We start from the raw sequence: 72,089 nt of genomic DNA, 5'->3' as shown, positions 1-72,089 counted from the left end.
CTCGTCGTCGCGCGACCAAGAAGAAGAGGATTTACGACGAAAAAGGAAAACCTGGTTTGTACTGTAGGGGTGGGGAGTGAACGTGAGTGCCCGAAATGGTATCTATGCAGTGCTAGTTAATTGTGTTAACTCGAAATTAGCAAAAATGAATGAAAACGACTCGAAAGCCAGTTGCGAATCAGAGCCATCTGGAGGCAATCCACTGAACCGCGATGTAAACAATAAACAAAGCACCACGTGTTATGACAATGATTTCTTAGGGTTTGGTAAGTACGAAAGAAAGAACTTAAGTAGATTATTAGAGATAGAGAGAGAGATGAGCAAAAATAGGACTCGGTGGGAAAATGAAATCATGGACTTAAGAAAAGAGGTCATTGGTTTAATTGATTGTTTATCTAAGACTAACCATGAAATTTCTGACCTGAAAAAAGCTAACTTGGATCTTACAAACGAAATTAAAGAAATGAAAAGAGACATAAATGAACTGAAGAATGAAAATGAAAAGAAGAAAACTAATGATAATAATAGCGAAAATCTAAAGCAAGAAGTGAACAACAAATTCCAAGAATTGACACAAAAGATCGAAGAAAACTTAGGTGGGGACAGTATCCAGGAAATTAAGAAGTGGAAAGAAAATATTGAAAATAAAGAAATTGCTTTCAAAGAAATAGTCAAGCAGCAAATGCAAGATAATGCAAAAGACACAATCATTCAAGTGATTAACGAAAAAGCAAATTGGGTCAGGGACACAGTAGATAGGAAGAAATGTATTGTGGTTTATGGGCTTAAAGAAAAACAAGGATTGGCGAGGTACATGAGAGAAAAAGAAGAAAAAGAGACAGCAGTAGAAATCCTTAATGAAATTCAGGGGGGAGATAGTGATTCAGGCACAGACTTAGAAGAGACTTACAGAATTGGTCGCTATACTAAGGATAGGAATCGACCTCTAAAGATAAAACTAAGGTCACAAGTGGTAGTAGAAGACATATTTGAAAAAGTAGGTAACTTGGCAAAGAGTGAAAAATACAATAAGATATGGATAAAAAGAGAAATGAGTACTGAGGAATTAGAAAAAGAAAGGGCGCTAAGAGAAGAAGCAAAGGAAAAAAACTTGAAAAGATCGGAGACAGAATGCAAAGAATTCCAGTGGAGAGTAATAGACTTGAGATTAAGACAATGGCGCTTCAAAACGAACAAAACAAGGGAAGAAGAAACCAGGGAGAAGGAAGAAAATTAAAAGTGGCCTATACCAACATTGACGGACTAATTTCGGGACTGAACGAACTCAATGATTATCTGTTAGAAGCAAAACCAGACATAATGGGAATTGTAGAGACTAAACTAAGAGGTGAAATACCATCCACTGTTATCGGACAAGGTTTATACAACTACTGGATAAAAAACAGGGACAAGAAACAGGGAGGGGGAATCATGTTCTTGGCCAAGAAAGACCTAAAGGTGACAAAAATTGCAGAGGGCAAAGGTAATGCTGAATTGATCATGATAAAAGTCGAAGGCAAGAATATGAAAAGTAGAAAGTTTGTGGTGACTTATGTGCCTCCAAAAACAAGCGCTTGGAAAGAAATTGAACATAAAAAAATGCTAGATGACACAAGAAAATCACTCAATGAGATACTAATGGGTAAGGGTAATCTGGTAGTTATGGGGGACTTCAATTGCAAAGAAATTTGTTGGGACAGCATGACAGTGCAAGGAGGAGATGACTCGTGGGGCAATGTACTGCTAGATATGACCATGGAGTACACAATGACCCAATGGGTCCATGAAAACACAAGGTACAGAAATAATGAAGAGCCATCGAAACTAGATCTAATATTTACAACAGAGCCTGAAATAGTGCATAAAGTCCAGTATGAGACACCAATTGGAAAGAGTGACCATGTACTCATCGAAACTATACTAAAGGAAGAAATAGACATAGAGAGGAACGAAAAGCATAGGAAAGGAAGACTGAGGTACAACAAAACAGACTTTACAAAACTAAAGACATTCTTCCGGAATGCAAACTGGGAAATATTTTACAGGGAAGAAACAGCAGTGGAAGAGAAATGGAATATATTGATGGAAAACTACAATGAAGGGGTAAACAGGCATGTACCAAGACAAAAGCGAGAGAGAGAGTACATTAAATGTTGGTTCAACAAAAGATGCAGTGAGGCAAAAGACAGAAGGGACAAAGCTTGGAAAAAGTGGAGAAAAGACAAAAAACAAAGCAAATGGCAAATTTATGTTAACTATAGAAATGAGTATGTTAATGTGAGAAGAGAGGAGAAAAGGAACCATGAGAAGGATATTATAGACAAATGCAAAGAGCAACCCAAACTATTCTATCGGTATGTGAATGGTAAACTTAAAAACAAACAGGAATTGGTGAAACTATGCCAAGGAAACATAGAATACACAGAAGATTTAGAGATGGCCGAAGTCATGAACAATCACTTTAAATCTGTTTTCACCAGAGAGAAAATACCGAATTGTGACATAGACAAAAACAAGAAATCTCCCCTCATGAATGAGTTTACAGCATCACTAAAGGAAATATCAGAACATTTATCAAGGCTGGATGTCAGAAAATCACATGGCCCGGACGGTATTGCAAATTGGATTCTAAAGGAGTGCAAAGAAGAACTAACAGACAAAATACACATCTTAATAAACAGCTCACTCAAAGAAGGAAAGATACCCGAGGACTGGAAAAACGCTAACATTGTACCAATACACAAAGGAGGAAACAAAGAAGAACCCACCAACTATAGGCCAGTATCACTTACAAGCACCATTGCCAAAATTTGTGAGAAAATAATCAAGAATAGATGGGTAAAACATCTGGAAGACAATGACATATTAAACCCAAGACAATTCGGATTCAGACAAGGAAGATCATGCTCCACAAACTTAATATGCTTTTACTCAAGACTAATAGACATAGTGCAAGAAAGAAATGGATGGGCTGATTGTGCATTCCTAGACTTGCAAAAAGCCTTTGACAAAGTACCACACAGAAAACTACTAAAAAAACTGGAACACATAGGAGGAATACAGGGAAACCTACTAAAATGGATAGAGGACTTTCTGACTGGTAGAAAGATGAGAGTAGTGCTCAGAGAAAAATATTCAGACTGGAAAGAGGTGATCAGTGGAGTACCGCAAGGATCTGTGCTGGCACCAATAATGTTTGCTATCTATATGAATGACATGGATGAGGACGTGAACTGCTACATGAGCTTCTTTGCCGATGACGCCAAACTGCTAAGGAAAATAGAAACTGATGAGGACTGTGAAGCACTGCAAGAAGACCTAAATAGGGTATGGAACTGGAGTCAGAAATGGGAAGTGGACTTTAATACTAAGAAGTGTAGCATAATGGAGTTTGGAAAAAGCAAAAACAGAATATCAGGAAAATATACAATTGGAACCAAAGAAGTAAAGAAAGTAGGATCCGAAAAAGATTTGGGAGTAATTATCACGAACGACTTGTCCTATGATATACAGATTAACAAAATTGTCGGGGAGACTTACAACTTGCTAAGATCAATAAAAGTGGCGTTTACATACTTGGACGAAGACATGATGAAAAAAATATTGGTTACATTGATAAGGCCTAGATTAGAGTATGCAGCGACATTGTGGTCCCCCAGTACCAAAAAGAATATAAAGAAAATAGAAAGAATCCAAAGAGCAGCTACAAAAATGGCACCTGCACTTGCAAACCTATCATACGAAGAGAGATTGGCTAAACTGGAGTTACCGACACTGGAGCAAAGAAGAGAGAGAGGTGACCTATTGACCATCTACAGAATCATGAAAGGCACAGAGGTACTCGATAGTGAGAACTTACTTAACTGGGACAAAAGAAACACAAGAGGACATGGAAAGAAAATAAAAAAACATAGCTATAGAAGAGAACTGAAGAAAAACAGTTTTCCTCATAGAGTTTTGGACACTTGGAACAAACTGGACAATGAAATAGTATGCGCAAAAACCATTCATGAGTTTAAAAACAAACTAGACACTGCAAGATACAAAGGCGGGACAACACGAGCATAGCTCCCCTTCCCGCAAAATACAACTAGGTAAGGTAAAAATACATACTCCTCACCCCCCATCCCCCACCCACTCCTTTCCATGGATCACAGCATCATCCATACACAACCATTCTCCACTTACCGCTATCTTCTATCTTCTCCCTTCCTTCCAAAACATACATTCCCCTCTTTCCCAATGCCCCTTTTACCCTATCTATCCTTGGTTGCCCTCTCATGTTCACTCCCTCCACACCTCTTTTATTAATCTTTCTTCACTACTCCTTTTCATGTGTCAAAACAATCTCAATATTCTTTCATCAACCCTATCTCCCAGCTCCCTTTCCACCCTCACTCTTCCTCACCTCCTCATTTCTCACTCTATCCAGCCTAGTAACCACTACCATACTTCTCAGGCATTTCATCTCAAACACTTTAAGCTCTTCCTCTCTTCCTTTCTTATGTTCCTTGTTTCTGCCCCATACAGTGTTGTTGGCATAATCACACCAAATGTCTATTTCTCATTACACTTTTTAATCCCACAAGGCCTATACTTGCTTCTCTCAATCTATATTCTACCTCTACCTCCATTCCTCCCTTTCCTGCCACATGCACATCCAAGTATTTAGAGCTACTCACTTCCTCCAGTATTTTACCCCATCTCATCCTTAGTTGCCCTCTCATGTTCACTCCCTCCACCTCTGCCTTTCACACCTCTTTTACTAATCTTTCTTCACTCATTCTTTCCGTGTGTCCAAACAATCTCAATACTCTTTCACTAACCCTATCTCCCAGCTACCTTTCCACCCTTGCTCTCTTCCTCACCTCCTCATTTCTCACTTTATCCAGCCTAGTAACCCCTACCCTACTTCTCAGGCATTTCATCTCAAACACATTTAAGCTCTTCCTCTCTTCCTTTCTTATATTCCAGGAAGGCACTGTGGGAGGTACTGCAGATATACAGTATAGGAGGAAAGCTTTTAGCTGTCAAGAGTTTTTACGAGAGTAGTAGAGCATGTGTCAGGATTAGAAATGGAGAGAGAGAGTGGTTCGAGGTAAAGGTGGGACTACGTCTGGGATGTGTTATGTCGCCCTGGCTGTTCAACTTATACATGGATGGGGTGGTGCGGGAGGTAAATGCAAGGGTGGTGGGTCAGGGATTGGAGATGTTTAAAGAAATTGGAGAAAAGTGGGAGGTGAACCAGCTGTTGATTGCAGATGACATTGCGCTTTTAGCAGGATCAGAAGAGGAAATGAGGAAGTTGGTGACAGAGTTTGGGAGAGTGTGTGAAAGAAGAAAGTTGAAGATAAATGTGGGTAAAAGTAAGGTGATGAGATATACAAGGGGTGAAAGTGGCAGCAGACTGGAAGTGAGCATTAATCTCTTCACTCCGGGGTACATCGCACATCTGGCAGCATTAGCTGCCCGACGTGCGATGTTGCGTCATAATAATCACATTATAAAAAATAAAGTCAGTGCTTAATCGTTCGTTCTCTTTCACCTGTGTATTTTGATAACCATAGAAAATTGATGAAGCCAGTTTAGAGAGAATGGAGATTACGTAGGTACGACTACAATAAATATAATCAAGATGCCGACGTCGGCATCATCGAGTACCCACTTGCTCCTCATGCCGCCTACGTAGGCATCACCGTATGGAAGTGGTTAAGGGAGAGTGACTGGAGGAAGTGGATAGTTGGGTACAAATGTGGCAGGAAAGGGTGAATTGGAGGTGGAGGTAGAATGTAGATTGAGAGAAGCGAGTAAATGCCTTGGTGGATTGAAAAGTGTAATGAGGAATAGACATTTGGGAATGGAGGCTAAAAGGAGATTGTATGAAGGAGTGACTGTGCCAACAGCACTGTATGGGGCAGAAACATGGAACATAAGAAAGGAAGAGAGAAGGAGTTTGAACGTGTTTGAGATGAGGTGTCTGAGAAGTATGAGAGGGGTTACTAGGCTAGATAGAGTGAGAAATGAGGTGAGGAGGAGAACAGGGGTGGTAAGGGAGTTGGGAGATAGGGTGGATGAAAGAGTATTGGGATGGTTTGGACACATGGAAAGAATGAGTGAAGAAAAACTAGTAAAAGAGGTATGGAAGGCAGATGTGGAGGAAGTGAACATGAAGGGGTGACCTAGGATGAGATGGATGGATGGGGTGAAAGGGGCTCTGGGGAAGAGAGGAATGTCTGTTGAGGAAGGACGGGAGAGGACAGAAGACGGGTGAATGGAGAATTGTTGTATATGGATGATGTTGTGATGCATGAGGTGGAATGGGTGGGGGGATGGGAGGTGAGGTAGTATGTGCGAGAAAAATTTGACGCAACCTGAAGGTATTTCTCCCTGTCTTCTCCTTTTCTGCATGAGGGGGTAGAGAGGGGGGGGTTGCTGATTTAATGAAGCAGCCATGCTGTGGATTGCGACACTGCCTCTGACCCAGGGCAGTGGACAAGATTTAGGGATGATCTGTCATCCAGGAGGTGCAAAGATAAGAGGGAGGGTGGAGGGTAGAGGGGAGTGGAGTGTAATTGGAATGGAATGGGTGGGAATGGTTATTATGCCTTTTTCTTTTTGGCTACCTCTCTTGCAAGGGGGAAAAAGCCTTTGGTATATGTATGTATGTTGATGCATTAAATTTTACATAATTATTAAATTTACCATTATTATATCATATAAGTGTGAGCTTCTAAATTTTCTTTTTTTTAACACTGAATGCACATGATTCAAATGGGTAAATTTTAAGAAGTGCACACCTATGCAATATAGTAATAGAAAATTTAATGTTTTCTAATAGAAAATTTAATAATGGTTTCATAAATTAAAATACATCAATATGTTATTCTTGGCAGAAATCAATAACAGAAAACATTGCTAAAAGCTATACACAAATAAATGTAACCACTTGAGATGCCATATTTCTTTTGGTAGATGTGGTCAAAGAAATTAAAGTATGATAAATTCGTCTATTTCAGCCTAATCTATCTAACCTAATCTAACCTACACTTAGTAATGCGATACCCGTAATTCTAGAGGTCACCAGTATCATCGTCTTCAACCTCTGAATCTGTCAAAACAAAGATGGCGTCTGAAGGAGTCGACATGATTTTTTTCATTTGTTTATTGCTTTTAGCAACATCTGTTATTGATTTCAGACAATTCATAGTTTCACCCAACCGATTTCCTTATGTTTCTGGTGAGAGAAATTCACATAATAAATATATGAAAATATATAAATTACACCTTTGATGGTGGCAGCGAGTGTTGTTGTTAATGATGAGCAGTGTTGTCGCCACATTTATGATTTTTCCACTACATTACTTGATTTCATGCTCCCCACCCAAAAATCCCAATTCTCCACAGGCCCCCAAGATTGTTGGGGAGGAGAGGTAGGCATAACTTTATATATTAATTACTTGAAAACTACGCATTTGCAACGTAAATGATGGGTCAATTTATAGTTTCACCCAACCAATGAATATAATTGTCCCAAAATATTTACAACATTCATGTATTATAATTTACAAATTTAATATCTAATTCTCTAAAGCTGTATCACATCGGTGTGTACTTCTAAAAAAAAAAAAAAAAAAATTCAAATGTTATCCTCTTTGCCTTTGGTTTATACTGTTAGTCTATTCCAAAGAACAAAGCACAAGTTCAAAATGTCCAAACTTACTACGTCTATGTCATTGACTATGACATTCGCGTCTTAACATTTTCAGCTAAAAACCATACCTGTAGTATATCCCGGTGTCTCTGTATTGTATGGATTGTAGCAACTGAAGTACCATGTACACTATTACCCATTCTTTCATTTACATCGGTGAGAGCAGCAAGAAGCTGTTCTAACTCCGTGGAAACCGTGTCGTACACTTGGCTACTTGACAGTAGGCTTTGAGTTTCGCTATTATTACTGTTACTCGATCCATAACTGGTTGCAACCTTGCTCAGTGAGACTAGTTTAACATCAATCTCACTTTCAAGTTGTCTGGCTCTTTTTCGTAAATCCTCGAAAGACATTGTGCCACTCTCGGCTTCGTCCTCTCCGTTTGTTGTTGACATTTGCAAGTTCCTAACTGGCCACGTCAAGAGTTCTATATAAACTGTCGTATGATAAATGCTCATGCCAATCTCTCAATGCTTATATTATCCATTACCATACAGGTTACGGTAGTGCATAGATTATGAAAATTTCATTACACGGAAGATTATTTCACTGACTTTAACCATCCTATAAAGTAACTTTATTATAAAGAAATATTTACAACTCAGGGAGTACCAAGGTGACCTACGGTATCTCAATCTGTCATGCGTAGATTAGAAATACAAATTAATTAAGAATTGAATTAGGAATACAACACGAGAAATAACATAGATTTCTCTTATTTTTATGCTATATTCCGCCATATGGTATTCGTTTGAGTCATGTCATTGGCGTTGCTTATTACGTATTACTAAAATGACACATCTAAGTCACATGATTACTTGATTGATAGGCCGTTCTCGATTCTATTGGTTCACAAACAGACACGTAGCTTGTGCAGCTCTTGAGTACTACAGATGGGTCAGTGTCACCTTAGCTAACCAATGAGATTCTGGTTTAGTGTACATTCACGATGCACGAATGTTTTAGATCGATCCCAACGGCTACTGGTGATTGCCGTAGAGAAAAATAGACGTGCTTTCGAAAATTCAAGGGCAGATTTCATGTTCAAATAAGAAACGTAAGACTCTGTCCTTGCTATCCCCAACAAGTAAATACTGAAAAATAACTAAGAGCTCCTTCACTTAAAAGAACCATTGAAAAGTTGGGTGGTTGTTCTTGTCTGTGGTTTGCGAGTTTCAATCTATGTAGACAATCTCGCATTACCTTCAATCGCATATATTGCCCTAGCTAGTCGAGTGTGCTTATATTTTGATTAGGAATTCTTGTTGGGTATGGACCATACCCAACCAGTCTGTGGGTTATCAATGCTTCTATCCACGTGGACAATCACACCGGTATCTTACATTATCTTATATTCTATAGGCGTTTTTACCAACGCATCAGAATATCAAACATGTTTGAAGTTCTTGCTTGGTTTTATGTCTAGTTACTCGAGTGTTTATTGTTAGGATACGAGTCTTGTTTTTACAAGAGTAGGTAGTTAATGGGGAATGCTGTTAAACCGGGCATTATAGTAGAAAGTGTGGCAATATGAACGTTTCGCAGTGAGGAAGGGTTGTTTCCTGTCAAGAAGTGGCCATTTGTTAGACGAACTGATGCCTTTTCAAAATGTCAGTTACACTGATGTGAGGACAGCCATAGATGTATGTGGAGCTTCATAATTTTAGGTGCTTTGTTAAGTGCTGTTCTCAGTGTTTGTTATTATGGATCGAGAACAGTTGTAGCTCATTGTCTGTCTGTTCGATTTCAGGGGTCAGCGCGAGCTGCACAAATGGTACCCAACAGAAGCATATAGAAGGTGGGAATTGCTTGAATGACATTAGTATTCTATATTTGTTCTTAATTGCTAACGTTAGGTAGGGACGTATAGGAGGAACCCCTATAACCCCTGAAATATGGGATTTTACTTAATATAGATGTGCTAAGGAACAGGACCGGTGCTAGGAATCCCGGGGCCCAATTAGAAAATTAGTAGCGAGGCCTCAACTTTTCAAAAGTTTGAAATTCCTGTTTTATTTTTGCGTAAACTGATAAATCCCTCAGATTTGTGAGTCCAACAGCATTATTATTTTCTTAACAGTTTAAACTAAGTCCGTCACAGAGTTCTCTGCTCAAAGCCTGAGCTCAAGCACTTCCGCGCGGTGCTGAACTTGCTCAAATTGGTCAAATAGGCTTAAAACCCCTGTGGTAGGGGGGAAGAATATTGCCACCAACTCTTTCCACTGAGTCGTCAGAAGAGAGAGAGAGAGAGAAAAAAAAACGGGATGGGGATTAGGACTAGGCATCCTTCTCCCTGTAGCCCCCCCCCCCCCCAAAAAAAAAAAAAAAAAAAAAAAGATAAAGGCATAAGAGGGTCTAGGAGTTTTCCAACCAGTACCCTAAGGTTTGGGTCTTTTAATGTGCATGGATGTGATACAGATGAGAGTAAAAAGGAAGAGATAGGCAATGTGTTTGTGAAAAGAAAGTTGGATGTGTTGGCATTGTGTAAAACTAAGTTGAGGAGGGGCGAGTGTGAGTTTGGGAGTGTAGTTGGGAGGTTCTCAGGAGTGAAGAGAGGACGTGGGAGAAAAGGGATGGCTATACCAGTAAGTGAAGAGGTAGGTAAGTATGTGGTGGAGTGGAAAGTTTCTTCAAGGTTAATGTGGATGAAGGTGAAACTGGGGAGATGTAAGTGCATATGGGCCTGGTAGTGAGAAGAATAGAGGAAAGGGATTTATTTTGGATGGATTTAAATGAGTGCATAGAGGGATTAAGAATGTCAATATAGTGGTATTGGGAGACCTTAATGCTAGGGTAGGAAATGAACCAATAGACAGTGGTTGGAAAGTGTGGGAGTGCCAGGAAAAAATCATAGTGGAGAGTTGATGGTGATGTGTCTAGAGAGTTGATGATAGCAAATAGTGTTTAGGAAGAAAGTCAAGCATAAGTACACATGGGAGAGGGTGGTGGATGGAAGGGTGGTAGATAAAGCATTAATGGACTATATAGTGGTAACCAGGAGTATAGCAAAAGTTAAGGATGTACATGTTCTAAGGGGAGAGAGTGGGGGAATATCCGATAATTTTTTGGTGGAAGCTAAGTTGAGAGTGGACAGATGGAGAAAGAGGAAAAGGACAAAAGGTGGGTTCTTAGAGTGAACTGTTTAAATGAGAAAGGAGTACAAGAAGAAGCTGAGAGAGGTGTGGGAAGGAGGAATGGGGATGGTTCAAGGAGGGAGTCATAAGATGTGTAAAGATTGTATGTGGAACAAGGAGGGAAATAGAAGGAAGGGTAGTGAGTGGTGGGATGAGGAAACAAAGAAGGTTGTAGAAGAGAAGAAACAGGCTTTCATAGATTGGTTACAAAAAAGGATGAGGAAATCATATGAGTTACAAAGAAAAGAGAAGTAAAGCATAAGATAATGGAGGCAAAGAGGAGAACAGATGTGAAATGGGGTACGAGTATGACAGAAAATTTTGATATATACGTTTTGGAAAGAAATTAAGAGAGGAAGAGGAGGCAAATCAAGTTGATAAGAAACTTAAAAGGTGCAGATGGGGAAATGGTAATGGAAGAAAAGGTAGTAAGAGGAAGATGGGCAAAGTATTTCAGCGAGTTGCTAGTTGCTAAATGTAAATATTTTGACGCAGCCTGAAGGGATTTCTCCCCATCTCATTTTCTGCATGAGGGGACGGACAGGGGAGTCGCCGAATTAATGAAGTGGCCTTGCTGTGTCTTGCAGCACTGCTTCTGACCCAGGGCAGTGGACAGGATGCAGGGATGACCCATCATCCAAGAGGTGCCAAGATGAGAGGGGGAAGGGTGGAGGGGAGTGGAGTGTGTAGGGGATGGAATGGGTGGGAGTAGTTTCTATATCTTTTTCTTTTTGGCTGCCCCCTGCATAAGGGGGGAAAAGCCTTTGGTATATGTATGTATGCTAAATGTGAAGGAGTATAGGGAAGGAAAGGTAGTTGCTGTAGAAAGCACTAAGAAAATGACTGTGATAAGTGATGAAAATGGAGGAGAAATAAGGAAAGATGAAGTGAAGGCAGTTAAGATGAGAGCAGGTAAGGCACCTTGGTTGGATGGATGTCATAAAGAATGTCTGAAAAAGGGGGTACTGCACAGTGATGGTGGATTGGCTGGTTAGGTCATTTAATGTTTAAGAGAGGGTAGAGTGCCAGAGGACTGGAGGAGTGCCTCTATAGTTCCACTTTAGAAGGGAAAAGGGGACTAGTGTGAGTGTAGTAGTTTCAGAGGGATCAGCTTGTTAAGTGTAGTTGGGAAGGCTTATGGGAGGATCTTGATTGAGAGGATTAGGAGAGGAACAGAGGGAGTAATTGGTGAGAAACAGTGTGGGTTGACAGTTAGGGGTTGCATATATCAGATTTTTGTGGTAAGATATATGTGAGAAAGCTGTAGGAAAAGGTAAGAATTTTTGGGGGGGCTTTTATGGATCTGGAAAAGGCTTATGACAGGGTAAAAAGGAAGGCACTGTGGGAGGTATTGCAGATATATGGGATAGGGAGAAAGCTGCTAAGATCAGTCAAGAGTTTTTACAAGAGTAGTAGAGTGTGTGTTAGGATTAGAAATGGAGAGTGAGTGGTTTGAGGTAAGGTGGAACTTTATCAGGGATGTGTTATGTCACCCTGGCTGTTCAATTTATACATGGATGGGGTAAATGCAAGGGAGATGGTTAAAGAAAAGAGAAAAGTGGGAGATAAGCCAGCTGTTGTTTCAGGATGACACTGCACTTGTAACAGGATCAGAGGGATTGAGGAAGTTAGTGAGAGTTTGGGAAGATATGCAAAAGAAGGAAGCTGAAGATGTGGGTAAAAGGTGATGAGATGTACAAGGGGAAAGAGTGGCAGGAAAGGGAGGAATGGAGGTAGTGTAGATTGAGAGAAGCAAGTAAATGCCTTGGGGATGAAAAAGTGTAATGAGAAATAGACATTTGGAAATGGATGCAAAGAGGAGATTGTATGAAGGAGTGATTGTGCCAACAGCACTGTACAGGGCAGAAACATGGAACACAAGAGAGGAGTTTGAGTGTGTTTGAGATGAGGTGCCTGAGAAATATGATAGGGGTTACTAGGCTGGATTGAGTGAGAAATGAGGTCAGGAGAACAGGAGTGAAATGGGAGTTGGGAGACAGGGTTGATGAAAAAGTATTGGGATGGTTTGGATACATGGAAAGAATGAGTGAAAAAATACTAGTAAAAGAGGTGTGGAAGGAGTGAACATGAGGGGTTGACCTACAGTGAGATGGATGGGGTAAAAGGGGCATTGGGAGAGAAGGGATTGTCAGTTGAGGAAGGACAGGAGAGGACAAGATAGGGGTGAATGGTGAATGGTTGGGTATGGATGATGTTGTGATGCATGAGGTGGAGTGGGTGGGGGATGGGGGGTGAGGGAGTATGGGAAATAAATTGATGTAGCCTGAAGGGATTTCTCTGTGTCTTCTCCTTTTCTGCACAAGGGAACAGAAAGGGGGGTTGCCAATTTAATGAAGTAGCCTTGCTGTGTATTGCAACACTGCTTCTGACCCAGGGCAGTGGGCAAGATGCAGGGGTGACCTGTCATCCAGGTGCCAAGAGGGAGGGAAGGTGGAGGGGAATGGAGTATGTTACAGATGGAATGGGTGGGAGTGGTTTTTATGCCTGTTTTTTGGCTACCTCCCTTATAATGGGGAAAAGCCTTTGGTATATGTATGTACTTTATTTTGGGTGCTACCAGGTTATATAATTCATTGCTCAAAAAAATTATTTTAGCAACCCCTTCCGGACATGGCGACATATTCCCTTTGATTCTGGACTCTGGGTAAATGTCATATTTACATAATTGTCACTACAGAACTGCACAATTCTTATCCAATTAATGTTTGCCATTCAATTTTAGTACTTGATGTTTCTTTGATTTATGGTTGTCTTGGGTGAGTAAAGTCACTGGTAATTTGTGTGGGAAGGCCTGCACCTGCATTTTATGTCTTAGCCACTGTTCTATCTTGTCTAAATATATTCGTGTGTTCCTGGCAGGCCGAACAGACAATACCCCAGTGAACTGTAGGTTAGGTTATGCCTCCCCCCCCCCCCTTTCCTAGGTGTTATACTCTGGACTTATTGTAGGGAGATCTTTTGTGAATAGGTTAAATAATGCAAGTGAGAGTATTCCCTGGTACAATCTTTTGATCCCAGATAGGTAGTGGGTTATTTTGATATACTCTGCACTATCTTCCAGCTGAAATGTTTGCCATTTCATGTTGTTGCCCAATTCATTATCTTTTGATAGTATACATGTGGACAATTTATACCTATTTGTGCATTTGGAGGCTATCTGGAGGACACAGGTTTTCTGCAAGACACACCAGTGGCAATGAATTGATTGATGGGGGAGGGTTCAGTGAATTTTAATGAGTACGAAATGGGTATGCGTTTGGTCATCCCCTTATATGGGTGATGGTTGTTTTGGACAGGTTTACTGCTTCTATCCTTGCGTTGCTGTTGTACATCATTTTGTATCACACAAGTTGGTCTCGTTAGTTGAGGGTTGTGACAAAGGGCTTCCCAAGATCATCTTTTACCTCCTTTCTCATGCAAATTATTGAAAGACTTTTGGTTTGGTTGAAGAATTAACTTATTGTTCGTGGAATAGAAAATTGACACTTACTTATTAAACTGTCTCAGTAAACAAATCCCTGGATGGAAGTCAACTAAAGAGCACCACTAGGTGGTGAGAAAGCAGATTTTCCTAGCTTACTTCAGAATCGCATTTTGAGATTCAGTCCCTCTTCTTAGGCTGGAGGCAAAATGGTGTGGACTGCAAAGCCTCAAAGTTAGATTCATAGCAGGAAGGGAACTTTTCACCTCCTCTATGGGGGTAAAGGGCCCGCATATATTAAAATATAGTGTTCATTTGAATACCATGACAGCCAAATAAACAAGGCAAAATGATTGGGATAGGGGCTCCCTTGTGTACTTTCCTCTCACAGTCAAGGTAAAATAGTACATTTTAACTTGAGCACACCCCCTACCCTTATAAAAGGGCCTTTGTTATGTAAAATATAAAAGAAAAACAGTTTTGTTCATTGAACCTTTCCATACTGGACAGCATTTAAGACTAGCCTCTTAATGGTGTCACATGTTAACTCCCCTCCATACTTCAATGTCTGATCATCCACCACATTACCTGCTAGAAAAACACAGAAATTGTGTATTTTCCTCATGTACTGGTAGGACAGCCATACAACTCTCAATGCATTTAGTTTTAATACAAAACTTTTGTACTCAGTAAGTATAAGTAACAGGATAACTACCTGCTGGAACCAATGCATCATGTAATCAGCGCACAATGCTACATTTGATCAGTGAAACATTCTATGCCTTCACTGGTTTCATTGAAATCACATGTGCAACAGTTCATCTCATCAATGAAACACTTGCAACACAGGTGAACTCTACAAAATCATCAGGAGGGTCATATCAAAGACCTCAACAGAAAATGAAATATACATTTATTAAATAATTTTTATTAGGAAACATTTGAACTGAATTATCAACACAACTTTTTATGTGACACATAATTAGAATGCTCTTGGGTGCTAGCTAAAGCCAACTATGCACTGCTGTCTTGAGAGATCCTCTCTGACGTCTTGACATCGAGACACATGGAAGCCTTCATATCTATACAGCAAGAAAGATTCAGCAAGTTTGGAATGACTTTGTACAAAAATGATAGATATAGATATATATATATGTTAAAAAAAAATCACTCCTAACCACATAATGTAATTATGAATCCAGTTTCACATGAGATAGCAACAATAATGTTGAAATAGCATGATACACTTAAAAGTAGAATATAGCAGTACAACGAACTTTATATACAATTTAGGATGTGGCTGACTCAAGTTCTGATGCTGGGGTCTCGGGTTCTTCATCATTGTAGATATTCTCTGCCATCTGCCAAACCTGAATTTAAAAGGAACAGTTACAACTATAACATGTCAAGGATATATCCATTTAGGTATACTAGGTTCTTCAAAACCATACATATATACTAAAAGGCTCTATTCCCTTAATAAGGAAAAGTGGTTCAAAACCACATGTACTCACCAAAGGGTCCTCCCATGAGGGGGAAAGGGGGAGGGGGAAGTCAAAGCACCCAATCTACATATCCCACATCAATCAAATCCCCACTCATTACCCTTTCAAATGTGCAACTTTTGGATAAAGGGTCATCCCTGGTCCCCACCACACTGCATGGGTCAAAGGTAATGCACTAGCAGCTCCCAACAGCAAGAGTGAGTGAGTGAGAGAGAGAGAGAGTGTGTGTGTATGTGTATCCACCATGGTCTTTGGATCACGTGTTGGACTTGTGATCGACAGCCATTTCCCTCCCGGAAGAGAGCTCAGAGCTCGTATGACCGATCTATGGGTAATGTTGTGACCTTACACGCACCCACACCCCAAACTCCCAGCCCACGAGAGTTGGAGTAACAACTTGAAGTGCAGCGATACTAAAATTATTTCAGCCCTGGGCAGGAATCGAACCCGGACTGCTGTAGTGACAGTCGGAGACTGCCAACTACGCCATCAAAGAGAGACAAAGTGTGTGTGTGTGTGTATGAGGACATTTTGACGTACGTAGCCTGGAGGGATTTCTCCCCGTCTTCTCTTTTTCTGCACGAGGGGACTGAGGTAAATAGGTGGGGTCACTGATTAAACAAATCAGCCTTGCTGTGGATGTGCTGTCTTGTTGCATTGCTTCTTACCCAGGGCAGTGGGTGAGATGCAGGGATGACCCATCATCCAGGAGGAGACCAGAAAAGAGGGAGAAGGGATGGCGAATGGAAGTTGAGTATGTGGGGATGAAATGGGTGGGAGTGGATTTGTGCCTTTGACTTTGGCTACCTCCCTTGTAAGGGGGAAAATGCCCGTTATATGTATGTATACATGCTAATCAAGATAATGGCCTCCCTACTCAGTAATTCAAAATAATAAATTGTTTGATAAACTTATAACTGTTCTTTACTTCTGAGCCTTTTGCACTCTTCCTTGCTCACCCGACATTCCTCTTGCATCCACTGTGCCTGTACCCTATATTGTCCATTCACTTTATTCTTCAGCTTCCTTGTAAGATCAATCCATCCACTTTGCTTTCCATGAGCTTTCTGCTAGTCTTTCCTCATTTGTTCTTTTATACACAAACTTTTGGATCTATCCTATTAGACAGCTATGTCAACCTCCACATTTCTCATTCAATCCATCAACAATATCTACCATAATTCTTAAACACTGTCTATTACATTCAGGCTTTACCTTTATTTCAATTTATACACCAAAGGCTTCACCCCCCTTATAAGGAGGGGAGCCAGCCAAAGCATGCACCCACCCCCAACAATTTCCCTCCTTTTATCTTAGCTCCTTGTGGATGAAGGGCCATCCCTGTCTCCTGCCACTGTCCTGGTCAGAAGAAATGCAGCAAGACACTGCACATCCACAGCAGGGGCCCATTGTTTCATTTACAAGTACATGGTGACACTTCTCCTCATCCCTTCACATAAAAATTTGAGACTAGGAGAAATCCCTTTGGGCCACTTTATATTCCATTCACAGCCATTTTCCACTTGTACCTATCTCTGACTTCTCCCTTCCAGGCTCAACAGACACTCACCTTTTACTCAAGGCCCCCTTCTTCCCATTCATCCATCTCATTCCTGGTCTGCCTTTAAAGTTCACTCTGACCACCCGTCTTCCACACTCTTTTTGGTAATCTTTTCAATCTCATTCGTTGTGTGTGGCAAACCCATCCCAGTACCCCTTCACGAGCCCCATCTGCCAGCTCCCTTTTCATCACCACTCTCCTTCTGACCTCATTTCTCACTATATATCACATTTGCCATTTTCTCCTTTCTGCTTCCCTTAATTTCAGTCTCCAACCCATACTCATCACCTTATATTTTGCTTTTCCCCTTTTCTTGTATCTTTCATAGGTTTCCTTAATTCTACCATGCAACCAATACTTCCTGCCTCCTTCAAATTGCACGTCTCCATTACATGAGTACAACCATTGTGTTAATCTCCAGATCCCTATTTTTCATAATACTTTCTTTCCCCTAAAACATTCATTTCCCTTCTTTACTCTATAATTCATCTCAACTTCCACTCATGGCCACATGACCCCAAGTATTCAGCCCTTCACATTCTCCAGTCTTACATCCTTCAAACTCCCCTCCAACCTGTCATCATCATTCCTTGTACATCTCATAACCTTACATTTACCCAAAATAGTTTAACTTTCCTCCTTCATACACCCTACCATCAACTGCTGCAGCTTATCTGAAAACAAGAACTGAGTCTCCTCTCACTCTTCTACTCCAAAGTCGTGCCTAGCAATCTTGCTTTCACTTCTTTAAGAGGAACTTGTGTACATAGTGAACAATGGCAACATTACACAACCCTGGTGCACCCTTATCTTCTCAGACTACTTCTCTCTCATTTCCAACCTTCACACACTACTCCCATATAAATGCTTGATTGCCCAGAACAGAGTACCCATTCCACAACACTCTTTCAAACCCATCACATGCTTCCACCAAAATCATAACCAAAGCCATCTTTGCCCTTTGCCCAAAAACTTTTAACATAGTTTACTGCATAATTTCCATCTACACAGCCAAATAAATCTATAAAATGGAAAAAATACAAAAATCACAAGATAACCATAACTTTTATCAAATACATATGTTAGATGCTGTTGGTACATATACACAAAACACAGTAAATGCAACAGTTTCTTACCTGCATGATATTATCCTCACTAACAGAACAAATTACCCAGGGCTCATTTGGATTCCAAGAAAAGTCCGAGATCTTGGCTGTGTGACCACCATGAATGAACTGAAAGGGAAGAGCAACAATATTAAAAATTTATCCTACTTTCTTATTATCTTATTATGCCTTTGAATTTGGCTACTTTTCCAGTAAGGGAGAATAAGCCATTGATATATGTATGTACGTAGTGTGGTTCTGATTGCAGAGAATATATACATACATATACCAAGGGCTTCCCCTTACAAGGGAGGAAGTCAAAGGCATAAACCCAAACCCACCCATTTCATCCCCACATACCCCACTCCCATTCACCCTCCTTCCTTGGCTCCTGGATGACGGGTCATCCCTGCATCTTGCCCACTGTCCTGGGTCAGAACCAATGCAGCAACACAGCACATCCACACCAAGGCTGTTTCATTTAACTGGCACCCTCCCTCCTGTCCCCTCATGCTGAAAAACAGATGGGGAGAAATTCCTTTATGCTACATCAAACTATCACCCACTCATTACTTCCTAACTTCCCCCAACCTCTTCCATGCATCACAACAACATCCATACACAACCATTCTCCATTCACCCCTATCTTCTGTCTTCTCCCTTCCTTCCTCAACAGACATTCCCCTCTTTCCCAATGCCCCTTTCACCCCATCCATCCATCTCATCCTTATTTGCCCCCTCATATTCACTCCTTCCACCTGTCTTCACTTCTTCTACTAATCTTTCTCTCTTCACTCATTCTTTCCACATATCCAAACCATTCCAATACTCTCTCATCAACCCTATCTCCCAAGTCCTTTTCCACCCTCACCTTCCTCTTCACTAGGGTTTTGCCGATTAATTGGCACTGGCACTGGCAAGAATCAGCACTTTTTTGAGAAAGGGATTCAGCATCAGCAATATTTTGCTGATGCCAATGCCAATTCAGTAATTCACCTATTAATCATTGCTTTCTTTTATTTTCACATAGCATCACAACCGTAGGGAATGAGGTAGCTAGGAATAAGCTGTGGTAGTGATAAATCTACGCTGCCGTCTAGTGCCATTACACATTTTGAAAATACCATGCAGTGATAAAATCTGTAGATACGAGAATGTATGACCGGAGAAACTTTTAACCTCTTCACTCCGGGGCACATCGCACGTCTGGCAGCATTAGCTGTCCGACGTGCGATGTTGCGTCATAATAATCACATTATAAAAAATAAAGTCAGTGCTCAATCGTTCGTTCTCTTTCACCCATGTATTTTGATAACTATAGAAAATATGATGAAGCCAGTTTAGAGAGAATGAAAGTTACATAGGTACGACTACAATAAATATAATCAAGATGGCGACGTTGGCATCATCGAGTACCCACTTGCTCCTCATGCCGCTTACGTAGGTGTCACCGTATGGAAGTGGTTAAAATAGCAGCACAAGTTGGAGTAAATGCTAGAGCACAATATATTAAATTTCAATTTTATTTTTGTATTTAAATAAAATTATATATTTTTTGAAACAGCAAAGTTTCTACAACAGAAATTACGGGGAGAGTAATATGGGACCAAATAGATTTTCCGCTTATATGTGCAAAAAATCGCAGCAATAAATATCCAAATGAATCATTCATAAAGAATTTTATGTATTTTGATAATACATAACAATATATCTTTATGCTTTTTGACAATGACAGCTATGTGGAGAGTGAATGTCTCTTCAGCATTGGTGATAATGTCAACACCCCACACTGTAACCACTAGACTCCAGAAACTGAGGAGAAATTGATGCTGTTGAACTTCAATTTGCAAATGTTTAACTTTAACTATTAATCCATGGAATGCGGCATGACTCAGGTTAGGGCATCATTACTTGTGACGGTGGTCAAGATGATGGCAATTTGAACACTGCTCGAGGCAAGTTGAACTAAGGGCATGGTTCATTAAGTTCCACGCTACAAAGTTTACTGTTAGGGGCACTGTCCTAGTCTCCCGATAGGGGGGTTTGTCACATTAAACCAAATTATATATATATATATATATATATATACACATCCCCCTTTTTGGATTTTAAGCCCGGTCACAGCTTTTGGAGGAGGAGGAGGAGGAGGAGGAGGAGGAGGAGAAGAAGAAAGCCAAGCCATTTCCTGCATTACATGGGTCAAATATTAGATAGTAGAGACTGAGTTAGGTTTAGGTTTTACTATCAAGTTAGAATTAAGAAACTACATACATATACCAAAGGCTTTTTCCCCCTTACAAGGGAAGTAGTCAAAAAGAAAAAAGCATAAAAACCATTCCCACCCATTCCATCCCTTATAAACTCCACTCCCCTCCACCCTCCCTCTTATCTTGGCACCTCCTGGATGACGGGTCATCCCTGCATCTTGTCCACTGCCCTCGGTCAGAGGCAGTGTCGCAAGACACAGCACATCCACAGCAAGGCCGCTTCATTAAATTGTTGACCCTCCATCCCCTCATGCAGAAAAGGAGAAGACAGGGAGAAATCCCTTTGGGCTGCGTCAAATTTTTCTCACACATACTACCTCACCCCCCATCCCCGTCCATTCCACCTCATGCATCACAACATCATCAATATATGACCATTCTCCATTCACCCCATCTTCTGTCCTCTCCCGTCCTTCCTCAACAGACATTCCCCTCTTCCCCAAAGCCCCTTTCACCCCATCCATCCATCTCATCCTAGGTCTCCCTCCACATGTGTCTTCCATACCTCTTTTACTAGTCTTTCTTCACTCATTCTTTCCATGTGTCCATACCATCCCAATACTCTTTCATCCACCCTATCTCCCAACTCCCTTACCACCCCTGTTCTCCTCACCTCCTCATTTCTCACTCTATCCAGCCTAGTATCCCCCATCATACTTCTCAAAAACACATTCAAACTCCTCTCTTATGTTCCATGTTTCTGCCCCATACAGTGCTGTTGGCACGATCACTCTTAGCATCATTCCCAAATGTCTATTCCTCATTACACTTTTTAATCCACCAAGGCATTTACTCACTTCTCTCAATCTACATTCTACCTCCACCCTTTCCTGCCACATTCGCACCCAAGTATCTAAAACTATCCATTTCCTCCAGTCGCTATTCCTTAATGCTCACTTCCAGTCTGCTGCCATTTTCACCCCTTGTATATCTCATCACCTTACTTTTACCCACATTTATCTTCAAATTTCTTCTTTCACACTCTCCCAAACTCTGTCACCAACTTCCTCAATCCCTCCTCTGATCCTGCTACAAGCAGTGTCGTCTGCAAACGACAACTGGCTCACCTCCCACTTTTCTCCACTTTCTTTAACCATCTCCAGTCCCTGACCCACCACCCTTGCATTTACCTCTTGCACCACCCCATCCATGTATAAGTTGAACAGCCAGGGTGACAAAACACATCCCTGTCGAAGTCCCACCTTTACCTCAAACCACTCACTCTCTCCATTTCTAATCCTGACACATGCTCTACTACTCTCATAAAAACTCTTGACAGCTCCTAGAAGCTTTCCTCCTATCCTGTACATCAGCAAAATCTCCCAGTGTCTTCTTGTCTACCCTGTCATAAGCCTTTTCCAGATCCATAAAAGCCCAAAAAACATCCTTACCTTTTCCCACATTGTCTTACTTCAAAAATCTGACCCACATAACCTCTACCTGTCCTAAATCCACACTGTTCCTCACCAATTATCCCCTCTGTTCCTCTCCTAATCCTCTCAATCAAGATCCTCCCATAAGCCTTCCCAACTACATTTAAACCAATCCCTCTGAAACTACTACTCTCACACTTGTCCTTTTTTCCCTTGTAAAGTGGAACTATACAAGCATTCCTCCAGCACTCTACCCTCTCTCCAACAAACATTAAATAACCTCACCAACCAATCCACCATCATTTTTTTTTTTTTTTGACATTCTGCATGGCATCCATCCAAACCAGGTGCCTTACTCTCATCTTAACAACTGTCTTCACTTCATCCTTCCTTATTTCTCCTCCATTTTCCTCACTCATCACAGTCATTTTCTTGGCACTTCCCACTGCAACTATCTTTCCCTCCCTATCCTCCTTCACATTTAGCAACTCCCTAAAATACTTTGCCCATCTTCCCCTTACTGCCTTCTCTTCCATTTTCATCTGTCCATCTGCACCTTTTATATTTTCTTCTCTACTTGATTTGCCTCCTCTTCCTCTCTTAATTTCTTTCCAAAACATCATTTAATTACTTTCAAAATTTTCTGTCATACTCTTACCCCATTTCACATATGCTCTCCTTTACCTTGTGCTTTATTTCTCTTTTCTTCGTACCTCTCATACTCCCTCGTCCTATTTTGTAACCAATCTGTGAAAGCTTGCTTCTTCTCTTCTACAACCTTTTTTGTTTACTCATACCACCCCTCACTCAATAGTTTAATTACTTTATATTAAAAACTGATTTCTCCCCATCTCCTTTTATGCATGGGGGGATGGAGAGGGGGGTCACTGATTTAATGAAGCGGCCTTGCTGTGGATGTGCTGTGTCTTGCGACACTGCTTCTGACCCAGGGCAGTGGACAAGGTGCAGGGATGACCCGTCATCCAGGAGGTGCTAAGATAAGAGGGAGGGTGGAGGGGTGTGGAGTATATTCAGGGATGGAATGGGTGGGAATGATTTTATGCCTTTTCCTTTTTTGGCTACCTCCCTTGTAAGGGGGAAAAAGCCTTGGTATATGTATGTAAAAACTGATATACCATAATTATAGAAAGTGGAACCAACAACTTACAGTGAATAGGAATCACCATCAGTAACTGAGAGTGAATAGGAATCGGCACACCCCTACTTTTCACCTCGTTTCTCACACTATCCAGCCTTTCCATACTTCTCAAACACATTTAAACTCTCTTCCTCCCTTATGTTCCATTACCTGCCCCATATAGTGCTCTCGGCACAATCACCCCTTAATACAATTTACTCTTAGCATCCATTCCCAAATGTCTATTTTTCATTACTTTTTAATCCCCCAAGGCATTTACTTGCTTCTCTCAATCTACATTCTGCCTCCAGCCCTACTTCTCCTTTTCCTGGCACATTTACCACCAAGTATGTAATTGCACAGTCAATACTTAGCAACTGTTTTGGGCCCCCTATGAATCCAAGCCATCATGTATGTTAGACTAAAATTTCTACTCATACAGAAATGAGATACCTATGTACCACTGCTGTCTCTTTGAACTTTTTCTTTACCACTTCTATAACTTACCTCTTCTTTCTCTGAGGAGGTGGTAGTAGTGTGGGAGAATACCACTAATGAATTTCCATGTTTGTCACTGAAGGTACTGGGGATCTTCACTGTATTTTTCTCATGTGAAAGGTCAATGTAGACAGTCTAAGAAGACTGACCAGAATACTAGTAATTGGTTAAGTGCACATGGATGTGGTATGGATGAAAATGAAAGCAACAAGATTTGTGGTAGGTTTGTGAGATGAAAGATGGATGTCTTTCATGTTCACTCCATCCACTTCTGCTCTCCAAACCTTTTATTGAGTTTTCCCTCACTTACTCTTTCCACATACCAAGACCAAACTTCAGTAGCACTCTTTGATCTATCTTTTCTGTACCCCACTTGATATCTCCCTCTGTCCATCCTCATATTGCAGCTATGTACCAGAAAAAATTATCTTTAAAAAATACTCACAAGAAGTTCTGGGGGGCCATCTTCTGCATCCTCAGCACTTTGTTCCTCTCCGATCTTACTTAGGTCCCATACGTGTAGGCGACGATCTGTACCAGAACTTGCCAGGATGGTTTCATTATGTGGTGACCATTGTACCTGAAAGAATGGTGCAATAAAGAGTCAATATCTGGAGCTATATACTTACATCCAGCATTGGGCTGGTCAATGCATTGTTCACTTAAGGGGGTACGCGACACCTGGAGGTCATTTTCTAAACTATTTCGAGTAAAGAGCTGAAACTTCTCAGGTAAATAGGTATCCATGTTGCCTACATTTTAGGTGAAACAGAATGATGTATGTACACATGTACTTATACCAGTAGCGACATTTAAAAGTGCACAGCACCATATTACGTGGACCAATTTGTTTTATATTTTGGCTATGATTAGTCAGTAAGCACACCTAGGGCCGGTCATTGAGTAATTAAACAATTTCCTTTATACTTTTGCATACAGGCATTTCAATTTTAATGTCTGGCAAAAATTGTGAATTTTTTTTTTTTTGTCTTGTTTCCATTATTACTCCGAACTCTTTCATCCTATTCAAAATATTCGAATGATCGGCCTTAGCAGTTACTAAAAGTAACATTCCCTGTAAGTTTCATCTAAATCTGATGTATTTTATATTTTTTATGATTAAAAAAAAGTGAAAAAATATCGAACGGAGATATGGCAACTTGAAATATAAATATATCTGTACCTTGCTTATAGTTTCACCAATTTGACTGATTTTTTCATGGCTTAATTCTTATTATATAATGAGTAAGTACAGTAAAAATCATCAACATATTTTAATTATAAGTACTTTAAATACTGAAAAACTAAAGTATAAGTACATCACAGTAGTGATGACGCACAGACGACACCATCATATAATTTGCTTTTTTGCACCTTTGGCGGTTTCTTCATATGAAACCTCACTGCTGGGGGTCTTCAGGGTATCTAAATCATTGTAAAGAGGTTTATTTTCCAGCAGTGGGCGCCTTCTCTTTCCTCATCAGATTCCCCTCACCAATCTATGTTGGTAGGGCACCCCTTCCAGCATCATATGATGTCCCTTCTTCTCTCTTCTTCCTGTATAGCCTTGATCTTTTTCCTCTTGCTTTCTTCTTTCGATTTAATCTTCCTCTTTGAATTGTTTAGTCTAATGTTGTCCTTTACCTCTGTCACTGTCACAGAGGTGCAGGTGAGGGCAGTGGTGGAGTGAGAGGTGGTGAGGTCTTGGCTAGCTGTCTTTGACTGCTGTTTTTTGTCATTGTGGATGTTCTTTTTGCTACCCATGATGACTGTACTAAAGAGTAATATGTACTAGCTAAAGTAATAGATTGCAATGAGAGCTCATGAGACATGCGCATTTTTCCTTTCAGAGCTAGCCGGTAACTGACGCTTAGCTTCGCTCAAAGTTGGCAAAACTTCTCCCTCTACCTTCCGCCCTTCCCCTCCACCATCGTACTGGCCGTTGAAGCACTGGGCGAGCGTAAATTCAATCAAATTTCAACGTTATTTGCTGCGCCTGAAGGTCCTAAGTGGCACGCCTCCTTCTAGTGTGGGTTGCGCCTTTAATTCTGTCCCTTTAAACCTCATCTAAGACCTTTAAATTGCGCGTGACTGGAAAATTATTTGTCGGGATTTATTTCTAAATGGTATACGAACATTTTGAACAGTTTTGAAAAATGCCATATCTTGACCAAATTCACCCCCCCCAGGTGTCGCGTACCCCCTTAATAAGGACATGTAACCTATATCTATTTGAGAAAGAGAATGTAGTGGAGAAGGGGTCATGTAAAAAAGTTCTTATATTTCTCAGAATACATTACAAGAACAATGACAGTATCAAAGAATAACTTGCCTGGAAGATCTCATCCCTGTGCATATCGAAGGAGTGTAACTTCAGGCTGAGGTTACGTAAATCCCATAATGCTACAGTCTGGAAAAAACGTAAACTAAATATCAAACAAATTCAGGTATTACTTAAAAATTATAGTTGCTAGTGTATATATTATAACATTTCACAGCACCAAATACCACAGAAACCAATGTTCTAAAAAAAAATATATATATATATATACATATACCAAGGCTTTATCCCCCTTACAAGGGAGGTAGCCAAAAAGGAAAAGGCATAAAATCATTCCCACCCATTCCATCCCTGAATACACTCCACACCCCTCCACCCTCCCTCTTATCTTAGCACCTCCCAGATGATGGGTCATCCCTGCACCTTGTCCACTGCCCTGGGTCAGAAGCAGTGTCGCCAGACACAGCACATCCACAGCAAGGCCGCTTCTTTAAATCGGCAACCCCCCAATGCATAAAAGGAGAAGACGGGGAGAAATCCCTTTGGGCTGTGTCAAATTTTGCTCACACATACTACCTCACCCCCCACCCATTCCACCTCATGCATCACAACATCATCCATATACAACCATTCTCCATTCACCCCTGTCTTCCGTCCTTCCTCAACAGACATTCCCCTCTTCTCCAAAGCCCTCTTCACCCCATCCATCCACCTCATCCTAGGACGTCCCTTCATCTTCACTCCCTCCACACCTCTTTTACTAGTCTTTCTTCACTCATTCTTTCCACGTGTCCAAACCATCCTAGTACTCTTTCATCAACCCTATCTCCCAACTCCCTTTCCACCCCCGTTCTTCTCCTCACCTCTCACTCTATCTAACCTATTAATCCCCATCATACTTCTCAGACACCTCATTTCAAACTCCTTCTCTCTTCCTCTCTTATGTTCTATGTTTCTGCCCCATAAAGTGCTGTTGGCACAAACACTCCTTCATACAGTCTCCTCTTAGCATCCATTCCCAAATGTCTATTCCTCATTACACTCTTCAATCCACCAAGGCATTTACTCGCTTCTCTCAATCTACATTCTACCTCCACCTTTTCCTGCCACATTTGCACCCAAGTATCTAAAACTATCCACTTCCTCCAGTCGCTCTCCCTTAATGTTCACTTCCAGTCTACTGCCACTTTCACCCCTTGTACATCTCATCACCTTACTTTTACCCACATTTATCTTTAGCTTTCTTCTATCACATACTCTCCCAAACTCTGTCACCAACTTCCACAGTCCCTCCTCCGATCCTGCCACAAGCGCAGTGTCGTCTGCAAACAACAGCTGGCTCACTTCCCACTTTTCTCCATTTTCTTTAACCATCTCCAGTCCCTGACCCACTACCCTTGCATTTACTTCTCGCACTACCCCATCCATGTATAAGTTGAACAGCTAGGGCGACATAACGCATCCTTGACAAAGTACCACCTTTACCTAGAACCACTCACTCTCTCCATTTCTAATCCTGACACAAGCTCTACTACTCTCATAAAAACTCTTGACAGCTCCTAGAAGCTTTCCTCCTATCCCTATCCTATATATATATATACATACACACACACATATATATTTGACTTCTTGTAGGAATAGGGTTACAAACAGCAGGACATATAGTCCCATCACTCCATCCTGTACTAACTGCCCTTTATGACTTGAGTGGGAAAACTCGGCAGTATTTCTTCTTCCCACTACCACAGAGAACAAAGGCAAAAATGGAAATACTCAAGATGTGGTACCAGACAGTATTAACCCCTTCCATACGGTGCCGCACACGTAGGCGTCATGGACTTAGATCTCGGTGGCAGCAACCAATGCCAGCTGTACGACGTGTGGTAATAATACTCGCATCATAAAATATAGTCACCGCTTATATCGATCGTTCTCTCTTCACCCGTGAATTTTGATAACCATAGAAAATGCGATTACAAAAGAATTAGAAAGAATGTCATTATGGAGGGGCGACTACAATAAATATAATCAAGACGCCGATATGGCAGCCTCGCGAATACACTCGCTCCCCATGACGCCTACGTGTGCGGCACCGTATGGAAGGGGTTAAGAGGAGTTGGGGTAGGATAACTGAGGAACAGACACAATACAATATAGTAGTATAATTTCTATACCAGTATAGATTTCCTCAACATAGACAAAATGATGTGTGGCTCTGGTCCCTGAACTATCACCTGCTTGCTACCAAAATTTATACAGCACAATAACATGTAGCCAATACTCCAGATGGGGAGGAGGAAAGAGGATGGAAGTGGGTACATGCAATTTGAATTGGCTACCTCTCTTATATGGGGGCAAGAACCTTTGGCATATAAATATAGACAAATATCTTTCTACCAACATACCAAGGGTATCTTCCCCTTTATAATGGATGTAGGCAACCAAGGGTCACACCCACTCCCATTGTTTCCCTCTCATCTTAGCTCCTTGTGGACAAGGAGCCATCCCAGTCTCCCACCCATGGCCTGGGTCAAAAACAATGCAACAAGACATAGTACATCCACAGCAGAGCCACTTCATTTACACATTAACCCAAAATACACATACTGAAAGGCACTAGACCCCTTAGAAAGTGGTGACCCAGCCAAGGCATACTACTACCCTTCACCCATTTGCTGCTCCTCACCCCCCCTTTTTTTTTATATCTCAGCTCCTTGTTCCCGAGCCCAAAACCCATGAGAGACAATGCAGTAAGACAAAAACCCTGTGATGGTATCATACCATTGTGTATATTATATATACTGCATTGTAGCATCATAGTTATTATTGTGTATTATACTTGTAAATTGTTCAATTGTGTTTGTATTTTCCAATTACATAATTATCATCCCTTCCGGCTACATCAATTTATTTCTCACACATACTCCTTTACCCCCTACCTATTCCACCTCTTGCATCACAGCATCATCCATATACAATTATTCTCTATTCATCTGTCTTCTGTCCTCTGCCATCCTTCCTCAATAGACATTCCACTCTTTCCCAAAGCCCCTTTTACCCCATCCATCTCATCCTAGGTTGACCCCTCAGGTTCACTCCTTCCACACCTCTTACTATTCTTCACCCATTCTTTCCATGTGTCCAAACCATCCCAATACTCTTACATCAACCCTATCTCCCAACCCTTTCCAACCCCATTCTCCTCCTCATCACATTTCTCACTCTATCCAGCCTGGTAACCCTTATCATATTTTTCAGGCACCTCATTTCAAACACATTCAAATTCCTTCTCACTTATATTCCATGTTTCTGCCCTGTACAGTGCTGTTGGCACAATCACTCCTTCATACATTCTTCTCTTATCATCCATTACACTTTTTAATCCATTGAAGGGAGGGGGGGGAGAGAGAGAGAGAGAGAGAGAGAGAGAGAGAGAGAGAGAGAGAGAGAGAGAGAGAGAGAGAGAGAGAGAGAGGGAGGGAGAGAGAGAGAGGGAGAGAGAGAGAGGGAGGGAGGGAGGGAGAGAGGGAGGGAGAGAGAGAGAGGGAGGGAGGGAGGGAGAGAGAGGGAGGTGTCGCTGAATTAATGAAGCGGCCTTGCTGTGGATGTGCTGTGTCTTGTGACACTGCTTCTGACCCAGGGCAGTGGGCGAGATGCAGGGATGACCTGTTGTCAAGGGGGTGCCAACATAAGATAGAGGGTAGAGGGACGTGGAGTATGATAGGGATGGAATGGGTGGGAGTGGTTTTTATGCCTCTGATTTTATGCTACCCCCCTTACAAGGGGGGGGGGAGAGAGATAGAGAGAGAAAAGAGGCCTTTGGTATATGTATCATAGATTTTGTTGGACATCAATCTGACTAGATTGTATTAATTTATTACAATCTGTGTACCTTCTGTAAGGAGAACCAAGTGACCATGTATGTTTCCCACAAAGCCAAGGCTTGGAAGACAGTTGTAACTGCCTCCAAACTGTACGCACGGATTTTTCAATTGCAGTGCTTTGGTGAATTTGAAGGCAGAAATCATGGAACATAAAAGAGGAAGGGAGGAGGAGTTTCAATGTGTTTGAGATGAGGTGCCTGAGAAGTATGATAGGGGTTACTAAGGACAGCATGAGAAATGAGGTGAGGAGGAGAACAGGGGTGGAAAGGGAGTTGGAAGATAGAGTTAATGAAAGAGTATTGGGATGATTTAGACACATGGAAAGAATGAGTGAAGACTTGTGCTTTGGTGAATTTGAGGGCAGAAACATGGAACATAAAAGAGGAAGATAGGAGTTTGAATATGTTTGAGATGAGGTGCCCGAGAAGTATGATAGGGATTACTAGGCTGGATAGAGTGAGAAATGAGGTGAGGAGGAGAATAGGGGTGGAAAGGGAGTTGGTTTGGACACATGGAAAGAATGAGTGAAGAAAGACTAGTAAAAGAGGTGTAGAAGGCAGGGGTGGAAGGAGTGAATGCAAGGGGTCAACCTAGGACAAGATGGATGGATGGGGTAAAAAGGGCTTTGGGAAAAAGGGGAATGTCAGTTCAGGAAAGACGGGAGAGGACAGAAGATAGGGGTGAATGGAGAATGGTTGTATATGGAGGATGCTGTGATGCATGAGGTGGAATGGGGGGCAAGAAATAAATTGATGCAGCTTGAAGGGATTTCTCCCCGTCTTCTCCTTTTCTGCATGAGGAGACGGAGAGGGGGGGGGGTCGCCACTTTAATGAAGCAGCCTTGCTGTGGATGTCCTGTCTTGTGATGCTGCTTCTGACCCAGGGCAGTGGGCAAGATGCAGGAATGACCCATCATCCAGGTCCCGCCAAGATAAGAGGGAAGAGGGTGGGAGGGAGTGGAGTATGTTAGGGATGGAATGGGTGGGAGTGGTTTTTATACATACATATACCAAAGGCTTTTCCCCCTTACACGCGAAGTAGCCAAAAAAACAAATGCTTAGAAACCACTCCCACCCATTCTATCCCTATCATATTCATCTACCCTCTTCCCTACTTCTTATCTTTGCACCTCCTGGATGATAAGTCACCCCTGCAGTTTGCCCACTGCCCTGGGTCAGAAGCATCACAAGACAGCACATCCACAGCAAGGCCACTTCATCAAATCGGTGACCCCCTCTCCATCCTCTCATGCAGAAAAGGCGAAGATGGGGAGAAATCCCTTTGGGCTGCATCAATTTATTTCTCACACATACTCCCTCACTTCCATCCCCATCCACTCCACCTCATGCATCACTGCATCATCCATACACAACCATTCTCCATTCACCCCTATCTTCTGTCCTCTCCTGTCCTTCCTCAACAGACATTCCCCCTCTTTCCCAATGCTCCCTTTACCACATCCATCTCATATTAGGTTGCCCCTCATGGTCACTCCTTCCACACCTCTTTTACTAGTCTTTCTTCACCCATTCTTTCCATGTGTCCAAACTATACCAATACTCTCAATAACCTAATCTCCCAACTCCCTTTCCATCCCCATTCTCCTCCTCATTTCTCACTCTATCCAGCCTAGTAACCCCTACCATACTTCTCATGCATTTCATCTTGAACACATTCAAACTCCTCCTTTCCTCTTTTATGATCCATGTTTCTGCCCCGTACAGTGCTGTCGGCACAACTACTCCTTCATCCATTCTCAAATGTCTATATCTCATTACACTTTTTAAACCTCTAAGGCATTTACTCACTTCTCTCAATCTACATTCTACCTCCATTTCCTGCCACATTTGCATCCAAGTATCTAAAACTATCCAATTCCTCCAGTCTCTCTCCCTTAATACTCACTTCCAATCTGCTGCCACTTTCTCCCCTTGTACATCTCATCACCTTACTTTTACCCAGATTTATTTTCAACTTCCTTCTTTCACACACCTTCCCAAACTGTCACTAACTTCCTCAATCCCTCCTCTGATTCTGCTACAAGCACAGTGTTGTCAGCAAACAAGTGGCTTACATCCCACTTTTCTCTATCTCCTTTAACCATTCCCAATCTCTGACCCACTACCCTTGCATTTACCTCTCACACCACCCCATCCATGTATAAATTGAATAGCCAGGGTGACATAACTCATCCCTGACAAAACCCCACCTTTACCTCAAACCACTCACTCTCTCCATTTCTAATCTTAACACAAGCTCTACTACTCTCCTAATAGCTCTTAACAGCTTTTCTTCTATCCTATATATCTGCAATACCTTACAGTGCCTTCCTGTCTACCCTGCCATAAGCCTCTTCCAGATCCATAAAAGCCCAAAAAACATCTTTACATTTTCCTATAATTTTCTCACACATGCCTTACCACAAAAATCTGATCTACACAACCTCTACCTGTCCTAAACCCACACTGTTCCTCACCAATTGCTCCCTTGCATCCTCTCAATCAAGACCTTCCCAACTACATGTAACAAGCTGATCCCTCTGAAACTACTACTCACACATGTCCCCTTTTCCCTTGTAATGTGTAACTATACAGGCACTCTACCCTCTCTAAAACAAACATTAAATAACCTCACCAGCCAGTCCATTACTGTACCTCCTTTTTTCTGACATTCTGCATGGCATCCATCCAATCCAGGTGCCTTACCTGCTCTCATCATAACAGCTGCCTTCATCTTTCCTTATAAGGGAGGTAGCCAAAAAACAACTAGGAGTTTTTTGGCTACCTCCCTTATAAGGGGGGGGAAAAGCCTTTGGTATGTATTATACATGCAAATTGTTCAATTGTGTTTGTGTTTTCCCATTACATCCTTAACATAGATTTTGCGACATTAATACGACTAATTTGTATTAATTTATTACAATCCATGCACCTTCTGTAAGGAGAACAAAGCAAACTATGCACGTTTCCTGCAATGCCAATGTTTGGCAGGCCATTGTAACTTTGCCTCCAAACTGTATGCATGCATTTCTCAATTGCAGTGCTTTGGTGAATTTGAGCCATAATATATTTCTTACGTGTAGTGAGACTTGTCACCCCACTACATACCACACAGCAGAGCTAAACAGCCAAAACTGGGTATCTCTAATGCTTCATTGCATGGCAACCCTCTCCTCTCTTCTATTCAAGAACTCGCAGAACAGATAAGAAATTCCTTTGGGCTAAATCAATCTAGCATCCATTCACAACCCCTTTTCACTCACAATTATCTTTTGCCCTCACCCCATCCTGCTCAACAGTAACTTTCACATTTACCTGAGGCACCCTTCAATCTATCCATCCCATTCTTAGTCTTTTACTGAAGTTTACTGTATCTACCTATGTGTACCCTCTTTCAGCAAGTCTTCTTCACTCGTTCTTTCCACATGCATAAGCCATCCCAAAACTCTTTCATAACCCCATCTACCAGCTCTCTTTCATCTATGATCTCTGCCTCACTGCAAACTACCAAGCCCTGTTGGGGTGCTGTCTTGCTTTTGACTTGACCAATGGGCACAGTAAAGGGACCCTTCACCCAATGGGAAAACTTGGACTGTTGCTATGTCACAAGATGATAACATTAGAAAGACGTAGTCACCAGATGTAAGCTTTCCATGTGTGTAGTGTTAAGCATGATTTACATGAGCAATGTTTAGGCACCAAGTTCCCATTTTCTTGGTACTTTACCTTTGCTCATGTGAACTGTGGTTAGCATGAGAAAAGTGGGAAAAAGCTGCCAAGGTAACAGGAATTTGGTGCCAACACATTGCTTGTGTGAACTACACTGAAAACATCATACCGAGATCTTAGGGCAAGTCCAGAGAGTGTCAGCCCATAAAGGTCCTCCTCTTGGAGGTGAGGGTGTTGACAAGTTTTGAAAATGGGCAACTTCACTATCCACCTTGCAAGACCACCACAAGCATGTACCATCATTGGTCTCAAGGAAACAATATCATGGATATGCTTGTTAATACTCTAACCTTGTCAGCACTGCCTGTTGCAAGAATGAACTCAGAGTAGGGATTAAAGGAGAGGCAGTTCACTTCCGCAGTGTGGGCATCTACAGTGTGGGAGGGCTTATTAGTGTTGTTAGATCGTGTGTCCCAGATCATCAGTTTCTGATCATCAGCAACAGAACCGAAGAGGGACTCATGAAGAAGATGCCAGGCCACATCCTGAGGGAAAAGAAAAGAAATATAAAACTTATTTCAACTTTCATGATAATGTAATATGAACTATTTCATTCTACTTCTATCAGATGAAAATCTTTGCAGTCATCCATATCTAAGAGGCATTTTGATTTGACAAGATAAATCTAGCAACAAGAGAAAATAGTTCACCTCCACTACAGCTGTGTGTCCAGTAAAAATAGTTTTGGCATCAATAACTCTGTTCTCTTTGGGTGTAGCATTGATATCCCACAGACATATTGTGTGGTCATCTGATGCACTAAGGAGATAGCCATTCAAATTGGGATTCCAAGACAAACCATAGCCTTCTTTTTGATGACCACGAAGCCTAGGGGGTAAAGAAAGTAACTTAAAATTTCTCATCTACAAATGCTGAGGTAATGTTTGTCTTAAAGATAGCTTTCTAACACACACACACACAAATATATATATGTATAACTATACATTCCCTTCTCCCTGTCATCACATACTGGGTTGGTGACGATTCGCTGCAGCCAATTCGCTATTTGGGTCATTTGGTTGCCGGGGACTATTTGCCACCCAGAAATATACATATATTTTCCATCTTACCTGTTCTTTATATTTTTAGTCCTTTTTATCTATGATACTACATGCAGAATATTATTACAAGAAAAGAACAAGATGTAAAATGAACATTTGTTTTACACCACAATTCTAACAATTTTATAAAATAGATGAAAAATAATAAGTTAGGTGGTTACACAAAAATTTATTTTATGAAGGGGAAAAAAATAGTTGTGCGCTATTCCATAGTGTTTCTTTTGCCCTCATATTCAAGAACGATTGTTTTTATTCTTTTGTCCGTGTCTTGAAAATTTGTTTCAGCTTTGTTGGTGGAAGACAACCAGATATCAGCTGTTAAGAGTACATAAGAAAGCTGAGTGACATTGCTATGATATTTAATTGAGTTTGAATATTCGTATTCACTTTTTGGTTTGTTTTCCTTTATTGTTTGTATAATTAGAAAAAGGGTGAATATGGCTTGTAATGGCTATAAAATTTTGGAAAACTGGCTCAGGTGTTGTGAGGAAGAGATTACCAAAGTCTCCTTCCCCTTTACATGGGGGGTAGCCAAAAAGAAAAAGGCACAGAAATCACTCCCACCCATTCCATCCCTAATAACTCCACTCCCATCCACCACCCTCCCTCTAATCTTGGCACCTCCTGGTTCATGGGTCATACCTGCATCCTGTCCACTGCCCTGGGTCAGAAGCACTGTCGCAAGACACAGCACATCCACAGCAAGGCCACTTCATAAATTTGGCAACCCCCCCCCCTCTCCTCTTCATCCCCTCATGCAGAAAAGGAGAAGACGGGGAGAAATCCCTTCGGGCTGTGTCAAAAAAATTTCTCATACATACTTCCTCACCCTGCATCCCCCACCCACTCCCCCTCATGCATCACAGCATCATCCATACACAACCCTTTTCCATTCACCCCTATCTTCTGTCCTCTCCCATCCTTCCTCAACAGACATTCCTCTCTTTTGTAAATGTGACATTCCTCTTCTGTAAATGAATATATAAACAAGTAAATAGATAAGTGAGTAGATAAATAAACATCTAAATACATATATACACCAACGGCTAGTTATATTTTTTGTTTCTTTTTATTCATTATATATCTCAACCTAATAACTTCTCATTGTCTTTATATTCGTTCATTAATTCAATTTTTTTCTGGGCATAATGGATGACTCTCGTATGAGGCGACTTGTTGAAAGAAAACTTGAATAAGAAGAAACATGCTGTAAATCCTATTTTTTTTTTTGTGCATCTGGCCAGTGGCGAATTGTACCCGTCGGCGAACTGTATCTGTCTGTGAAATGCTAGTGGCAAACAGTCCCATCCCTCAAATAGCCTTTCTCTATTAAGAAAACTACTAGGTAAAATAAAGGCTCCATACTCACCTCAGATCTGGATGACATTCTCCAGAAGGATCTGGTTTTGAAGGATGTTTAGTGTAGTCAAACACTAGAACATCACTTGAAGGAGTTTTTGTGGCAATAACACACGGATTCTGAGGCATATAGCGGGCTCTATTCACCTCCCCCTCATGATTTATCTTGATCTCAATTTCAATTTTGCCACTGACTGAACCAAACCCTCCAAATTCTGTATAATTAAAAATAAAGATGAATGTGCATGAAAATGCATATGCCTACAAAATCATTTAATCACCAAAATATGTATTACAAATAAGATTTCAAGACAGTTTGTGAGTGACAGGAATATCAAGAATGAGGGGGATAGCTGAGGCAAAGGCAGCTTTGGATGTGTATATTACGTCTGACAACAGTATAATGGGCAAGAGACAGAAATGAATGGATGAAGGGATGATACAACTTGAAGATATATTATCATCTACTCCATCAAGTAATGGATACAGATTGGGGAGGGTGTTTCATTATCACATGGTTAACCATTTCCGTACAACTCACATTCTCGCATGCAGTATCAGCATCACACTACTTGCATTATAAAATATTAAGTCACTGCTGTATTACTCATTCTCTTTTACTCTGAATAATAATAAACACAGAAAACATGACCAAACCAGTTCACAGAATCTTGGGGGTGTGGGGTGTGTGTGTAAAAAGACTATATATATATATTATATATATAATATATACATAAAAGATCAAAATGCCGTTGCCGGCATCCTCTTGTACCCACTTGTGCCTCATGATGCCTACGTAGGTGTCATCATACCAAAGTGGTTAAGAAGGGGGCTTTGCTGTGGATGAGCTGTGCTTAACTGTACTGTTTTAGACACAATCACAGTGGTTGGGGTAAGGTATCCATTCCCCAGATATTGAATAGGGAAGGGTGGTTGATATATTTTCAAATGTATGTATATATGTATGTATGTATGTGTGTGTGTGTTTGGCCACCCCTTTGTAAAAGGGAGAAAAGGCCATCAATACAAATATACATATATAAAGCAAGAACTAATGAGAATGGACCACTTACCACCTTTCTCATTATCGTAGTGTGAAGCATCAAACTGAGCATCTTCATTAGGAAGTTGAACTGATGCAATCAGGAGGTGATTCTGCTCATCACTTGTGTGTGTACCCAAAATGAGTCGATGCACACTGTAGTCCTTTCCCTCAGGTCTAAGAAACATGAATGGTTTGAAATAATCTTCAACATGCACTACACCCATAAGTCCATATAATGTAGGCCTGCACAAAATAAGCTACATATTCATAAACCTATAAACAACATGCATTCCTTCCGTTCACCTGGTAACATCTGGAAGCCACTGGGCAGTAAGGGAAGGCCATTCAAGTGCATGGGTCATTACCAAATCATACAGGAATGGAGTGTTCTTCTTCCATATCTTGTACTCTTCATTGATAACTCGCTCCTCCACTGCATCATCAAATGTGTCTAACAAAAAGTTATGTTCATAATAAGCAACATTATCAAAATTAATATTCCAAAGTTAAAATCATGCACACTCTAAACTTATATTCATGAAGCTTATCTGGTCATGATAAATAAGCAATAAAATATGGAAGCTTAAGAAAAGTCCATACATCAATCTCAACCAAACAGTATAGGTTAATTTAACAATCCCAAATTAACTTACATGGATAAAAAACTTGCTATCTAAATTTTGATTGATAATCAGCCTCATCTAAAACATACCATGCATGAGAAGCCCTCCCACTATTTTTTTCCCCAAGTCACATCAATTCAGTTATCAAAATGTAAATTATTTCAATAGCATCTATACACACTTCCCATCAACTTAGGGTTAAATAATATCTTGACATTGTTACTTGTGAAAGTTGCACCAAATGAAGTAATTTTATGGTAAGCCTGTCATTCTTACTGGTTGTCTGTACATAGTTAAACTACCATCAAGTTATTTAGCTTAACTAGGACCATGCCTGAGTCATATAGGTTCAAACCTATTCTGAGCAACACCCTCAAGTTAGCAATTATCTTCTTTTTCCCCTTTATATACCACATCTACCATGGCTGTCGACATGCAATTTGTTTAAGCTTTTCTGTATGAGGGACAAAGCATGAAGAATGTATGGAGAAAGTCTGACCTCTATCTGCTCTTCAAATCATTTGCCTCAAAGACAAATGCTGGAGGTGTAAGGATTATATATATTTTTTGTAGGTGGGAGGTTTGCTTTCTCAATTGGCTTTCATGTGACCTTGATTTCTCTTAGAAACTGCTAATTTTGCTGAATCCATCCCCCCAAAATTCTATTGTTGGTATGGATAAAGGGACTTGTAAACTTCGAGTGTGTTTTCACCACAAATTTAAGAAAGAAAAGAAAAAAGAAACGAGTGTGCAAATTCTCCTATATAATTACAATTGTAAACAAATATTACAGGATTTGGGAAAGTCAGCCTGAAACAGTTTATTGACAAGTCCTGTCAACAATTTGACATACAACAAACCAATCATACAACCTGAAGAAATTAGGGACTTTTTTCAAAATAAAACCTTGAAAATTAAAGTAAAGTTAGTCTAAAAAGCATTAGCCAACATTAACTTGCAGGGGTTACATGATGCACAGACAACTTTGTGGGCAGAGGGAGAGCACTACACCCTCAACTATTATATGACAATTCAGTCCACCAATCCAATGCCCCTTATCTAATTTACAGGATACCAACAGACACCTGACTGGCCTATTAGTCATGCAAGGAGAAATCACTGTGTTGTCAAAATAAGGATAAGTTGGAGCAATGTAGGATTCCTTCAGCATTTCCAGTGTGATGAAGGTGTCTAGAAGTTTATTTCTGTGGCCTATTCTGTGTTGGTATTTTTTATTCTAGTGTTGCACAGTGCCCAGGTGTGCTTGTGTAGTTCTTGTATATTTTGGGATTGAATTTTGTCTGAGGCTAACCTGAGGGATGTGAAGGAAAAGGGAATTTGGTTGTCAGTCTTGAAGTGTTTGTATTGTGATCTGAATGTGTATGTGTTTTTCATATGGATGTGTTGTGTGGTGCAAGTAGTACAAGTTTGAGTAACACATTGCCAGTATATTATGTTTTTCCAGTTGATTAATTGCATGTAATGTCATGATATGGGTGGGTAGGATCTTTGGTTAGAACTGTGTGCCTATAATTTTCATGTTCATGAGTTTCTATATGCAATGTTTACTAGGAAGATATTGGTGCATTTGTTATCACTCCCAATGCTTTGTTCTATAGTTTGTAGCGTACTGGTTTTGTTAACTGTTGGAAACCATGCTGGAGGCCTAGTTGAGTGTGGCGAACAAGAATGGTCTGTAGATTGTGATTAGTTTACCTCTGCAGAACAAATACCAGCATGCTACTCATTTTAGTATATTTATTTTCTTGCTGGTTTTCATCCTGGTCTTTGCTGTGTGGGTTGAAGGGCATGTATGAAAACTGAGACCCGGGATTTTTGTATCCTTTTTCAACAGAAGTATTTGGCCATTCATTTCTAATATTGGATTTTTTCATACATACTTGCCTTGGGTGACTTAGGTTATTGAGGATTTCAGTAGGGAAGCCTCCATTCTATTTTGTCTAAGCCACTATTCTAATTTGTTTACATGTTTGGGTGTTCTTAGCAACTCTGTAGCATATGCATGGGTGAGCACTTTTGATGTTATGATCTCGATCTGGTGTAGGGAAAAAGATCACTTATGAAGATGTTGACCAATGCACATGTCTGTACTCCTCCTTGAGGGATTCCATTGTAGTGGTTTGGTCCTTGATATTTGGCTGTTTTGGGTTACTCTGTACAGTCTGTCACAAAAAGTTAGCCATTTCTTGTTAGTGACATATCAGTCTTCATGATCTTCTATGAGTGTATGTTTGGTAACTATCAATGGCCTTATTTATTGTCCATTACCAATATAATCGTTCTTTCTGGTGATGCTTGGTTAAATCCTTCCAACACTTGAATGATGTTTAGAAGAAGCATACCGATGGAGAATTCATAACAGGATTCTCAAATAGACCTGAACTGCTTGTATGTTTGGAATTTTCCTGTTATGTCACAACTGTCAGTAGGTATTTTGTGCATTACTTTCTGTTTGGTTGGTTGGTTGGTTTATGAAGTTTTTGGCTAACATTACTTTCTGGGCACCCCCTTATAATGGGGAAAGGGCCTTTTGGTACACATGTATGTATATATATATATATTATATATACATTTTGTATGCGCACGCGTGTGTGTGTGCTCACTCCTTGTTGTCCATTCAAACTATTATTTTGTTAGAATAAATTAAACTACTCACAGGAGCCTTTTGATGGTAGCTGGCAAGGTCTGTAATTTTGCAGTATGACATTTATTTCTACAAAAAATTGTGCTACGTTGTGGATACCCATTTCACGATTCCAATAAAATTACATGAACAGAACTAAGAGAAAGCAAGTTTATTACAGGCATCCACTAATAATACAACCCATTTAAGTTGCACGAAAACATGTAGAAATATTACCTCAAACATTATATCAAGGCATTTGATTATAATTAGTCATATATGCCATTAACCTTACAGAGATGCAAGTGGCAAGTAACCCAGCTGCTGCTTAACCCAGCTACTACTGTACAGCAATGTAGTCTGAAACCAGTGTAATCTGTTACATCTATTCAGTACCTTCCATACAATATCAATATCTAAACTACACTTTTACACTAGTATAACCAATTATTTGTATTGCACATGTATGGAATAGGGTCAAGTCTGTTCATGGAGATAAAACCAGTCATGGTAAAGGCCGACATGAGTTGTCATCAGCCAACAGCAGGCTCAAAAAATGCCAAAAACCGACTGGATTGCTGGTTTTCAATTGTGTTATATTTTATTCCTGTACGAAGATTTAGCAAATTTGAATGGCTCAAATGTGGGACTGTCCTTTGAGATTGTAGGTGATGCCACAGAAGAGCTCGGGATTTGCACACACATCATAACTCTGCCATACATAGGACAGCGCCATATTTGCTCCGGAAACTACTTTCAGTGACAAACTTCACTGAAAAACTTCAATGCTACAATTGAATAAAAATATCCCACTAATTTTATATGTAAAGAACCAGTAAACACATAATAAATCTACATTTATAACTGCTGAAGACTTTCACTTTTGAAAATAAAATAAAACTCATCACCAACATCTCATTTACAATATCTTTCGCAAACCACAAGTTATTCCTTTTATGAACTGGTAATGCCCCTGGCAGAGGGAGGTTGAACTAAACTGAAACTAGTTGAGATGGCGGCTGACAAGTTCAGTGTCATCGGCAAACTAAACTTGAACATATTAGATCACAACAAAGTAATGTCATAGCACATTGGTAAAATAATACTAATGACCCACTTTAAAATAATACTAATGACCCACTTTCGCAGAAGAGGTGAAAGTAAAATATCCATATATTTCGATCACCAACTGTGATCCTCTTCAGCAGATATGATTACAGAGGAGAAAAGCATGTATTTATACAAAAGTAATGAGGTAAGCAGGTAGGAACGGGGGCTCAGGTCACGTGTCCAGCGCTACATGGACATTGGTGGATTTTGTCCACTGTTAATGTAGAGGGTAGCAGTCTATTTATAGTTAAAGAAGCTATACAATCTGGTGACCATTGGCCATAGGAAATATTAGAATTTGTTAAATTATTATTAAAGAGGATTCTATTATTTTTCTTCTAAAACTGCATTTAGATTTGTAAATTATTTCAGCATCATCCCAATTTATTTGATGGTTTTTATTGGCGACATGCTGCGATACATCGGAATTTTTCTTCCCATAGTTCTTGTTCTAGGATCAAAGAGCACAAGAACTCTGTTAAATATGGGCAGGAAAATTCTGACGTATTTCAGCATGTTGCCAATAAAAACCATTGAATAAATTGGGATGACGCTAAAATAATTTACAAATCTAAATGCAGTTTTAGAAGAAAAATAATAGAATCCTCTTTAATTAATATTTTTCCAAATTCTAATATTTCCTATGGCCAATGGTCACAAGATTGTACAACTTCCTTAGCTATAAATAGACTGCTACCCTCTACATTAACAGTGGACAAAATCCACCAATGTCCACGTAGTGCTGGACACGTGACCTGAGCCCCCATCCCTACCTGCTTACCTCACCACTTTTGTATAAATACATGCTTTTCTCCTCTCTGTAATCATATCTGTTGAAGAGGATCACAGTTAGTGATCGAAATATATGGATCTTTTTACTTTCGCCTGTTCTCTGAAAGTGGGTCATTAGTATTATATTAATAATATGTTCAAGTTTAGTTCCCCAATGACACTTGAATGAACAGATCATGTTATATTATTAAATAATATTACATGATCTGTTCATTCAAATGTGCAAAATCTTTGTACAGGAATAAAATATGACACAAAGAATTGAAAACAAGCAATCCAGTCAGTTTTGACATTTTTGAGTCTGCTGTTGGATCTTGCTGGCCTTTACCATGACCTCAATAAAACTTGTGCAAGTATTTGGAAGGTGGGGCTGTATAGGTTGTGTGATGATGCCATGTTTGTTCAATGTATATAAGGATTCAGAGGTGAGGGAAATAAATCTAAAGGCATTAGATGGTTGTTTGGAGTTGTTGAGCAAGAGTAGAGGAAGTGGGTGGTGATCCATGTTCATTTTTGTATAGTGTTGCCCTTTGTGGTTAATTCTGCGGAGACTGAAGCAACAGTGAATTTGGAGGGTGCGAGGAAAAAGCTTGCATGTGTATGTGGGCAAAAGTATGGCGATGAGATGTACAAGATATAATAATGGTGGTGCCGAGTTTGAAAGTGGAGAGGCTGGAGGAAGTTGAGTATTTCCTATTTGGTGCTGCATGAGGCAGTAAATGGGGGCATGGAGTTGGAGGTAAAGTAGCATATAAGATGCAGAATTCCTTTCAACTCGAGCAGTGTGGTGAGGGGCAGGGATCTTTCATCCACAAGGTGTCAAGACCATAGGAGGGGAATTAAATACATTTAAATATGTCTAAAGTAATTATAAGCTTTAATTTTACCAAACCCCTTATAAAGGGAGAAACAAGGCCTTACTGTAGCAAGATGATTGTGTTGAATCATGTGTCAAGGATTATTTTCTTGTTTTTCATATATTACTTTTAATTCATATGCCTAAGTTTGGTTTTCTTGCTAATAATACTGGATATATGTCAGTCATAACAAAGATGCTACTTGGGGTTTTAATGATCAATAATAGTCCAGGTTGATTAACATCACTTTCAGACCACATTTACATTATCATAGTCGTTGCAGGGTTGCATGACAGCATCTAATGACACTTGTTCAGAAGTATTTCTGCTTGACATAGCTTCAAAAATATCTGTAACATAGCTCAATCCATATTAGATGCATAGAAGAGGACTCAAACTGATCACCAATACATTCTGCACATAATATAACCCATGTTATTCATTAGCTTAAACTTGTTTCAGTCAGTAACACTACACTTAAATCTCAACTTCCTGTACCTTTCCCACTCAAAACATCAAGCATTAATGACAACAATAATGATTTTAGGAGCTTAATCTTGTAGCAAAACCATAGTCCAGAATCCCCACGTCCCCAATATCAAACGTAAAGAAAGGCTTCACAAACATGCATGCAGTCCATGATCGATGTCTCGTATGTTTTCTGTACGTACTTACAAACCATCTAACCTTACTTCAATGGAACTCAAATTGATGGTCATAGGATCACCTAACATGAAATTACCATAACACTGGAAAACAACCCCAGTGACATATATTGTACCCTGTAGCATACGCAACGAACTCGCTACCTGCATTGTGCCGCCACTGAAGGACCTACATACTCACACCCCCAAAAGTCTTAATATCTCTTAACATGAAACTTATCTCATATCCCTGGTAAACCATTAAGTTCTACTGTATACATACTTCGCCTTGCACTCCCAAGGGCCACTTGTTGTGCATTGCCAGGGCTTTCTATCGGGAAGGAAGGTAGAGCCATGGTCACACTTTCAGCAATTGTGGTGTAAACAAAGCGGATTTGCCCGCCAAATACCAATTCCAAACATCGCGAACAGATATATTTTTAGGTAACATGCACCATCCTTCACTTGGAGTGGCCAAAATTTATCACTGTAATTTATACAATTTATACTGACCTTTTCCTCCTTCCTTATCGGTCATCTTCAAGATTTTTTTTTAACTTTTATAAAATAACACCACACCGGTTCTTCTAATGGCGCCTAAACTGGATTCTGCGCATGCGCAGTGCACATTTTAAACTCTAACAAGAAAATTTTTGTTGTGCGAAAAGAAAAGTTTGGACAAAACAACCCATGCAAGTACATTTCTTTTATAAGAATTTTACTTAAAATTATATACAATTTTAATTCGTACATACTATCATGAACAAATGTTCGATATAACACAATAAGTGTTACATTTCATTATTGGAATTGTCAAGAAAGCGCGCGAAAATATAAGACCATGAAAACAGCTGTCATGATTTACGAGTTTGTAAATATACATGTGTTCGCCCTTCCCTTTGGTTTCTTGGTGCCTTCGGTCAGCTCACATTTTACATTCATGTTCACCCAGCCCATGCAATACATCTAGTTTAAAAATATGACGAGTACTGGAATTTCGTATCCTTAGCAACATCAAATGTAACACATGACACGTATGAAGGTTCACTTTATAAACGTGGTCTTAGTCATGTTAAGCTAAACGTTTGTGACATGAAAAAATGGGAATAGGCAATTTAATAGACTGTTATGTTATTATATGCATTATAGAAATTTTAATTGCATCGGGGGATAAGCAAAACAAGAAAATTGTATTCCGGCGCCGATACTAGCGCTTCTATCCTCGTGGAACAACGTCGCGCCGAAAAGGTGTAATTATTATTATAGATGCGACAGGAATGCTGTAAGGATGGTAGCAGAAATAAGGGATAATTGATAAATAAAAAAAGGTACCAAGTTTTCAGTTCCTCCGGATTGGGGATTAGTTTTCACTTACAAAACATAATGTTGTGTATCCAGTGTTTCGTATATGTATAGAATATATATATATATATATATATATATATATATATATATATATATATATATATATATATATATATATATATAATTCTTATGACAGTCGCATGCAGGATTCGAACCCCCTGCTATTGGCCACCCGCAAGATCACCTTCACAGAGCCTTAGCCCACTACACCAACAGACACTTATAAGCTTTGCAACCCGGAATCGAACTGATTCCCGAGGATAGGAAAGACCCTGTTCTACACAAGGCCCAAGTGCACCAGTTGGCAAGGGTTAAGGATCGGAACAAATCCCTTTCACGCTTTTCGCCATTGTAACTATGAGAGAAATTCGCTAGTAACAGCGACATCAATCCGATAATTTTTTAATGACAGTCGCACGCAGGATTTGAACCCAACAACCAATTTGGATAACCTAATTAGAAACAATAAACTTACAACTGAGCAAATTAGGTTATCCAAATTGGTTGTTGACAAAAGCTCTTAGCAAGGCAAAAATCAGCCATTATAAGAACTCTTCCCAAACAAAGAACCAGCACAATTGGGACAATAAATGTATAAAGATCCCATACAACCATTTATTGGATGAAGCTTCTAAAATGTTACCACAAGATAAAATTAAATTGGTCTTCAACTATCCTAATAACATTTTTCATAAAGTAGTAAACATACATCATAAACCCAAATCAGATAACAACCCGGGAGTATATAAACTACCTTGTAAAGATTGTAATGAGGTTTACTGGGGTCAAACTGGTAGGGACCTCAATACCAGAGTAAAAGAGCACAAAAACTCTGTTAGGTATGCACAAAACAACTCCGCGGTCTTTCTCCATACATCAACAAAGGATCACCGCATAGATTGGAACAAACCAGAAATAATTTATAAATCCAATTGTAGCTTTAGGAGAAAGATAGTCGAATCTTTCCTCATCAAACACTTGCCAAATTTCAACACATCAAAAGGGCAATGGTCACCTGATTGTATAACAACTTATGCTGTGAATAAATTGTTACCATTCCCGAGTCCGCCCCACCTCGGACATGTGACTTGAGCCACCTCCCCTTGTTCCCACTTTGTACCTCTCTCACTGTATATATTCTTGTACATCTTACCTTGTACCTATCTGCTGAAGAGGACCACAGTAGTGGTCGAAATATACAGTTCGTCTGTTTCTTTTGCTTTGTTATATATATATATATATATATATATATATATATATATATATATATATATATATATATATATATATATTCCTAGGGCACAGGTTTTCACGTAAACAATTCTGATTAAAGTGAACTGCGCTAATAGCTTTGGCTATTTTGATATATAACTTCTTCAGTTTGAAGAATACTTTTTTTCTCCATAGTTCAAAGTATGAACAAAATCATTCATGATGTCACTTCCATGGATAAGGAGGTGTAGAGATAGGCGCTGATGAATGCCGAAAAATGTAATGATATTATGTAACAGTACAAAAAGCTGCTGACATTGACACCGAAAACTTAAGTTTTTTCGCCTCTTACAGAGGCTTCTTCAGGGTGAGAACTACAACTCCGATGGCTATAAGGTTTACTTTCGATGAAGAGTAGGCGGAGAATGATGCATAATGGCTAACCGGCACACTTTATGAAGCAGGGAAATTTGGAAGTAGGAGAGGTCACCGAACGTCCCTAGATGAAGTCGCCGGGGAAAGACAGGGTCCGAGGAAGTCTCTAGGCGAACTCACAAGGGAAGGCGGCGACGAAGGATGGCTCTGGGAGAGATCACTGAGCGGAGTAAGCGATGTTGAAAGGAGTCCCTGGGTGAGGTAACTAGGAGGGATAGGGAAGGTCATCATTCTCGTCACAGAATGCATAGAGGAAGCTCTAGCTTGGCTTCTAGTTCTTGGTCCTGTGTGATGGGGGGTACTGGTGTTGCTGAGGGTCCTGGCAACCACTATGTTCCTGAGGGGGTTCAGGGTCACGTTGTCTATGAGATTGTTGGTGGGCAAGGTGTTCCTGGGGGCGGGTTGTAAGTTTGCGGCTTGTTGTATGTTGATAGAGGGCTGTTGAGTTGTGATAGATACAGCTTCAGCGATCTGCAATCTTTTAAAACTTATTTCTTTGTGGAGTATGATAGTGTTGTGTATTAATGTGTTCATTGGGGGCTTCATGTCGTGGTGGTCAATGTAGTGTTGAAAAATGGAGCCTTGGTTTCGGTGGTGTTGGAGACGTCTTCTTAGTGTAGTGGAGGCGCTACCAATGTAGGAAAAGGAGACGTCACAGCAGCCCTCCCGGCATGTAAACTAGTAAACTACGTTGGTAGAAGCCTCCTTCGGTATCTTTGGTGTGGTGCTATTTTTCATGATTAGGGATCTGGTCAGATTAGCCTTGCAGAAAAATCTAACATTAATAGAAGAGTCTTATATATATATACATATATATATACATATATATATATATATATATATATATATATATATATATATAATGTGTGTGTGTGTGTGTGTGTGTGTTTGATTCACCATGGTCTTGGATCACATGTTGGACTCGTGATATCACCTTACGCGAGTTGGAGTAACGACTCGCAGCACAACGATACGGAAACTGTTTCAGCCCTGGGCGGGACTTGAACCCGGACCGCCGTAGTGACGGTCGGAGACTCTACCAACAGCGCCATCGAGTCGTGTGTACGTGTGTGTGTGTGTGTGTGTGTGTGTGTGTGTGTGTGTGTGTGTGTGTGTGTGTGTGTGTGTGTGTGTGTGTGTGTGTGTGTGTTTACCTCGTTGTATTTACCTAGCTGTATTTTACGGGAAGGGGAGCTATGCTCATGGTGTCCCGTCTTCATATCTCGTTTTATCTAGACTGTTTTTTAAATTCGTGTATTGTTTTTGCACATACCACTTTCTCATCTAACTTGTTCCAAACATCTATTACCCTGTGGGAAAAGCTGTTCTTTTTTAGGTCTCTTCTATAACTGTCTTTCTTGATTTTCTTTCTATGTCCTCTTGTAACTCTACTATCCCATTTTATTAGATCCTCTCTATCAATAGTTTCTATGCCTTTCATGATTCTATAAATAGTTATCAAGTCTCCTCTCTCTCTACTTTGCTCTAATGTCTGTATCTCAATTTTTGCTAGCCTCTCTTCATGTGATAGTTCTGAAAGTGTTGGAGCCAATTTCGTAATTGCTCTTTGTATTCTTTCAAGTTTTGTTATACATTTTTTTTTTTTGTACTTGGTGACCACGTCGTCGTTGCATACTCCAATCTTGGTCTTATCAAAGATCAAAGTGACCAGTATTTTCTTCACCATTTCTTTGTCCAGGTATGGAAATGCCACTTTGATTGTTCTTATTAAATTAAAAGTTTCTCCAAAAATGTTGCTTATATGTTTCTCAGGGGACATATTATTCATACTAATGACTCCCAGGTCCTTCTCATTTTCTACATTTTTAATTTCTTCTTTTCCCAATTTATATGATCTCACTATTCTTTTTTTGCTTTTTCCAAATTCCATTATGTTACACTTCCATCTCACACTTCCCACTCCATTCCCATACTTTATTGAGATGACTCTGTAGCGACTCACTATCTTCTACAGTGTTCCTTCTGGAACTCCACTAATCACTTCATCCCAATTAGAGTGTTTGTCTCTTATCACCACTCTCATTTTTCTTTCATGCAAGAAGTCTTCCATCCACTTCAGCAGTTTGCCCTGTATTCCTTCTGCAGTTTCTAATTTCTTTAGCAATTTTTATGTGGCACCTTATCAAAAGCTTTTTTCAGGTTTAGAAATGCACAATCAGCCCATCCATCTCTTTCTTGTATTACATCTATTAGCCTTGAATAGAAACACATTAAGTTTGTGACGCATGATCGTCCTTGTCTAAATCCAAATTGCCTTGGATTTAGTACGTTGTTTTTTCCAGATGCCTTACCCATCTAGTTTTGATGATTCTTTCACAAATTTTAGCTATCTTACTTGTAAGAGAGACTGGTCTATAGTATGTGGGGTCTTCCTTGATCCCCCTTAATATATTGGTACTATATTTGCTCTTTTCCAATCTTCTGGAACTTTCCCTTCTTTCAATGAACTGCTTATTAGACTAAGTATTTTGTCTGTTAGTTCATTCCTGCATTCTCTCAAAATCCAGTTTGCCATTTCATCTGGTCCATGCGATTTTCTGACATCGAGATTACTCAAGTGATTCATTATTTCATTCCTTGTCACTTCTATCTCTTTCATAGGGGGGACTTTCTCCTCCCACTCGATATCTCTAGGTTGTATGTTCTCCCTCGTAAACACCGATTTAAAATGCTTGCTCATAATTTCTACCATTTCTATTTCCTCTGTGTATTCAACTCCTCCTTGTCGTAGTTTCTCTAATTCTTGTTTGTTTTTCAGTTTGTTGTTTACGAATCAAGTAGGGAAGAAAAGGTAAAAGGTGCAGATGGAGAGATGATGGAGAGTGCAGTGCAGATGAGAGAGAGTGCAGATGCAGTGCAGTGCAGTGCAGTGCAGATGAGAGAGAGTGCAGATGGAGAGATGATAATGGAAGAGAAGGCAGTAAGGGGAAGATGGGCAGAATATTTTAGGGAGTTGCTAAATGTGAAGGAGGATAGGGAAGGAAAGATAGCTGCAGTGGGAAATGCGAAGAAAATGAGAGTGATGAGTGAGGAGAATGGAGGAGAAATAAGGAAGGATGAGGTGAAGGCAGTTGTTAAGATGATGAAAGCAGGTAAGGTACCTGGTCTGGATGGATGCCATGCAGAATGTCTGAAAAAGGGAGGTCAAGTGATGGTGGACTGGTTGGTGAGGTTATTCAATGTTGCCAAGAGACTGTGATGAGTGAGGAAAATGGAGGAGAAATAAGGAAGAATGAAGTGAAGGCAATTGTTAAGATGATGAGAGCAGGTAAGGCACCTGGTCTGGATGGATGCTATGCAGAATGTCTAAAAAAAAAAAAAAAAAAAAAAAGAGGTATAGTGATGGTGGACTGGCAGGTGAGATTATTTAATGTTTGTTGGAGAGAAGGTAGAGTGCCGGAGGACTGGAGAAGTGCCCGTATAGTTCCACTCTCCAAGGGAAAAGGGGACAAGTGTGAATGTAGTAGTTTCAGAGGGATTAGCTTGTTAAGTGTAGTTGGGAAGGCTTATGGGAAGATCTTGATTGAGAGGATTAGGAGAGGAACAGAGGGAGTAATTGGTGAGGAACAGTGTGGATTTAGGACAGGTAGAGGTTGTGTAGATCAGATCTTTGTGGTAAGACAGATATGTGAGAAAGCTATAGGAAAGGGGAAGGATGTTTTTTGGGCTTTTATGGATCTGGAAAAGGCTTATGATAGGGTAGACAGAAAGGCACTGTGGGAGGTTATGCAGATTTATGGGATAGGAGGAAAGCTTTTGGGAGCTCTCAAGAGTTTTTATGAGAGTAGTAGAGCTTGTGTCAGGATTGGAAATGGAGAGTGAGTGGTTTGAAGTAAAGGTGGGACTTCGTCAAGGATGCGTTATGTCGCCCTGGCTGTTCAACTTATACATGGATGGGGTGGTGCGAGAGGTGAATGCAAGGGTAGTGGGTCAGGGATTGGAGATGGTTAAAGAAAATGGAGAAAAGTGGGAGGTGAGCCAGCTGTTGTTTGCGGACGACACTTCGCTTGTGGCAGCATCGGAGGAGGGATTGAGGAAGCTGGTGGCAGATTTTGGGAGAGTATGTGATAGAAGAAAGCTAAAGATAAATGTGGGTAAAAGTAAGGTGATGAGATGTACAAGGGGTGAAAGTGGCAGTAGACTGGAAGTGAACATTAAGGGAGAGCGACTGGAGGAAGTGGATAGTTTTAGATACTTGGGTGCCAATGTGGCAGGAAAAGGTGGAGTGAAGGTGGAGGTAGAATGTAGATGGAGAGAAGCGAGTAAATGCCTTGGTGGATTAAAGAGTGTAATGAGGAATAGACATTTAGGAATGGATGCGAAGAGGAGACTGTATGAAGGAGTGATTGTGCCAACAGCACTGTATGGGGCAGAAACGTGGAACATAAGAGAAGAAGAGAGAAGGAGTTTGAATGTGTTTGAGATGAGGTGTCTGAGAAGTATGGTGGGGGTTACTAGGCTGGATAGAGTGAGAAATGAAGAGGTGAGGAGGAGAACTGGGGTGAAAAAGGAGCTGGGAGATAGGGTTGATGAAAGAATATTGGGATGGTTTGGACACATGGAAAGAATGAGTGAAGAAAGACTAGTAAAAGAGGTATGGAAGGCAGATGTGGAAGGAGTGAACATGAGGGGACGTCCTAGGATGAGGTGGATGGATGGGGTGAAGGGGGCTCTGGGGAAGAGGGGAATGTCTGTTGAGGAAGGAAGGGAGAGGACGGAAGACAGAGGTGAGTGGAGAATGGTTGTATATGGATGATGTTGTGATTGCATGAGGAGGAATGGGCGGGGGGGGGGTGAGGTAGTATGTGTGAGCAAATTTTGACGCAGCCCGAAGGGATTTCTCCCCGTCCTCTCCTTATATGCAAGGGGGGACGGAGAGGGGGTGTCGCCGATTAAATGAAGCGGCCTTGCTGTGGATGTGCTGTGTCTTGCGGCACTGCTTTTGACCCGTGGCGGTGGGCAAGGTGCAGGGATGACCCGTCATCCAGGAGGTGCTCAGATGAGAGGGAGGGTGGGAGGGGTGTGGAGTGTATTTGGGGATGAAATGGGTGGGGGTGTTTTTGTGCCTTTCCCTTTTTGGCTACCTCCCTTGAAAGGGGAAAAAAGCCTTGGTATATGTATGTATGTTTACAAATCTGTAAAATAGATTTGGTTGATCTTTACATTTTTCTATGACTTCTTTTTCATACTTTCTCTATTCTGCTCTGCACACTTTTACATATTCATTTCTATAACTAGTATATATTTTCCATTTTCAGGTCTTTTGTCTTTTTTCCATTTTATCCAAGCTTTGTCCCTTTTGTCTTTTAACTCCCTACATCTTTTGTTGTACCAGCACTTTACATATAATTTTCTTGTTTTTGTCTTGGAACATACTTTTCCACTCCTTTATAAATTTTTGTCAAAATATTTAATTTCTCTTCTACTGTTGTTGCCTCCTTGTGTATCCTTTCCCAGTCTGCTTTTTGAAAGAATTCTCTTATTTCATCAAAAATTGTTTTTCCATACATCCATCTTCGCTTTCTATGTTGTTCATTTTTCTATGTATTTTTCCTCATTTAGTTCCAGTTCAACCAATATGTGGTCACTTTTACTTATTGGCGTCCTATATTCAATCTTGTCCACTATTTCGAGTTCTGATGTGATTATTAGGTCCAGTCTCAATGGTTCTTCCTCATTTCTGTACCTAGTATTCTCTTGTATCCATTGCGTCATTGTATGCTCTATAATCATATCAAGTAGTACATTTCCCCATAGGTCATCTCCACCCTTCACTGTCATCTCTTCCCAGCAGATTTCCTTACAATTAAAGTCACCCATTATAACTATTCTTCCTCCATCTTCCATGATCTTAGTGTTATCCTTGTGTCTTCTAACATACCTTTGTGTTCTCTCTCTTCCCACGAGGCCGTTCTAGGAGGCACATAATTTACTACAAACTTCCTGCTCTTCCCATCCCTGTCCTCCACTTCCATCATAATCATCTCTACTCTATACTTTCCATATGTGACATTCCTCACATTTATATCCTTCTTAGTCAGGAACATAACTCCACTCCCTTGTTTTGCCTCTCTGTTTCTAATCCAATAAATATATGCACCTTGTCCTACACTGTTGGGTGGTCGTGGACCTTTCAATTTTGTCTACAATTCCCATTATGTCCGGTTCTTTTTCCTTCAGGTAATCATTCAGTTCGCTTGTTATTAAGCCATCTAGATTTGTGTAAGACACTTTTAATTTTCTGCTACTTCCATCGTGTTTTCTGTTTGCCTTCCGTTTTTCTCTGCTATGAACCATCTCCTCACTTTCATATCCACTACCCTCCAATAGAATTTCTCTTTTTCTGACTCTGTTCTTTTCTCGTTTTTTCCTATTTTCCAGTCTTTTTGTTTTATCATCCTCTCTTTCCTCTTTATTCATTTATCTTTTTATCCATACCTTTTTATATTGTTCACTGTCAATTAATTTACCCGAAAAGATATTCTCTGCTGTCGTTTGTGACCTGAATTTGATCTTAATTGGTCTGGTCTTATCTGTATTGTATTGTATTGTATTGTATTGTATATATTTCTCCAATTTCTTTCTCTGTTTCTTGTCCATTCTCTTGGACTACTTCTAATAATTTGTTTACCTTTTCCTTTTCCTCTTTTATTCTTGTGGTCCTATTTGGATTATACTTCCCTTCCACCCCTAATATAATTATACATTTCTTTTTGTCCACTATGTCTCTTACTATATTCTCCTTTTCTCTCATCACTTTAATAACTGTGTCCTTAGTTTGTTCTTTCATCTGTTGTGTCACTATATCTCTAAATACAACTTTGTTGTTTTCTTGTACTTTTCTCCAGCCCTGTGCTTCCTGTGCTATGGACTCTTTATTTTCTTTATTACTATTCTTTAATTCCTCATTCTCATCCTTTACTTCTTTTAACTGTCTTTTTAATTCTTCTATTTCTTTGGTTAGGTTTTAATTCTCCTTTAGTTCTTCCAGTTTATCAACTCTTTGGGTAACCTGTGATAATTGGTCAAACCTAACCTTCCATTTTTTTTTTTTTTTTTTTTTTTTTTTAGTTTCTCCTCTAAATTTACTAGTCGGGGAGGTTGTCACCTCCTCCCTCATTGAATCCATAAAAACAGTTATCTTCTCTTTCCATTGAGCTGCTATTATCTATATTTCCACTCTTGACACCTCTGCTTCCTTGTTGTTCCTCGTCTGTGTATTCCGTTTATTTACACCTCTCCTAAGATCTGGGGCCCGTTCGTCCCCTTCCTCATTTCCTTCCATTTTCCTCAATAATCCCTCTCTTTCTCCTATTTCTTCACATTCCCACTACACCACTACATCATTCCCACTACATCACTTCCCTACTAATACAACAAGGTACTCCCTCGTCGTTGAGATCCACGAAAATTGCACTTCTTTTCCGGAGTTCCAATCTTCGCCGTGTATCCGACGCACGTGTGTGTGTGTATGTGTGTGTGTATGTGTGTGTGTGTGTGTGTGTGTGTGTGTGTGTGTGTGTGTGTGTGTGTGTGTGTGTGTGTGTGTGTGTGTGTGTGTGTGTGTATGAATATATATTAAAATGCATATCGCATGCTTTACAGAAAAATAAAAGTAAAAGTAAAAGTATAAGCAGCAAGGACTGACAGCCATAGCACGTCTACTGAGAATCTGCTACCTTTCCTCACGATTGCCGCTGGATACAGACGGACTCATGTCCATTGTACTTAGTCAGACAGAACCTAGCACATCGCAGCACGTCTTATCACGATCAGTCAAAGCTGATAAAATGATACATTGTAAATATGCGCGGCTATATATGTTTTTTCGTAAACACCGCCCGTGGGAGAGGCTTAGCTGACAAATAGTCTGTACAGTGTGGTCCAGGTGTGGTGTGCCGTATCAGGTGACTGTGTTTGGCGTGCAGTCTTTCTAGGTGTTTCATGTGAAGTTTTTGTTTGTGTTGGTTGAGTGGAGGGGTGTTGGAATCTCGGTGTAGGGACTCAGCGGTTCTGAAGTCACTCCATCGCGAACCCGTGATGAACATGACTGCGGTATTCTGATGGTCGTAGTTGTTAGTGGGATATGTCAGCTGACTCAATCCCGGGGATTGGCACAGAATCGCTCTGACTAGGGCTAGGTACAGTCGACGTTTGGTGGACAGTGTTGCGGTTTTTTGAAGCGCTTTAGTCTTCCCAACACAGCCTTAGCCCTCGCTCCCTGTCTGCAGAAGTGTGGGGTCCAGATAAGACCACTATCCAGCGTGCTACCCAGCACACAGGCATGGATTTTCCCTGGGACGTTTGTGTTATTATAAGAAGAGTGTCCGTGATTTTCTGTTGGTTTGCTTGCAACGGAAGTATACAGCTTTGCATTTCGACGCGTTGGTCTTAATGTGTCACTGTTGTTCCCACGTATGTGCCCCGTCTAGTATGTTTTGCATTATATGTAAAGCTCCCTACAGCGTTTTGTGTCTGCTAATGTGATTAGTGTCATCCGCATACGAAAGAGTAAGAGCTCGGTTGCGAGGGTAAGCCGGCTCTGGCAGGTTATTCGTATATAGATTGTGCAGAGTGGGGCCAAGGACTGACCCTTGCGGTACTCCAGCCTTCGGCATAAAAGATCGGAAGAGACAGCCCCGCCGCTTTATTTTTATTGTCCTGTCGTTTACGTAGTTGCAGAACAACCTTGTGAACGGCAGGGTAAAATCGAAGTTGTGGTACAATTTTTACTTAAGGCAGTATCGAATGCCTTCTCCACATCCTTTCAAATCAAAATGGCCTTACCAGGGTGACCGTCTGGCGATCTTTGAACCCACTGAGTGATCATGGAAATAACGTTGTCTGCACTGCGCTCAGGCCGAAAACGAAACTGGCAGTCCCTCAGCACGGTCTCTGCCTCCAGGTACCCGGTCAGGCGGCGGCAGAGGACGTGCTGAAACACTTTACCAAAGTACTCCAGAAAGGAGATTGGCCGGTATGAAAGGGGGGCGGAGACGGGTTTCTGGGGCTTGGGAATGAGGATGGTATTGGAGGCATTGAAAAAAATGTGGGAAGTACCCAGAGGCTATTGAGCTATTGTATAGTGTCATGTGTGAGATTACGTTGTCTGGCATACGTTTGAGTAGATGCTCACCGATACCTGAAGGGCCAGGGGATTTTAATTTCAAAACCGAGATAACCCCCTTTACCTCCTCCAAAACTATAAGGGCAAATAAGATCATCTTCATCTAAATGAGAGAGATCAACAGCCTCTTCGGGAATGAGGTCACTATAGCTATTCATGAAAGAGTTAACACTGTGTAAGATGCTAAAACAATATGGTCCTTGCACAGGATGCAGCTTAAGGACCTCACTCCAGTTGTCGTTTAATGGTCTTCCAGAACTTGGAAAGATCCGTCACACAGGCGCCGGAGAGCGAAACTTTCAGTTGCTCCTCCTCACGATGTGAATCGATGTAGAAAGACTTCCTCAGGCTCCTCTGCAGCCAGTGCATGTCTTGTAGGATAGCGTCACGGGCCTCTGGGGGGTGCTTGTAGGTGTGTAAATCTGTTCTGTAGTGCAATGCGTAGTCTGTTAGTACGCATAGAAGCTGTGAACGTGGCAACCTTGCGGTGCTTTGTTCTAGGAATGTGCTTTTTCACCGCGTTTTTGACAAACTTCGCGAGTGAGCGCCATTCCTGCTCTATCGCTGCACGTGAAGCGTTGTTCATATTGGTGTTGGTATATGTCATAAGAGTGTTTTAAAGCCTTCCCAGTCGGCCTGAGTGTAACGTATCCGAGGCTCACTGGGGCTAATGATGGGTGAGGTGGAGATGCAAAGGATCAAGGGTATGTGGTCGGAGAGGGTGGGGGCACCGGGTGACATAGTAGAGTTGAGGAAGAAAGCACGGCTGCTAGGGAACACCAAGTCGGGCTTACCTTGCATTCTTTGGGCTAGGAACTTCAGCCGGTGAAGTACAGTAAGAGAGTGCAGTTGCCGACTCACTGAGTTGCTGCTGTACGTGGCGGGGCTCCAGTCAGCAAGCTTGCAGTTGAAGTCGCCAATGAAGAAGGTTGGAACTTTGTATGACATCACCTTGGCAACGTCAACAAAGGGGAGGAAGGGGATACGGAAAGGGCGGTAGAGGGTACACAGGAGAATGGGACAGCGATTAGTGCTCAACTTGATCGCGAGCATCTCCTCATAGTGAAAGTGATCAAGTATAGTTGCCTGAAGGGATTTCCTGGCTAGAATACAGACGCCCGAGAGAGTCGGGGGCTGGATCACCCATGAAAGTTAAGCAAATGACATCAGACCGTGTCTAGTAATCTCTAACAAGGTGCTGGTCCTTTTTGGGGTCCAGCTTCGAACGTTCTGGTAAAACACACATAAATCCAGTCTATCCATAGGAGTGGTTGGTTTCACCGAGTCTTACTTATTGGAGAAAGTTTTTGGAAGGGTATGCACTTCGCAGTCTGGGGAGGATGTGCTACCGTTGGACTGGATCTTGCCATTGGTAGTGCTGGTGAAAGGGATTATGTTTTGCAGCATTTCCTTTGTGAGTATAGTCAGATTCAACTTAGGCCTACCAGTCGAGCTGGCTCGTGGTATGACCACACGGCGCAGGAGCCCGGAGGCGGTTTTGGCTGTCTCTGACGAAGAGGAGTGAGGACTCAGAATTGGGGAACGTGAGCGATTGTTACGAGTGGAAGCTTCAAATTTGGATGCCCTGGACTTGGGGCGTGATGGCCTTGGTTGAGGATCTTGTGCAGCCTTCTTGGGGGAGGAGGCATCGGAGGCATCGGAGGTGGAGGAGAAAGCATCGGAGGTGGAGGAGGAGGAATCAGAGGAGGGGTGAGTGGAGGGGTAGGAGTTTGAAGAGGAAGGGGTGGAGGTGGAGAAGGTGGAAGGGGAAGCAGAGGAGGAAGGGGTGGAGGTGGAGAAGGTGGAAGGGGAAGCAGAGGAGGCGGTGGTGGGAGTGGTAGATACTGGGTGGAGATAGAAAGGGTTGTTGGGACCAAAGGAAACAGCGTCAAGGACGAGTGGCGGGATGGGAAAGGCGGGTAAACAGCGGTGTGTGAGTGCTGTCGAGAGCACTTCCTGCACCAGAGGAGCATTGGGGAGAACCGGCTGCTTCCCCTTTCAGGATATTGCGGATGACAGATGCGATCAGGTCAGGGTTCCCGGTATAGGTAGAGGTTACAGGAAAGATTCCCGATTCGAAAATTAAACAAGCTTTCGGGAAATTGCCGTAGCTCAAGGTAAACAATGCCATTCCCGTAACAACAATTACCACAAATGTGAGTATTGTGATGCATTATCGAATCATCGTTCATCAGCGCAGCTGGTGCTGCCTGTTAGAATTTGATTTGTATTGAAGAGGTTAAGGACAGCTGACAGCTCCCCTCCTTCTATTACTGTAAGTTAGGCACATAGACAGACAGACAGACAGACAGACAGACAGACAGACACACACACACACACACACACACACACACACACACACACACACACACACACACACACACACACACACACACACACACACACACACACACACACACACACACACACACACACACACACACACACACACACACACACACACACACACACACACACACACACACACACACACACACACACGTAGGATTCACAGCGAAGATTGGAGCTCCGAAAAAGAAGGGAAATTTTCGTGGATCTCAACGCTAAGGAAGTACCTTTTTGTATTTGTTCTTCTAGGCTTGCTAATCGGGGGTGGGGGGAAGCCAACCCCCCCTCCGATTAGCAAGCCTAGAATATACATACATATACCAAGGCTTTTTCCCCCTTACAAGGGAGGTAGCCAAAAAGGAAAAGGCATAAAATCATTCCCACCCATTCCATCCCTGAATACATCCACACCCCTCCACCCTCCCTCTTATCTTAGCACCTCCTGGATGACGGGTCATCCCTGCACCTTGTCCACTGCCCTGGGTCAGAAGCAGTGTCGCAAGACACAGCACATCCACAGCAAGGCCGCTTCATTAAATCGGCGACCCTCCCTCTCCGTCCCCCCATGCATAAAAGAAGAAGACGGGGAGAAATCCCTTCAGGCTGCGTCAAAATTTTGCTCACACATACTACCTCACCCCCCATCCCCCCACCCATTCCACCTCATGCATCACATCATCATCCATATACAACCATTCTCAATTCACCCCTGTCTTCTGTCCTCTCCCGTCCTTCCTCAACGGACATTCCCCTCTTCCCCAAATCCCCTTCACCCCATCCATCCACCTCATCCTAGGACGTCCCCTCATGTTCACTCCCTCCACATCTGCCTTCCATACCTCTTTTACTAGTCTTTCTTCACTCATTCTTTCCATGTGTCCAAACCATCCTAATACTTTTTCATCAACCCTATCTCCCGACTCCCTTTCCACCCCTGTTCTCCTCACCTCATTTCTTACTCTAACCTAGTAACCCCCATCATACTTCTCAGACACCTCATTTCAAACACATTCAAACTCCTCTCTTCCATGTTCCATGTTTCTGCCCCATACAGTGCTGTTGGCACAATCACTCCTTCATACAGTCTCCTCTTAGCATCCATTCCTAAATGTCTATTCCTCATTACACTCTTCAATCCACCAAGGCATTTACTCGCTTCTCTCAATCTACATTCTACCTCCACCTTCACTCCACCTTTTCCTGCCACATTTGCACCCAAGTATCTAAAACTATCCACTTCCTCCAGTCGCTCTCCCTTAATGCTTACTTCCAGTCTACTGCCACTTTCACCCCTTGTACATCTCATCACCTTACTTTTACCCACATTTATCTTCAGCTTTCTTCTATCACACACTCTCCCAAACTCTGTCACCAACTTCCTCAATCCCTCCTCCGATCCTGCCACAAGCGCAGTGTCGTCCGCAAACAACAGCTGGCTCACCTCCCACTTTTCTCCATTTTCTTTAATCATCTCCAATCCCAAATTGAGAAAAATTTCAAACATTGGAAGGATAGGTTCGGTCAACTCACGCAGATCACGCAGAGAGTTGAAAAATTGGAAGAATTAGAGAAGGTGAACCAAAAACTAACTAAAGAAATAGAAGTATTAAAAAGACAGCTAAAAGAAGTAAAAGATGAGAATGAGGAATTAAAAAAGAAGAATAAAGAGAATAAAGAGTCCATAGCAAAAGACGCACAGGGTTGGAAAAAAAATCCAAGAAAACAAAATTGTATTTAATGATATTGTGAAATAGCAGATGAAAGAACAAACTGAGGACACAGTTATTAAAGTGATGAGACAGAAGGAGAATATAGTAAGAGACTTAGCAGATAAAAAGAAATGTATAATTATATTAGGGATGGAAGAGAAGTATAATCTAAATAGGACTACAAGAATCAAGGAGGAAAAAGAAAAAGTAAATAATGTATTAGAATTAGTTCAGGAAGATGAACCTGAAATAGGGAAACAAATTGAAGAAATATATAGGCTCGGGAAATATAGTACAGATAAGACCAGACCAATTAAGGTTAAATTCAGGTCACAAACGACAGCAGAGAATATCTTAGCAAAAACAGGGAAACTAGCAGACAGTGAACAATATAAAAAGGTATGGATAAAAAGAGAAATTAATAAAGAGGAAAGAGAGGATGAGAAAACAAAAAGACAAGAAGCTAAGGAAAAAACGAGATGAGAACAGAGTCAGAAAAAGAGGAATTCTATTGGAGAGTAGTGAATATGAAAGTGAGGAAATGGCACATAACAGAGAAAAACAAAAGGGAAACAGAAAATACAATGGAAGTAGCAGAAAACTAAGAGCGTCTTACACAAATATAGATGGCTTAATAACAGGATTGAATGAACTGAATGGTTATCTGAAGGAAAAAGAACCGGACATAATGGGAATTGTAGAGACAAAATTGAAAGGTCCACTACCACCCAACAGTGTAGGACATGGTGCATATAATTATTGGATTAGAAACAGAGAGGCAAAACAAGGGGGTGGAGTTATGTTCCTGACTAAGAAGGATATAAACGTGAGGAATGTCACATATAGAAAGAATAGAGTACAGGTGATTATGATGGAGGTGGAAAACAAAGATAGGAAGAGCAGAAAGTTTGTAATAAATCATGTGCCTCCTAAAACAGCCTCGTGGGAAGAGAGAGAACATAAAAGTATGTTAGAAGATACAAGGATAACATTAAATAAGATAATGGAAGATGGAGGAAGAATAGTTATGATGGCGACTTTAATTGCAAAGAAGTCTGCTGGGAAGAGATGACAGTAAAGGGTGGAGACGACTCATGGGGAAATGTTCTACTTAAGATGATTATTGACCATACAATGACACAATGGATTCAAGAGAACACTAGGTATAGAAATGAAGAAGGACCATCGAGACTAGACCTAATGATCACACCAGAACCTGAAATAGTGGAAAAGATTGAATATAAGACACCAATAAGTAAAAGTGACCACATATTGATTGAACTCGAACAGAGGAAAATACATGAAAAGAAATTAACAATATAGAAAAGGAAGAATGATGTATGAAAAAACAAATTTTGATAAAATAAGAGAATTCTTTCAAAAAGAAAATTGGGAAAGAATATACAAAGAGAAACAACAGTGGAAGAGAAATGGAATATTTTGACAAAAAAAAAAAAAAAAAAAAAAAAAAAAAAAAGGAGTGGAAAAGCAAGGATCTGTATTGGCTCCAATAATGTTTGCTATTTATATGAATGACATGGATGGTGATGTGCAATGTTACATGAGCTTCTTAGCAGACGACGCCAAATTCTTAAGGAAAGTAAAAACTGAAAAGGATAGTGAATCACTACAGGAAGACCTGAATAAGGTATGGAACTGGAGTCAGAAATGGGAAGTGGAATTCAATATTAAGAAGTGTAGTATAATGGTGTTTGGAAAAAGCAAAAACAGAATATCAGGACAATATAAAATTGGAACCAAGGAGGTAAAAAGGAGAGATCCAAAAAAGATTTGGGTGCAATCACCTCAAACGACTTGTCCTATGATAAACAGATAAACCAAGTTGACGGAGAATCCTATAACTTGCTAAGATAAATGAAAATGGCTTTTACATATTTGGACGAAGACTTTATTAAAAAAATATTGGTCACACTGATAAGGCCTAGACAAGAATATGTGGCGACATTGTGGTCACCCAGTACCAAAAAGAATATAAAGAAAATAGAAAGAATCCAGAGAGTAGCCACAAAAATGGCTTCTGCACTTGCAAACGTGTCATATGAAGAGAGATTGGCTAAACTGGAATTACCGACTCTGGAGCAAAGAAGAGAGAGAGACGACCTGGTGACCATCTACAGAATCATGAAGGGCACAGAAATACTCGATAGAGAGGACTTGTTAAACTGGGACAAAAGAAACACAAGAGGACATGGAAAGAAAATAAGAAAAAACATAGATATAGAAGAGATCTAAAGAAAAACAGTTTTCTACATAGAGTGGTGGACACTTGGAACAAACTGGATGAAAAAATAGTGTGCACAACAACCATTCATGGCTTTAAAAGCAAACTAGACACTACGAGATACAAAGGCAGGACATCACGAGCATAGCTCCCCTTCCCACAAAATACAATTAAGTAAATCAATCAATCAAATCAGCCATCCTGAGTCCACTGCTGAACAAAGGCCTCCTTCATAGCATTCCATGATTCACACGACTGCGCCATCCTCTGTCACGTCACTCCTGCAAACTTCTCGATCTCGTCTCTCCACCTTCTGTCTGCAGGTCTCTCTCTTCCACGCTTCCCATCTTGTGGTGTCCACTCAGTAACACACTTGCTCCATCGTTCATCAGTCGTTCGCACTAACTAACCTGCCCAATTCCACTTCCTCTCTTTTACTGCTTCCACAATATCTTTCACTAGTCTGTTCTCTCACCCATTTTGCTCTCTTTCTGTCTCTCAGCGTTATTTCCATCACTGATCTCTCCATTCTCCTATGTACTCTCCATTCTCCTATGTGTTTCCATTGCCTTCGTTAGTTTCCAAGTCTCACACTCGTAGATTATTGCTAGTAGAATGCATTGATTGTAAACTTTATGTTTCAAACATAGAGGTAGAGAGCCTCTCAGGATCTTATACTTACCACTCTCCAACCAATTGTAATACGTCTTTTTATTTCATGATCATGATCTTTCGTCACTTTCACCATCTGGCTTAAATAATTATACTCTTCAACTTCCTCCAGACTCTCATCATCAATTACAATCTCTTTACTTTGAACTTTTGTGTTTAACATTACTTTGGTTTTACTTTTATTCATTTTTAAATCTACTTTGAGACTTTCCTTGTTTAGATCACTCAGCATATCTTGCAAGTCTTCTGCTCTTTCTGAAATAAGAATAATGTCATCCACAAATCTTAGGTGGTTCAAATATTCGCCATTAATCTTTAAATCTTTCTTTTCCCAACTCAAACTTCCGAAAATATCTTCCAAGCAAGCTGTAAATAGTTTCGGTGAAATTGTATCGCTTTGCCATATTCCTTTCTCGATCTTGATCTTTTCTGTATCTTTATGTAGTCGAATTATAGCGGTACCTTTCGCATAAATCTTTTTCTAAAACCCTTACGATCTGTTCGTTTGTACCCTGCTTGTGTAGCGAGTTTAGTATTGCTATTTGTTCTACCGAGTCAAAGGCCTTCTCATAATCTACAAAAACTAAACACAGAGGTATATTGTATTCTGTCGTTTTCTCGATTAGTTGGTTTATCGCCTTTAAATGGTCTAGGGTCGAATATCATCTCCTAAAGCCTGCTCGTTCTCTTGGTTGGTTTCCATCTAAAACTTGACTTAGTCTATTTGTAAGGATCTTGGAGAACACTTTATATACATTTGATAGCAAGCTAATCGGTCGATAGTTACTAAGGTCTTTTTGGTCTCCTTTTTTATGAAGCAAAATCAATATAGCATTGCACTACGCACCAGGAACACTTTCTTGACGTAAACACTGGGTGTACAACTCAGCTAATTTAATATGAACTAATTTCCCTGCATCTTTCAACAGATCTATCGATATACCATCTTCCCCAGGTGCTTTTCCTCGTTTCATACTTTCTAGAGCAAATTCTATTTCCTTTGTAATCTCTGGTATACTACTAACGTCTACACACGAATTTACTGATTCAACTACGGTCTTCAACGAGTAAAGCTCTTGGTAAAATTCTTGTACTGTTTTTACCATTTGTCTCTACTTTTTCTATTTCGTTTCTCCTGCTTTTAATCTGCATAATACTTCTTCTTTTAATTGGGTCATTTAATTGTAGCTTTAGAGTATTTGTTTTCTCTGTTTTCTGTACTTCCTACTTTCTCTGCCGATTCCCTAATTATATTCACTAAATTCAAATTAATATCTTCCACGGTGTCCTCATTAGTTCTTAGAGATTCAAATCTATTTTTAATTTCTAACTGAAATATCTTATTATCCTTAACCTTTGCAAGGCTTATTTTCTTTCTTAAAATTAGTTTATTTCTCTCGGCTCTGAAATTGAATTTAACTGTGCAACCTACCATTCTATGGTCACTACCTATGTTGACTTTATCACCATAACATTGTTGACGCTTTTGCTCTCATCTCCTAATATGAAGTCTATTTTGTTCTTTGTTGTTCCATTTGGACTTTCCACGTCCATTTACGACCTACACGCTTTTGGAAGAAAGTGTTCATTATCCTCATGTTGTAGTTCTCTGCAAAATTTACTAACATCTCGCCTCTGTCATCTCTTTCACCTACTCCAAACTTACCAATGCACGTCTCATCGCCCATCTTCTTCCCCACTTTAGCATTAAAGTCGCCTATTACCAATGTGTACTACTTTTTTCTTGATCCATTACATGACTTAAATCATCATAGAACAACTCAATTTCATCATCTGAGCTCTGTGAAGTTGGTGCATACACCTGAACTATTTCTAGAGTGTACCTTTTACACAGCCTAATCACAATCCAAGCCACCTTGTCTGACAAACTACTGAATTTGACTACGTTACCAGCAACCTCTCGGTTTATCAAGAATCCTACTCTACTACATCTTTCCTTGTCCTTATCTCTATAGTAGAACAGGTGACCATCTTGTAATTGTATCAGCTTTTCTTCTGCTCTTCAGACTTTGCTCAGTCCTACAATGTCCCACTTGATGTTGTCTAGATATTCCATTAAACTCTCCAGCCTGTGATCTTCTGAGAGACTTATGTTGTAAGTATAGATCTGCATTTTCTTCATGTTGTTTATTGTCCAAGACTTGGATCTGCTTGGACAGTCTCTCTGAGAGTTGACACCTTGACATGGTGGATAGGTTTGAGAATCTTAATGACTACAAAAGCTATGTCGATAGAGAGACAATCTCTGCGGGGTCACCCATATCGAACAGGTTTTGTAAGAAAGATCAGACAAAGAGCAGCTCTCACACACAGGTGCAGGACCCACTGCTAACTGGCACATCCCTGATGGCAAACAGGGAAACTCCTCATAGATATATGGGGTAATGTCATAATGATGGTGTGAACCATTAGGCACCCTATGGATATAGGGCTTCACCGAATATAATGAATAAGGTGACACCAGAGAAATATCTCACCAGAAACCAGTTGGTACAAAGGTGAGATTACTGCCAACCCCCTTTCATAGCCAATATGAACAGCACAACCAAAACAAAACCGGGTGTTCCTGTTGGATCATCGTCTCCTAAAGGTCCAACTGCATTGCCTTGTGTGCTTACGGGCAGTGTGCCACTTAACTTGAGTAAGCACTGTCCAAACAGATCCAAGTCTTGAACTAAGTAAATATAACTAGATAAAATACACAAGATAATTGACTTCTCACTCAAAGAAGGAAAAGTACCATAAGACTGGAAAACTGCAAATATTGTACCAATATATAAGGGAGGAGATAAAGAAAATCCTTACAAGCACAATTGCAAAAGAGTTATAAAAAATAAATGGACTAAACACTTGGAAGAGAACAAAATACTAAAACTCAACCAATTTGGATTTAGAAGTGGAAGATCATGTACTACAAACTTAATATACTTTTACTCAAGATTGGTAGATATAATACAAGAAAGAGATGGCTGGGCAGACTATGCCTTCCTGGACTTACAAAAGGCTTTTGATTAAGTACCACACAAAAAGCTACTTAGAAAAATTGAAATAGGTGGAAAAAAAGGGAAAATTATTGGAATGGATGAAAGACTTCTAGAATGGAAGAAAAATGAGAGTGGTACCTAAAGAAAAGAACTCAAATTGGGTAAACATGATAAGTGGAGTCCCCAAAAGCTCTGTGTTGGCTCTGATAATGTTTGCTGTTTATATAAATGACATGAAGGAATCAAATGTTATATAAACTTCTTTGTAGATGATGCAAAACTATTGAAGAGAGTAAGTAAAGAAGAAGATTGCAAATCTTTTTAAGAAAACCTATACAAAATCTGGAAATGGAATAAAAAGAACGAGATGAATTTCAACATAAAGAAATGTAGTATAATAGAATTTGGAAAAAGTAAAAATAAAATATCCGGTCAATACAAAATTGGAACAAAGGAAGTTACAAAAGTAAACTCAGAAAGAGACCTAGGAGTAATTATCTTGTATGACATGTCACCAGGGAAACATGTAAACAAAATAGTTGGAGAAACCTACAATTTAATAAAATCAATGAAAGTGGCCTTTGACTACATGGATGAGGAAATGGTAGAGAGAATACTAGTTACACTGATAATACCAAAATTAGAATATGCAGCATCACTATGGACACCCAGTACAATAAAAAACAAACTAGAAAGAATTCAAAGAGCATTGACAAAGATGACACCAACACTTAGCAAGTTGACATATGAACAAAGATTGAACAAGCTAAACTTACTAACTCTGGAGCAAAGAAGATAAAGAGGCAATTTGATAACCATCTACAGAATTATGAAAGGGAAGGAAATCTTTGATAGGGATGATCTACTTAAATGGGACAGAAGAAATACAAAAGGACACGAGAAGAAACTTAAGAAGGACAGTTACAGAAGAGATTTGAAAAAGAACAGCTTTCCCCCCAGAGTATAGATACATGGAATAAATTGAAAGAGAAAATAGTGAGTGCTAAAACTATACATGATTTAAAGAAAGAACTGGATGCAGAAAGATACAACTGTGGGTCACTACAAGCATAGCTCTTCTCCCACAAAATACAATAAGGTAAATACAACTAGGTAAATACACACACACACACACCACAATTCATATAACACAGAGAACAGGTCAAAGGTTCTTTCCAGATAAATCTATTGACAGGGCCAAGAATTGTTGCCAGCCACTGCGGGACTGTGGTTTTCTAGTCAGTGAAACTCAAAGCAGCATGTGCACACTGACATGTTTCATTCTGGCTATTACTATTATTTTATTAAACCAAGTGAAACTTCTTTGACCCATTTAATGAAAGATATACAATATATTGTATATAAATATATGAAGAAAAAAACATCCATTGACAGATAGTGTGATTTTATTTTTATTATCTGAACAATTGAGCATCAAAACATGAACTACATCATGTTTCCATTTTAGTCTTCATACCTACAGTCAAAAGCAAAACTGGAATCTACAGGCTTATGCTAACTCATATGAAACATCTATCAAAACTTGGTCTGGATTACCTTTGATCACTTCAACACAGTGGGTAAATTTTAGATTTTGTTCTGGCCAATACCATATAAAAATTCAGCCATATTCTGTACTGGGGTATTGACTGCATGGTGACATGTACTCTGTAAAGGTTGGAGGAAGTGGAGATCAAGAAAGTATTTGGAGTAACACATAGCAAGGAATGGGGGAGGAGGTGGTACCGAGTTAAAGAGTAATGAAAGCAGGTAAATATCTGGGAGGAAATTGATTGTTAAAAGAAATAGGTACTTGGGGATGAACACAAAGATATGATTGTATGAAGGATTGATTGTTCCTATGGCACTGTTTGAAGCAAAGAATTAGAAAGAAAGAAAAAAAAAGCAGTGTTAAAGAAGTAAGGTGGGTGTTATAAGGTTAGACAGAGTGAGAAATGTGAAGGTGATGTGTAGAGCAGGATGGAAAGACCCCTGGCATAAATACTTGAACAAAGAGTGCTTAAATGGTTTGGGTATAAGGTAAGCATAAGTGAAGAAAGACTAGTAAGATTGTGGAAAACAGAAATTGCTGGAGTGGACTAAAAACAAGGAGGATACATGGGGTGAAAGAGGCTTTGAATGCAAGAAGAAAGTTTGTTGAACAAAGAAGAAGAGTGCAGAAATTGGAGTGAATGGAGAGTGGTTACAAATGGATAATCAAGTGACATCCTGAAAGGATGTTCTTGTTCACTCTATAAATTTCTTGAATGGATTTATTTATTTATTTTTTGCCATATAATGAACCAGTGGTGGTAAACCATCTTTGGCTGTTGAATCCTGCTGTGTAAGTGCCTCTTACCCAATCAGTGTGGTGGGGACAGGGAAAACCCTTTATCCATGAGGTGCTACGATGATTGTTTTTTTGGATGAGTATGGGATTAGTATAATATGGGTGTATGCTTTGACCTGGCCATCTCTTTGTAAGAGGAAAAGGCCTTTTGGTATATGTATGTATATACATATATGGTAGACTGTAAACAATCTTGATAAAGAGGGACTCATTCAGTCTTGGGGTCCAGTCAGTCCTCAGCTGAATTAATCTATATGGTACCAGCTGCACCACATAATGTATAAAGTATGAAACTGTTGAAAGGGTCAACATGAATAATCCAGTGACTGTCACACAGCTGCAGTCAACCTACAACTGCTCTGTTTGGCTATATACATTTGTGAACATAAACATGTAGTTATCTTACTATTCCTAACATAGCTTTTATGAAGATGAACATGGTGATGATGCAAATGGTAGAATTTACAATGAGAACATATCTTTACTTCAAATACATATGTTTATATATGCATGTGTATTTATCTAGTATTTACCTAGTTGTATTATACGGGAAGAGAGCCATGTTTGGAGTGACCCATCTTTGTATCTCTCAGCATCTAGTTTGTTCTTAAATTCTTGTATAGTTTTTGCACACACTGTTGCCTCATCCAATTTGTTCCAGATATCTACCAATCTGTGTGAGGAAACTATTCTTTTTCAGATCTCCTCTATAACTATCCTTTTTTACTTTTTTCATGGTTTGTTTTTCTTTTATCCCACTTCAATAAATCATCTCTGTCAAGAACTTTCATAATTCTGTATATGGTCAGTAATCTCCCCTTTCTCTTCTTTGTTCCAGGGTTGGTAGTTCCAGTTTTGACAATCTTTGTTCGTATGTCAATTTAGAGAGTGTTGGTGTCATCTTTGTCATTGCTCTTTGAATTTGTTCTAATTTCTTTATATTCTTTTTAGTACTGGGTGTCCAGTGTTGCAGCATACTCCAATCTTGGTCTTATCAGTGTGACTAATATTTTCTTTACCATTTCTTCATCCAAGTAGTCAAAGGCCACTTTCATTGATCTTAGTAAATTGAAGGTTTCTCAAACTATTTTGTTGATGTGCTTATCTGGTGCTATGTCTTTGCTGATAATTACTCCTAGGTCCCTCTCCAAGCTAAATTTTTTACTTCCTTTGTGCCAATTTTATATTGCCCTGATATTTTATTTTTACTTTTTCCAAACTCCATTACACTACATTTCTTGATGTTGAAGTTCACTCCCCATTTTGTTTTACTCCATTTCCAGACTTTATCCAGGTCTTTCTGTAGTGATTCAGTCTTTCTCTAGTAGTTTTGCATTATCTACAAAGAAGTTCATATAACATTCCACACCTTCATCCATGTCATTTATATATGTGGCAAACATTATTGGAGCCAATACAGAACCTTGAATAGAAACACATTAAGTTTGTGACGCATAATCGTCCTTGTCTAAATCCAAATTGCCATGGATTTAGTATGTTGTTTTTTCCAAATGCCTTACCCATCTAATTTTGATCATTCTTTCCCAAATTTTAGCTAACTTACTTGTAAGAAAGACCGGTCTATAGTTAGTTGGGTTTTCCTTGTTTCCCCCTTTATATATTGGTACTATATTTGCTCTTTTCCAATCTTCTGGAACTTTTCCTCATTTCAATGAACTGTTTATTAGACTATGTATTTTGTCTGTTAGTTCATTCCTGCATTCTCTCAAAATCCAGTTTGCCATTTCATCTGGTCCATGCAATTTTCTGACATCTAGATTACTCAAGTGATTCATTATTTCATTCCTTGATACTTCTATCTCTTTCATAGGGGGGACTTTCTCCTCCCACTCGATATTTCTAGGTTGTATGTTCTCCCTCGTAAACACCAATTTAAAATGCTTGTTCATAATTTCTGCCTGTGTATTTACCTAGTACCTAGTTGTATTTTACGGGAAGGGGAGCTATGCTCGTGGTGTCCCGTCTTCATATCTCATTTTATCTAGACTGTTTTTAAATTCGTGTATTGTTTTTGCACACACCACTTTCTCATCTAACTTGTTCCAAATGTCTATTACTCTGTGGGGAAAGTGGTTCTTTTTCAGGTCTTTTCTATAACTGTCTTTCTTGATTTTCTTTCCGTGTCCTCTTGCATTTCTACTATCCCATTTTATTAGATCCTCTCTATCAATAGTTTCTATGCCTCTCATGATTCTATAAATTGTTATCAAGTCTCCTCTCTCTCTTCTTTGCTCTACTGTCTGTAGCTCAAGTTTTGCTAGTCTCTCATATGATAGTTCTGAGAGTGTTGTGCCAATTTTGTAATTGCTCTTTGTATTCTTTCTAGTTTTGTTATACATTTTTTGTACTTGGTGACCACATCGTCACTGCTTACTCCATTCTTGGTCTTATCAAAGTGACTAGTATTTTCTTCACCATTTCTTCATCCAGGTATGTAAATGCCACTTTGATTGTTCTTATTAAATTATAAGTTTCACCAAAAATTTTGTTTATATGTTTCTCAGGGGACATTATTCATAATAATGACTCCCAGGTCTTTCACATTTTCTACTTTTTTAATTTCTTCTTCTCCCAATTTATATCCCACTATTCTTTTTTTTTCTTCTTCCAAATTCCATTATACTACACTTCTTAATATTGAATTCCATCTCCCACTTCCTACTCCATTTCCATACTTTATTGAGATCACTCTGTAGCGACTCACAATCTTCTTCAGTGTTCACTTTTTTCAACAATTTTGCATCATCCGCAAAGAAGCTCATATAACTTTCAATTCCTTTATCCATATCATTAATATATATAGCAAACATTATTGGGGCCAGAACTGTTCCTTGTGGAACTCCACTTATCACTTCATCCCAATTAGAGTGTTTGTCTCTTATCACCACTCTCATTTTTCTTTCATGCAAGAAGTCTTCCATCCACTTCAGCAGTTTGCCCTGTATTCCTCCTGCAGTTTCTAATTTCTTTAGCAACTTCTTATGTGGCACCTTATCAAAAGCTTTTTTCAGGTCTAGAAATGCACAATCAGCCCATCTTTCTTGTATTACATCTATTAGCCTTGAATAGAAACACATTAAATTTGTGACACATGATCGTCCTTGTCTAAATCCAAATTGCTAGATTTAGTACGTTTTTTTTTTTTTTTTTTTTTTCAAATGCTTTACCCATCTACTTTTGATAATTCCCAAATTTTAGCTATCTTACTTGTAAGAGAGACCGGTCTTTAATTAGTAGGGTCTTCCTTGTTTCCCCTTTTATATATTGGTACTGTATTTGCTCTTTTCCAATCTTCTGGAACTTTTCCTTCTTTCAATGAACTGTTTATTAGACTATTTTGTTTGTTAGTTCATTCCTGCATTCTCTCAAAATCTAATTTGCCATTTCATTTGGTCCATGCAATTTTCAGACATCAAGATTACTCGAATGATTCATTATTTCATTCCTTGATACTTCTATCTCTTTCATAGGGGGGACTTTCTCTTCCCACTCGGTATCTCTAGGTTGTATGTTCTCCCTCATAAACACCGATTTACAATGCTTGTTCATAATTTCTGCTCGTCTTTGTATCTCTCAGCATCAAGTCTTTTCTTAGAATATTGAATAGTGTTTGCACACACTGTTTCTTTGTCCAATTTGTTCCGAGTATCTATCACTGTGTGGGAAGCTATTTTTTTCAGATCTCTTCTGTAATTATCTTTTTTTAGTTGTTTTTTTTCGAGTTGTCTTGTTTTTCCAGTCCCATTCCAATGAGCCACTCTTATCTAAGATTTCCATTCCCTTCATAATTCTATAGATAGTTAGTAAGTCTCCTCTTT

The 72,089-nt window shown here is 40.1% G+C and overlaps 3 protein-coding genes across 17 annotated transcripts in view; all 3 read right to left on the bottom strand.

Annotated features, from left to right (window-relative positions):
- The window catches only part of Gos28 (golgi SNAP receptor complex member Gos28), a 35,599-nt gene extending 27,372 nt beyond the window's left edge, over positions 1-8,227 (bottom strand). The window contains exon 1 of one of the 3 annotated variants that reach the window (XM_076193572.1): positions 7,780-8,227. In XM_076193572.1, the coding sequence (XP_076049687.1) occupies positions 7,780-8,169 (390 nt within the window). In that variant the 5' untranslated portion in view covers positions 8,170-8,227. The remainder of the gene's footprint in view (positions 1-7,779) is intronic. The other 2 variants (XM_076193623.1, XM_076193527.1) reach the window with 2 other exon arrangements.
- A 6,713-nt stretch (positions 8,228-14,940) lies between these two features.
- On the bottom strand, positions 14,941-44,399 carry Caf1-55 (chromatin assembly factor 1 p55 subunit). 4 transcript variants are annotated; one of them, XM_076192577.1, is made up of 11 exons: positions 44,277-44,359; positions 44,047-44,094; positions 37,397-37,544; positions 37,122-37,267; positions 36,059-36,263; positions 34,279-34,456; positions 33,919-34,113; positions 26,068-26,145; positions 24,181-24,315; positions 18,490-18,588; positions 14,941-15,657 (listed from the first exon to the last, which is right to left on the bottom strand). In XM_076192577.1, exons 1-11 carry the CDS (start codon positions 44,299-44,301, stop codon positions 15,577-15,579), a joined length of 1,338 nt encoding a protein of 445 aa, XP_076048692.1. In that variant the 5' UTR covers positions 44,302-44,359; the 3' UTR covers positions 14,941-15,576. The 4 variants fall into 4 exon arrangements, with proteins under 4 accessions (XP_076048692.1, XP_076048779.1, XP_076048871.1 ...); XM_076192664.1 differs by lacking the exon at positions 44,277-44,359 and having other exon boundaries at positions 14,941-15,369; positions 15,565-15,657; positions 44,047-44,193; XM_076192756.1 differs by lacking the exon at positions 44,277-44,359 and having other exon boundaries at positions 14,941-15,369; positions 15,574-15,657; positions 44,047-44,193.
- A 25,173-nt stretch (positions 44,400-69,572) lies between these two features.
- Positions 69,573-72,089, bottom strand: part of LOC143029843 (uncharacterized) — a 129,691-nt gene continuing 127,174 nt past the window's right edge. For all 10 annotated transcript variants that reach the window (XR_012966894.1, XM_076193066.1, XM_076193379.1 and 7 more), the window contains one exon: positions 69,573-72,089. This exon is cut by the window's right edge. The gene's annotated coding sequence lies outside the window, so the exon portion shown is untranslated.

The sequence above is a fragment of the Oratosquilla oratoria genome, chromosome 1 (genome assembly GCF_046742065.1).
Source record: "Oratosquilla oratoria isolate Oo_2021 chromosome 1, ASM4674206v1, whole genome shotgun sequence".
Taxonomy (NCBI): domain Eukaryota; kingdom Metazoa; phylum Arthropoda; class Malacostraca; order Stomatopoda; family Squillidae; genus Oratosquilla; species Oratosquilla oratoria.
This window is presented reverse-complemented; position numbering and strand designations above follow the sequence as displayed.

Bases quoted from the DNA above. Each gene is read 5' to 3' on its own strand.
- Caf1-55 (XM_076192577.1), bottom strand. From the start codon at position 44,301: ATGACCGATAAGGAAGGAGGAAAAG. The intron at 34,114-34,278 runs GTGAACTATTTT...CTTTTCCCTCAG, and splicing joins GACACACAGCTGTAGTGGAG to GATGTGGCCTGGCATCTTCT. The intron at 18,589-24,180 runs GTGAGTATTTTT...CTTCCCTTTCAG, and splicing joins ATGGCCCCCCAGAACTTCTT to TTCATTCATGGTGGTCACAC.